The sequence below is a fragment of the Thamnophis sirtalis genome, unplaced genomic scaffold (genome assembly GCF_051295495.1).
Source record: "Thamnophis sirtalis isolate CommonGarterSnake01/CBP01778 unplaced genomic scaffold, rThaSir2_p1.2 scaffold_6, whole genome shotgun sequence".
Classification (NCBI taxonomy): Eukaryota; Metazoa; Chordata; class Lepidosauria; order Squamata; family Natricidae; genus Thamnophis; species Thamnophis sirtalis.
The window spans coordinates 36,337,072-36,398,457 of NW_028261386.1; the positions used below are offsets into that span (position 1 = coordinate 36,337,072).

Consider the following 61,386-nt stretch of genomic DNA (forward strand, 5'->3'; position numbering starts at 1 on the left):
AGCAAATTGGCAACCAATAAAGCTCCCGCAAGAGTGGGAACATATCTAGATTTGCACAAAACTTGTGGGTTGCCACATTTTGAACCAATTGAAGCTTCTGGATACTTTTCAAGGGCAGCCCAATGCAGAGCACATTGTAATAATCAAGACAGGATGTAACTAAGGCATGGATAACTCTGAGCAGGGATTGTTGGTCATGAAAGGATGTAAGTGATGCACAACCTGCAGTTGCACAAAGGCCCTCCTAGCTATGATTGCCATTTGCCCTTCGACCAGGTATTGAGAATCCAAGAAAAAACAACCCCAGATTACACAACTGGGTCTGTCAGGAGCAGTGCAACCCCTATAATATTATTAGAGTTATGAGGGTGTGTGTTATTGAGATATATGCAGCCATACAATGGATACATTAGATCAGATGTGTCAAACTTCCTACACTCCTTTTGGAATGAATTAGATGAGAATGTTAATTCTTAGGAGACAGAAAATCTGCACAAATTCTGTATCACATTTTAAAATCTAAAACAACAAGATAGATGAACAAAACTATTTTTTTTATTTTTAGCTGCTCATAATAGACCACAAGCCAATATGCAAACAGAATATAGCACTGCATTTATTTTTAAATTATTTGATGAGTATTTAATATATGAGGCGGTTCTTGTCACAAGCAATTTTCTACATGTTACAACAGGTTCTTAAAAAAAAAGAACTTTGCTCTCGTCTTTTCCAACCAACATTGAAGCATGTGATCACCTTTTCTGTTCAGGACTCAAGCCATGTGGTCCTGTCCACCATTAAACCATCTTTCCAAGCAGCCTCCATGTCTCCAGTATCTTTTCCCCCACTTGGAGCTGAACCCAGAAGGGCATTTCTTTCAACACAGGCTTGGCTGAGTTATTGTACTTAAGAAATAATTTAAAACATATTCTGTAATAGTTAATTGTAAATTAAAAGATGTGGAGTAAAAGGGCTTTTTGCCAATTAAAAAAATAGCAATGCTATTTAAAAAAATCAAGCTGGGAGATCTGCACACAAAAGACAAAGTTGAACCATGTTCTTTTTCTACAAAATTGTTTTTAGCTTATTTACCAGATTTTTTTTAATGTAAGGAAGTACTTAACAATCACAATTTGTAATAATACAGGCTTTTTGCTGAATAAAGAGATTGCCCCAAAACTTTAATTCTACTGCAGGTGTTTCATTTTTGAAGTCAGAAAAATGACCATATAAGGGGGGGGGGGAGAGATCAGCAGGAACAAGTACATCTATTATCTCCTTAGATCAAGAACTATCCAGTAAGACTCCTTTTGGAATGAATTAGATGAGAATGTTAATTCTTAGGAGACAGAAAATCTGCACAAATTCTGTATCACATTTTAAAATCTAAAATGACAAAGATGAACAAAACTTATTTTTTTATTTTTAGCTGCTCGTAATAGACCACAAGCCAATATGCAAACAGAATATAGCACTGAATTTATTTTTAAATTATTTGATGAGTGTTTAATATATGAGGCGGTTCTTGTCACAAGCAATTTTCTACATGTTACAAGTTCTTAAAAAAAGCAAACACAGTTCTTCAAGGTACTGTAGGAAGTTAGCACCCACCCCACTCCTAGGAAAATGAAATATTCTAGTAAATATTAAAAAGGCAGAATATTATATTTTCCCTAAGGGAGAAACATGTTTCTAAAGACAAATTCAGAGCCTCAGCTCCCTGTCCATTTGTCCCCCCAGTAGATATTTTGGTGCCAACCTATCTACAAGAGAAAGGCTGGGCCAGCTTATCTATAACACAAAAGACCTTCAGCTCCAGGGTGATAGGATTAGCCCTCACTCAAGATCCAAACCAGGACAAAGCCATTAAACCATAATAGGAATTGTCCAAAGCCCCTTCATTACATCATCATCCAGCAAGATTCAATCTGGGAGTCTGATAACCAACCAGAGTACATTTCTTACACAGAAACAGGAAGCTCCAAGAGAAGGTATCAATCTATCTCCCTCTCTCACCCATGTCCTCTTTTTTGCACAGGACCTCAAACCATGTGGCCCTGCCCACCATTAAACCATCTTTTCAAGAAATCTCCATGTTTCCAGTGTCTTTCTCCCCACTTGGAACTGAACCCAGATGGACATTTCTTCCAACAGTACATTAATTTATGCCAAGGGTCATTATCTCTGTTACTATGCAACAAGAAGAATTTGAAAAAGATCTTTAGAGGTTTTTTTTTTTTTTAGAGGTTTTATTTGCATTTGTAGGCCGCCCTTTTCCCTGAGGGGACTCAGGGCGGCTCACAGAAAACCAGGGAGGGGGGAATACAACATTGAGACAACAACATATAATAAAATAGTAAACAACATGCATACATCATTCGGGCGGGGTAGCGATCCTTATCCCCAGGCCTGACGGGCGAGCCAGTTCTTCAAGGCTATGCGGAAGGCTTGGACGGTGGAGAGGGTACGAATCTCCACGGGGAGCTCGTTCCAAAGGGTCGGGGCTACTGCTGAGAAGGCCCTCCTCCTTGTAGTTGCCAGCCGACATTGGCTGGCCGATGGAATACGGAGGAGGCCTAGTCTATGAGATCTTATAGGTCGTAGGGAGGTAATCGGCAGAAGGCGGTCTCTCAAGTATCCAGATCCACTGCCATGTAGGGCTTTATGGGTGATTAATAGCACCTTGAAGCGCATCCGGAGATCGACAGGTAGCCAGCGCAGCTCGCGGAGGATAGGTGTTATGCGGGTGAATCGGGGTGCACCCGCAATCACTCGCGTGGCTGCGTTCTGCACTAACTGAAGTCGCCGGATGCTCCTCAAGGGCAGCCCCATGTAGAGCACATTGCAGTATTCCAGCCTAGAGGTCACAAGGGCCCGAGTGACTGTTGTGAGGGCCTCCCGATTCAGGTAGGGTCGCAACTGGCGCACCAGGCGTACCTGGGCGAATGCCCCCCTGGTCACAGCCGTTAAATGGTGGTCGAATGACAGCTGTGGATCCAGGAGGACTCCCAAGTTGCGGACCCTCTCTGAGGGGTGTAAAATTTGACCCCCCAGCCTGAGTGTTGGAATATTGGCCAAATCTTTGGGAGGAAAACACAACAGCCACTCGGTCTTTTCTGGGTTGAGCACAAGCTTGTTAATCCTCATCCAGTCCATGACGGCCTCAAGACCCCGGCCCATCACGTCAACCGCTTCATTGATTTGGCACGGGGCGGACAGATACAATTGAGTATCGTCCGCATATTGATGGTATCTAATCCCGTGCCTGCGGATGATCTCTCCCAGCGGTTTCATGTAGATGTTATCTTTATCTTTTGCATTCCTATTTGTATAACAATGTCATATATGAATAGAAATAGGCACTTATTTTTAAGAGAGCTGAAGTAGTTTTGGTATTTCATATCCAGTGACACACAGATATCTCTCTTCTCCCCTCTCATTTCATTAGATATGCTATACTTGATTTCATAGTAAAAGTAAATATGTGACAAAATGAGCAAATATTCAAGAGATAAATATGCATTTCTGCTTGTGTCATTTAGAAACAGTATACAAACATTTCAGTTTGTACATAGGAAGAACTAAGCCTAATGGTTGTATCTCCATAGAAGGCCTGGCTTAATTCTCATAACTTTCCTTTCTATAATAAAGAGGTAGGAGACCTGGTTTGGTATAGTGCTTAAAGCATAAAGCTAGAAACTGGGAGAATGTGAGTTCTAGTTTAGGCATCAAGCCAGCTGGGTGATTTTAGCCAATCACGATCTCTCAGCTCTAAGAAGACACAATGACAAATTACTTACAAAATGTTGCCAAGAAAATTGTAGGATTTGTCCAAGCACCAGGAATCAATACTGACTCAAAGGCACCAAAAGAAAAAAAAGAAAAAAAATATTTAAAATCAGATTAATTGGTATACCTGGTATTGTAGTTCACAAGTTCTTAAAAAAAGCAAACACAGTTCTTCAAGGTACTGTAGGAAGTTAGCACCCACCCCCACTCCTAGGTATTGTAGTTCACAAGTAAGATTGCAGTCAAGTTTCAGCCAAAAGAGTACATCAACTCTATTTTTCAATTCAATATATTTCTTAAAGAATCCAGCAGAAAAACAACATACAGTATATTGTCACTTGCTCCAGTATTTGAAAATAGTTGCTAACTAAATATTTTAGAATTGTTTTAATCTGTCCCTGAAGCATTGTAGAAAACCAGTTTCCATCCTTGACTGCAGCCTGGCTTGGCAGCTCTAGCAATGCTATGTTGTGACTGTGAGTTTAATCTTTTCATTTCTGAAGCATGAGAGACTAAAAAGTAGTAATTGTTATCCCTATTCTGTTTTTGTTGTTTTAGTTTTGCTTGATTGTTTTATATTTTTAATGGATTTGTATTTTGCTCATACAGCTAGACATGGAGTCGTCTAGAAAAGCAATAAACAAAAATGACGTCAATGTAGTGAGTCAAATCCAAATTTCTATATACTGTATTTAAAATAGACAGTTGTGATCAAGACCCTTTGACTGCTGTTTGGGTCAGATGATCATTTTATCACAAAGCATATTCATTTTATTTATTTATAAATTAATAAATACAGAAAATTCACCTACTGTATATAGCTAAGAATTGATACAGACTTAATACCGTAACATATCCTCTTCGTCATCACCATGCTTATTTTTTCTTAGTTTTCTCCTCTTTGATCATATGACTGAATGAGTGCAAATATTGGTTGAAGATCCGGAATGTTCGGACACCAGACAGAAGAGCTGTTTGAATTTTTTGGAATTCAATAAATTAAAATAGCCCTTTCATTCCCGATAAATGCCGTCCCAAACATAAAGACCTTATAATTACAAAAAATTGTATAATTTCGCACTCAACAACTGCTACGTGATAGCCTTCTTTCTCGTTCTAAACGCGCATAACTATTTTGTTCTACTTTCAAAGTGCCACTTTTTTCATCTGAATAGGCCGGGCTTCAAGGCAGCAATCAACCCGAAGGAACTACGAGTTCCATCTTGCAATGCTTCAGTTTTTATCGTGACATTCTCTCGGTTTTTCCGCTCTCCACCTTGTAGTTGAATTCTCACCTCTGCAAATGCGTACGTAGAAGTTTTCGGATTCTATATTTTGCATCGCAGATGTGTTAGGAGAGGGGTGTGAACTGGTTTTGCTGGAAACAAAGGGACGGAGGAGACATGGTGTTCGGATTGTTCTCTTCCTGTTTACTCTGAGGTACATTTCATTCAAATGTACATAGGTACATTTCAGTTACATTTCATTCCCATTGCATTTAAATCATTGAAGGTTTTTCAAAAGTAACTGCCTAATTGAGTTTGTTTTCATTTATGGAAGGAACTGGCCTCTCACAGATGAGTAACAAGCACTGAAGTTCTTGTTTTGAAATGTTTGACCTCACAAATTTAAGGAACAAATTGCTGTGGTTTCTTTGTACTTGATTTCATAAGCATCTAGTAACATAATTGAGAAATAGAATACTTCCCCTTACACAGCTCTCTGTTCTCTATTAAGCTTCTCTATTAAGCCACATTCAGACAACCAGTTATGTATTAATAGTAGATTAAGAATAGTAGAAGTGCGCCCCTGCTGGTTGCCTCCCTGATATGCATCGCTCTTTAACAATTTTTGTTAAGTAAGGCAGCGTATGCCACATTAATTCAGAGTAGTTGCCATATGGCACAGACTCCAACAGATAGTTAAGACTGCAGAGAGAATAATTCCAAGCACAGAACACCTGTATATTGCACAGGTCAGAAGGAGGGCTGAAAAAAATACCTCCAGACTCATCATATCTTGGACATAAACTGATTCAACTCCTCTTGGGATGGTCGCTCAACTTCAATTTACTAGTCCCGGTACTTTGTGATTTTTTCTTGCTGTTTATCTTCAATTTGTGCATCACCAGGTATTGCAATGTCAATGAACCATACCTTTTTCTTTTCAACTATTGTTATGTCAGGTGTGTTGTGGGCCAAGTGCCTGTCAGTCTGAATTCTGAAGTCCCACAAGATCTTGACTTTCTCATTATCTAAAACCTTCTGAACCTGATGTTCCTAATGGTTTTGCTGTACTCAAATCCAAACATTTGGCACAATTTCCAGTGAATGATCTTAGCAACGCGGTCATGGCGTTGTAAGTAGTCAGTTTGTGAAATTTTGCTGCACACACTGATCAAATGGTCGACTGTCTCGTCTTTCTCATTACAGAGGCGACATTTGCTGTTGGTGGTAACATGTTGAATTTTTGCCGTCATGCAGTTTGTGACTAAGGCTTGTTCTTGAGCTGACAAAATAAAGCCTTCTGTTTCTTTTTTCAGTGCTCCTGATCTTAACCAGTTCCAAGTTAGTTTTTGGTCAGCTTTGCCGTCAATACTTTTCAAGTATTGGCTGTGCATAGCTTTGTTTTTCCAATTTTCAGCTTGCTTCTCAATTACTTCTTTCTTATATTCAGCTTTTGACTTAGTTGTCTTTAAAAGGCCTCCTTTATTTACTTCCTTAATCATTGGTTCTTCACTTTTCTGGATGTAATCATTCAAGCTGTGTTTTTCTTCTTCCAATGTCTGTTTTACTTGTAGGAGTCCTCGACCACCCACTGCTCTTGGTAGATATAATCGGTCAACATCACTTTTAGGGTGCAAAGCATGATTCATTGTCATAAGATTCCTTGTTTTTCTGTCCAAATTGTCCAACTCCATCTGGGTCCAGTCAATTATTCCTGCAGAGTATCGAATCACAGGTATAACCCAGGTATTTATGGCTTTTAAAGTCCACTCAATTTGGACTTTAATATCTTGCGAATTTGTCAAATGTACTTGGCTGAAGTTAATTCCTTGACTTTATTATGCATTAAGTCAGAGGCCTCTAAAATCCCCAAGTACTTGTAGCCTTTTTCTGGTTTTACTGCCTTTATCATTTCTTTATCATGAAGATACACACTAAATGTTATTGAGCTTCATCCATTGATATAAATGATCCTAAATTGTGGGTGCACGCATACCCACACGATACACATTTTTGCCTATGCAAAGTAAATTGCATGCAACCCAACTGACACCTCAAACCCCAAGCTATTTAAACTGAGAAGATATGTTTGGATTGTTACCTTGCAGTGAATAGATTAAAAATTACAATACTTCTTCCAAATAGCCCAAATACCATCTTCAGGGGACAGATGGATTGCATCACATAGCTTTTCAAAAAATATTGCTATTAAGGGAACATAAACAGGCAATAGGAATGACATTTCACAATAATTTTATAACGTGGATGTGTTTAGACAAGCTATACATGCATTATCCATTTTTATTATGAAGGTTTAAAAAAATCAAAGTTGCTTTTCCTTCTTTCAAACCATATGCATTTAAAAGATATCATTCACATAAATTGGCATCTGCAATAATAGAAATAATTATAACAGCAGACACATAACAAAATTAAGTATTGAATAGGAGATGATATCTGTATCAAAATACAAAATTGTTTTAAATGTTTTTATTATTATTTGACCCAATGGTGGGTCAAAGATAATTATCAAACGAACAACTATTCCAATGTTTTCTTTGGATGGGTAGATTTGACCAAACCCTTAATTATCCTATGGCACAATGGTGCTCTGCAAAACATTTGATAAAGTGATGCCACTTATTTAAAAAAATATATATAACTGCCCATCTCATTGCTGCCACTCTGGGTGGCTTACAGAGTTAAAAACCAAAAAAAGTGTATATAAAGGCAAGTTCAAAAAAACCCCAGGAAAAAAAACTATTTAAAACATTAAAAACTATTAAGTCATGTAAGAGAGCTATGCTCAGAGACTTAAATTAGAAACAAAAATCAGCTTTTGTTTCAACCAAAAGCTCCCCCCTTGTAACATTATTTCTTCATTGGTACAACTGGCAAAAAATAAATTATATCCTTTTTTTTCAGTGTTTTAAAAAAATAATCCAATTCACTTTTATCACATAATTTTACAAAGTTGTATACAGGCATCCTTCAGATTACTGTTCAGGTTAAGTGTTCATAGAGTGAACACTCACAATAAGATGATTCCCTGTAATTTATATTGTACAAAATATCTGCAGGCAATAAGTATGTATTTGAAACTGTTCCCTCTGATGGTTAGAAGATCTCTTTGGACAAGGACACCAGCTTTTTCTGCACCAATCTTCAAATCCCCTCCTTTGCGTCTGCTAGAATTAATTTTGGGAGATGGCCCTGTATGTAAGCATTTGCTTAAGTGACAGCACTATTACACAGTTGTCGTTAGATTCCTGAATCAACCTATTTTATGGATTTACAACAATATAGGACTGGTCTTCAGAAAGTCTGAATTACAAAAATACCAAGTTGCAACTATTATTAGAAATTTAGCTGAAGTAGTTGTTTACTACAGTATGAACATTTTTTTCTGCTAAGGAAAGATGGCCTCTGTATATAAAAGGTTAAAAGGAGGCGAGGGGGGTTTATTGTTTATATATTGGGTTTTTATTTTTGAAGCTATCCAAAGTGACTGAGAGTAAGCGCGCATATAGTATTTTTAAATAAACAAATGACCCTAAGCTAAACATGCAATGCTTGGTTTATATACAAGGAACTAGTTGATTTTGGCTGCACACAGCCTTCAGTTTGCTCTCATCGATATTATTTATTTCCCCTCCACAAAACTACCAGCTACTTACCAATCTCTGCCTTTAATACCCAACCTGTGCATGCTGCAATAAGAAAATTGATCTTATTATTTTTACTATCATTTTGTAAGCACAGCAATTTTCCAAGTAGAGATGGAGGCTATGCTCTGTTAATACCTGAAAGCAGAAAGATACAGCAGATGCAGATGTCGCAGGTAAGCACTACATTTGCCCTAATGCTTTGTATACCAGCTTACCTTTGTCTACTTTCCTGGACAGATGGGCACAGTTCTTAAGAATGAGAGTGTAACCAAGTTAATTCTTCTTTAACTCTGCTTTGTAGAATGTTAGTTTCCTACTTATTTTAATTAAACAGATGAGTCAGAACCACTTATAAAGGGGAACCACATATCACCACCTAAATGTTGTTAATTTAATTATGATTACAAATATAAGAAAACTCTATTGCTTTCCTTTCTTCTTTTTTTGTGATTGTGCTGCTCTGAGCACAATTGGCATTTCAAACTATCTTCAACAAATAAAAACATAGACAAATAATTTGCATGACTTGCATATGTTATAGACTTTTGTTCCTTTTCGACCAGGGGATAGCTAATTAGTTTTTATATGAAGAATGTTTGACATCCCTACAATAATTTACTTCCCTCTGGTGGCTGTTTGGAAGACGACCCTTTCCCCTAAAATCATCTCTAATCATTACTGGTTTCATTTTATAACAACATGGTTAAAGTGAAAAAACAAACAAACAGAAAACGTGTTATTCAGACTTTAGTTTTTATTTTTATTTGCAATAGTTTCCAGGCCAGGATTAGCAATAAGGACATCATGCTAATATAAACAAAAATAATCCTGAAAAGACATTTTTTAAAAATAAGTTTCCTTCCATTCTGCAAAAAGGGTATTATTTTTTTCTTGTGAAATTCCTTTTTAAAAATCATGTATTACATTACTAAAAATCAGTATGTGTAATTTGGAAAGAATTTATACAAGTATTTTGCCTTAGAACTGTTGTAACACACACAATTTATAATTAGTAATAGAAACCATGAATTTTACCACTAATATCCTAAAATAATCACCCTTTTTGCATTGACACCAAAATGAAAAATAACCTCAGTAAATGGAATGGTGATATGGAAAACTGGTTTAAAATCAAGATCTTTATCCAATTGATATGCACACGCTACTACCAAGGCAGTCAAACCCTGTAGTTAACAGTTATATGGGTTAATATGCACTATTATTATACACTGGTATATCTACTTTTTTGAGGAAAAAAAGGAAACATTTGGCATTTAAACACATTCAAGTATTACAAAACAAATAAACAAGTTAAACTGAAACAAGGAAACTGGGCAAATATTTCAGAATCAATGAACCACGTGTCATCTCACATTTGTGAATAAAAGGCAAATGGAGTCCTTAACATGCCGTCTTTTGTCTACAGATGGGAAGAAGTAGAGAAGCAAAGCTTCAAGGTATAAGGGTTAGAGCCATCTGTAAAATGCAAAAGTAAACTCAAGAGTTAGAAAAATACTATAACTTTTACTCTTCAAAATAGCCTGGTCGATCATGAAATTATAGTTTTAAACTAAAGTGATACAAACTGAGATGGAAAATAGCAAACTACTTTGAGCTAATTTTCTGTAAACACAGTTTTATAGAAATATGAGAGCAATTTACCTGCATTTTCTCACAACTACATTTCTGTCACAGAAATATCACATGAATACAACATTTAAAATGCAGTACCTTCTTGCCAGGAAAATGCAGTATTTTAGTTTGCAAATAAAACTACCAATGCTGTTAGGACAGTTGTATGGGGTAGATCAGTTTATTTCTAATACTAAGTTACTGAGTCTTTGAAATGGACGACGTCATAGGTTTAAACAGTAGGTCACAATTCCTTAGGAGTCCGTGAGAAAATCAGACGGAAATCACAACTGTGGGAGAGATTGTGCATCAAAGCTGAATCACTGTCTAGACAAACTGGCACGCCCAAGCACAAATGAGAGTAAGCACAGAGGGCAGTCTGATATCTTAAACAGGCAAAGAGATTCATTGGCAATACTTGCTCCTGCTCTGCCTGGACAATCAATAGTAAGCTTTTTCAAGAACATTGGATTGTTTATTTCTAATTAAAAGATTGCATTTTATAAATTGCAAGATTCTAACGCCGTTTTGTTTGATGTGTAGGTGAAAATGGAATTAGTAAAAATAAATCGTATACCTTTCTTTCTGCTGAACACTAAACCATTTTCACAAATTAATTTGCCATTTACACCACCAAGTTTACAAATTATTGGACTATACTGGGAGAACTGGGAGATTATTCTTTCTCAATCAAGCTAATCATTTACTACATAGGAGCAAAATTTGTTGTTTGCCACTGTTTTAGACTTGGATGTTAAGTGTAAGCATCTTTATCATAATTGATAATACTATCTTACAGTAAACAATTACAATTCTATTTGTATTTATCTGATAAACACTATGCAAGTATGTATGTGTAAATTTATTTCTAATGTACTTATGCAATTATTAAATTCTTAATATTGCTTTATCATAATTGCTAAAACAAATAGTATTATCATAATTGCTGAAGCAAATTTCTCTAGCTACTGGATATTTAACCTGCTTTCTTAACTAACTTTTAAGATATTCTGAGGATTTGTAGCACTGTTTTCCCAATGTAAACAACTAGACCAATACAGAACAAAATTACTACCCTCTCCCAAGAAGGTCCATCTAGCAGGACCAAAAATAGCTTTCTCTGTGATGGCTCTCTCCCTCTTGTAACATCATCCCTACAGAGATAAAGTTGATCACCACTTTGACACTCTTTTGAAAGGCCCTGAAGACCTGGTTCTACCAATGGGCCTGGGGGCAAAAGAGTAATATAGAGCCCATCAAGTGGCAGGTTGATTGTTTGTGCTGGGTTGGATGGGCAGGGGAGGGTTATTGCTTCTATATTGTTTTTATACTGGGTTTTATCTTTGTAAGCTGCCAGGAGTCACTTAGAATTAGTTGGCTAGCCATATACATGATCATAAATTAGTCAGTGAGTCAGTCAGTCAGTCAATTAATCAATCAAACAGATTAAAATGCAGTAGGCCCAAAGGCATTATGAATGCTTATTTCTGCAAATTATACTTCCCAGCCCAACATTAATACATCCTCAACAAACATGATGTGAAGATTATTTCATAGTGATACTTACTAGGCACTCTTATCTGGTAGTGATTTAGTACTGTAAGAGCTTCCACTGCATCTGTCTTGCATTCCCATTCCAAGAGACCAGAAAGTGTTTTAGCTGATGCTGGCAAACCAAAGAGTTAAAATGTTTTGTTTTGCTTTATTATTCTGTCAGAATCATTTGCCCAGGTTTTTAAAAATATTTTTTAAAGAATAAGTGAAATTGTTTTCTATCACATTAAAGGCATATTTAATTCAATAATAATAATAAACTGCCCATGAGAACCCCATAAGCACACCCAATCATGTCTAATATTGACTGACAATGTTCTCCTTCAAGTAATATTTACTTACGTTTTGGATCAAATACTTTATATTTGATAAAGGATAGAACTTCATGATCATCACACAACTGTAACAATAAGAAAACAAAAATATGGTTGCTAAACAGCAAGACTCAATGCTAGAGTGATTCACAGATACATTGCTATGAAGTACTTCCATAAATATCATGGCTCCCTTATTGAAACAACAAATGTTGAATTATTATAATGTGTCAGGGAAGAAATATAATAAATTAAAAATAAACAATTTCAGGTAATCCTTGATTAATGACCATTCAAAGTTACGGCAGCACTGGGTCTGAAGTAGATGCCTGGCAGCAGCAGCTGGCTGAGGCTATTGAAGTACAGCTTTCTATTTCAACTCCTATGCCACCAGCACCGAGAAATGCTGCTGTGCAGGGCAGCCAAAAGGGCAGAGATGAAGGTAGTTAGGTAAGGGAGTTCAAGGGATGCAGTCCCTGAACTTCCAGTAAGGATTTATGGCAAACAAGGAGATTTGAAGGACTGGGAATAGTATTGCAGTCAGATTGGTAGCTAGAGGATGGATTTTGGATGGCAATATCATTTTGAAAAAAGGAGAGATTGCAATCCAGACACCCGCTCTTTGTTGAGTAGACAGTAGAAACCATAATTTTTGCATTCAGTTTGTAAACTGAACGACTGAAAGTCAAGGCATTTCAATCAAGCTCATAACCATAATATAGCCACAATTATTTGGACACAAAGTTTGGTCAAGTCTCATTTTTTAAAATCATTTTTGCAATTACCTAATTGCTTTTCAGTTATTAGAAACCTTTAGAGAGGCAAGTTTTACAGCACTCAACAGGCGAGTTCCCTTTAGTTCTCAGCAAAAGAAAATTTGAATATAAGATTAAGGTCTTCAAAAAAAATATTAAATAAAATTATTAAATTTTAAATAAACAGCAAAATGGTGAATAGAATGTTCATTTTGGGAAGTGGTGAATGAATTAAGGGTGCAGATGGATAAGAAATAAGATTTTGACATTAATTATAATAATCCTTCCCATGGGAAAATGTCGTTTTGAATTCTAAAAATAAATCAGACTTTGAAGGGTGAAAGCTGGATAGAACAAAAAGGAACAAAAGATTATAATTACAAGAGAAAAACATTTAAATTTGATTACTAATACAGAATGGAGCACAATACTTTAATCATATATTTTAAATTATAAAGGCATACTGAACAATATTTGTGAACAATTGACTCAGAAATTAATTTAAGAATATCTGCCATTATAGACAGACTATCCTTAATATATGTTATGGAAGAAGAACTGAGACCGATAGCAAAGTAGATTTAAAATTGACAGGCTACAAAAAGATATGTAAAAAGATGTAAAAAGTATTTTGTAACCTGATTATTGTTTAGAACCATGGTCTATTCTTACCTTTACAAAGGTCTCTTCAGTCACACATAGGGGTACATTATAGTAATGCAATACACAAGAAGGTGGCTGGATGATGTTCTTGGATGCTTGGCCAGCACTTGTAAAACGATTGTTCTTGCTCATTGCAAAGTCTTTATAACTGCTTGTCCCATCTTCCAGCTCAAATATTTGACTAGGAACAACTGAATGCTGCTTGGATACACTGCAATTAAAAAATAGAGAAGAAAACTGCCTTCATATTTAAATCAGAAAATTTTACTTATTTAGTCTGTAAAATTTAATTATACTCTAATATAATTTAATAGATTGATTAACCTTCCAATTATTGCAGTAAAATATTCTTTTATCAAATGCATGTACACTGAGAGCTTCTGCACCGGAAACAAATCACACTTGGTCAAATACAGTATTCTATTCCTATTCCTGCCCAGTCCAGTCCATTATTCTACTCTACTCTATTTATTTTTCATATTCTTAATCACCCCTCGGATAGATGCTCTTTTCAATGTACAATACAATGAATTAAAACATTAAAATCTTTAATTTAATTTAAGATTTAAAAGTTTTAAAATTAAAAAAATAACATTATAAAATTTCAAAAGGTGAAATATTCCAAAATTGGGGGTGGGTGGGTTAAGTAGGAGTTCTCATGGAACTAGCTAGCCCCATAGTTGTGTCGCACTCTGTGTCCTGTATACAAGATCACATAGCCAATTCTGACCACTTTGTGCAAGATCAAAAGATTGGGAGCTTTCGGTGGGCGGGGCTTAATGTTGCTACGACACGACATGCAACCTTGGGGCTCCAGGATTGCTGCTGTTATCTCTGTTGCTGGACGATCCTTTTTGGATCTAAACCTTTAAGGAACGGTGATAGTGAAGGGCATGTCCTGCTGATCTCAGGGGCATCGCAAAGCCCCTGATTGATGCAGGAAAAATCTCTTTTTGCCGGCTACAAGAGAAGCAGCCAATATGGCTGTAGAAGGTTAGGACAAGTCCCTGAAACTGAAGCAGCACAGGAGAGACAGTGTGTCGAAATGGTAAGTAAAATCTTTATTAGAGAAGAGAAAACCCAAAAGACTCAGATTTAAAATAAAATTGAAGACAGAAGGAAATAAGCGGAGAATTTACCCTGGTTTAAAACTATCGTGTTATCTTTTTCACTTTAATTTTGTTTGTTTTTTATGGTTGGACTTTTTACAAATGGCTCTTACTTTTAAACTGGACTGATCTTTTTTCCCCTCCTTCTTCCTCTATACTTTTTCCATTTTTTGTGTTTGTGGATTAAAAGCCTCTTCCCTCGCAAGGCTTAGCCGGATTGTAATCTTTAAACAATTTCTTTTTCTCTTTCCGGAGAAAAACACTTTCCGGAGTTTGGAGTTTACAAAAGGGAGCCAAAAACAGAGGGAAAAGATCTAACATTGCCATTTAGTGGCTAGAGGCAACATCTGATATTACAAAACTATTGGCTTGGTTTACTGAAAGGGTCAGTGGAAAAAACTTAATTGAATTTGTTTGAAACCTAGCAAAAGCCTTGGATGTTTTAGTGGCAGTGTTTATAACTTGGAAAAATGGCACTATATGAAGAAGAAAAGGAACTAGCATTGCAAAAAATTATGTTAGAAATTCAAAAACTTAATAACTACAGAGAGAATAGAAAAGAGTCTTGAATTTATAGATCAATATATAAAATATCAAAATACAGAAAGTACTGAGGGAAGAGTTGAGAATACTTATAAAACAACAATGAAATTTGAGGATAGAGTTCAAAAAATTACAGAGACATATGAAAGTGATAAGAAAATTGTTGACATTGACAGCAAATCGAGTGTGAAGGGAAATGATAAGTGCGGAATACGGAAAGGAGAGATCAATGCACTGGAACTCTACCTCAGATGTCAAAACATAGATGAAGAAAGTGGAGAAAATTTGGCAGAAACAATTAGAGTAATTTCGGCAGAAGCACCAGTGATAATAAAAGTCAAGCAGATGAAAGGAACAGATGGAGGGTTTCGAATTCTTTTAAGATATCCAATGAACAACAAGTTGTCAAGAGAAGTCCACATAAGACTTATCAAGAAAACACTTAGAATACAGATTCTACAAATGGCAAGGGATATTGGACTGCACTATTTCTGGAAGGATACAGGATAATGAAATGAAATGTCACAATAAAATTTAGTTAAACGTAGTTAAACTTTGAGTATTATGTATAAGATAAAGTAACAATAGCTATAAAAAATAATGATAATAAAGCATTTATATATACTAGATTGATAATATGAAATTTTATATAAACTGTAAGGATGATGGAGATGATGTTGAAAAGCCTTTTTATAAAAGATAAATAATTCTATATAGAATAGAATATAAAGATGTAATATCATTGAATGATTTCAGTATGATGTAATGAAATGCCATAATATAAATTTACTTCAAATTTAATATGCCTCATGTAAAAAGGATGTAATAATAGCAATGCTTAATGGAAGTTTAACAATTATAATAATTTGTATAAATGTATATTAGATTGATGATACTAATAATGGAAAAAACATGGAATTGAAAATTATTAGAGAATGTTATTAATGCTAAAATAATAGAATGATTCAGAATAGGATACAAAAAAATTCTTTATTATTGGATATATTGAAGATGATATAATGAATCATTATAATATAAATGGATGCATATTTAGAATATGCATCCATTTATATTATATAAATATATTATTTAAAATGGTGAAACAATAGTGATAATTAAACAAATGAAGTACAATAATAATGTATACAAAGATATTTGATTGACAAGTGATTTTTGATATAAGCTCAAGTGATGACTATGGAAAGGACGAAGAAAGATTTTATAACGAATCGACACACTGTATGTAGCTGCAGAGGTTTTTTATGTTATATGTTTTGCGTGTTTATGTTTGAAAATAAAAATGTTATTTAAAAAAAAGATTGGGGGCTTTCATCACGTCTGAGGGCAGGATGTTCTACAATGCAGGGGCACCAATAGAGAAATTGGACACCAGCTGTTCCTAGACTCTGCAAGTCAAAATTCTTTGATAGACATGGTCTGCAGCATACTTCCCTGTCTGAACAAGTGGGATGGAGTGATGTGATGTGGCGAACCTGGTTCCACGGGTAACCTGGCCCTATGCCATATAAGCTTTATAGGGGGCCACCAATACCTTGAACTGGATCCAGAAGGAAACTGGAATCCAGTGCAGTTCAAAGAGCAAAGAACATTATATGTGCCCTTCTTGTAGCACTCAGTATGACTTGCACAGCCTCATTCTGCACCAGCTGAATCTTCTGGATACTTTTCAAGGAACAGAATGCATTGCAATAGTCCAATGAGGAGATGACCAGGGCATGAGGGACAGAACAGAAGGCCTCTGTCCCGGAAGAGGCATAACTACCACACAATGTGGAGTTGACAAAGGTCCTCCTGGCCATGGCTGCCACCTGCTCATTGAGCAGGAGCCATGAGCCTAAGAGAACCCCAAGGTATGCACCAGATGGCCCAACCTCATCCAGGACCTAATTTGATAAACTCCTGTATACAGAGAGGTCAACCCACAGACGCTGTTTTACCAGGTTTCAGTTGAAGTTTCTTGTCCCCTATCCAGACCCCTTCCGTGCACTGTGAAAGGGCGTCCACTGCAATAAAGACATATAGCTGTGCATCATCAGTATAGTGGTGATACTTCATCCGGTCCCAGTGGTTTAGATGTTAAAAAAAAGTGGAAGGAGCACTGACCCATGGCACCCCACAAAGGAGGGCCATGAGCTGGATCTTTCATTCCCTATTAACATCTATTGGGACCAGCTTTGGAGGAAAGAGGTGAACCAGCACAAAACTGTGCTGCCCATCCCCAATTTCATAAGTTGGCACAGAAAGTTACCATGGACAATGCTATTGATAGCCACAGAGAGGTCAAGAAGTGTTGGAATTCATTCCGGGTGTTTGTGTGCAGGGCAGTTTCTGCTGCATGAAACACACATACACAGGGAAGCAAAAACATCGCACCAGAAACATTTTTCCGGCCTAACGGTCAGGACTCACTATGCAGCCTCATGTAACAATGAAATATGTGAGCCAGTTACTCCCACATATGCCCTTTCTCCCCCCTATGCTGTGCTGTAACTTTCTATTCCCCCTCTCCCCCTCCCAATGCCATGCAGCTTGTAACTTTCTATTCCCACCCTTTGCCATGATGTGATTTTTTATTGGTTTATTTGTAGAATGCTGTGATTTTTCATTAATTTACTTGTACCATGTGTGATTATATATGCCTTTTGATACGCTCCTTTTTGATGATGCTGTAACTAACTTTTTCTAATAAAAGAGCCCTTTGATGATCATTCGAAGCTTTAGCTCATCCCGAGGAATTTTGTCTAGTGTTTTCCTTTTGATTAGGCAAGGACACATGAGCAGCCCTCCAGTGTGGTGACAACGCCGCAAAGATGGAGACACCACATCCATCATGCTCCCACCAGAGATCATCCATGAGTGCAACCAATGCCATACCTGAACCTGAAACCTGACTGAAAAGAATCCATTTCCAGATAATCCATTCCTCCAGGACCCTCTGAGGTCACAAATTAATGAAGAGTCAAATGGCATTTTGTAATTGTACAAAAAGGGGTTTTCCCCAAACTAAATTAAATTCTCTAAATCAGGTTAATTTAACACATTTTATCTTATATTGGTATTGATATTAAAATAAAAATTGTGATGCACACCTACCAAACATTTAGTCTCTTCCCAAATAATTTGACATTATTGAGATGTGTAACTGCTCTTTCAACAGCATATTCATCACCCATTTCCACTAATGCAGTGCCTGGAATAGTCTTCATAAATTTCACCTGTAATATTTTAAAGTATACATAAATTAAATTTAAAAGATGATAGGACATTTTTCAATTTCAGTTGGAAGATACATAACAATGACTTGTCTTCAAAGATATTTACTGTCCCTTTAAAAAGTCATACACAAGCTTTTTCAGGCAAATGGCTGCATTTAAACTTTTGGTGATCACTTGAATGCTAAAAAACTGGGTGAGATCAATTAAAAGAAAAGCTTCCACTTTAGTGTTAATGCAATTATTCCATTATACTATAATAAAATCACAATTCAATTTAACAGTATTCAGTATTCAAAATTGTTGACATTGACAGCAAATCGAGTGTGAAGGGAAATGATAAGTGCGGAATACGGAAAGGAGAGATCAATGCACTGGAACTCTACCTCAGATGTCAAAACATAGATGAAGAAAGTGGAGAAAATTTGGCAGAAACAATTAGAGTAATTTCGGCAGAAGCACCAGTGATAATAAAAGTCAAGCAGATGAAAGGAACAGATGGAGGGTTTCGAATTCTTTTAAGATATCCAATGAACAACAAGTTGTCAAGAGAAGTCCACATAAGACTTATCAAGAAAACACTTAGAATACAGATTCTACAAATGGCAAGGGATATTGGACTGCACTATTTCTGGAAGGATACAGGATAATGAAATGAAATGTCACAATAAAATTTAGTTAAACGTAGTTAAACTTTGAGTATTATGTATAAGATAAAGTAACAATAGCTATAAAAATAATGATAATAAAGCATTTATATACATGTCTGGTTTTGGTGGGGTAATTGTAATGCATTTCTGCTTTACAGTCACATTGCTAGGGATTTAGTTTACCTTTTCAATATTTCCATACAAACAGAACAAGTTGAAGACTCTTGAGCAATTCATCTTTTGCTGGTGCAAACCACTGACCATGACAACAGATCCTGAGGGGCTTCCTCCATGCATGTAAGATGAGGAGGCTTGGGGAAGTGGATAAGCAACAAGCTCTGGAGTATCCCGAGACGCCATTCTATACCGATTTGGTAAAGGTAACAGAGGACCATGTGTTCCTAAAGAAAAAAATACTCCCTAGTTAATAAGTCTCGAATATTTAAGTATACAATGCATCAACTAAATATAGCATTACAAAATAACCACAGCAACACGTCTTATTTAGTGATGTTTCACTAAATAGTAAAACTAAGTTTTTAATAATACAGGTAATCGTCAATTTATGATCACAATTGAGCCAAAAATCTGTATTACTAAGCAAAACAGTTGTTAAATGAGATGTGCCATATTTTATCTTTTTTGCCAGTTGTTAAACAAATCACTACGGTTGTTAAGTGAATCATGAGGTTGTTAAGCGAATAAAGCTTCCTCCACTCTGCTTGCTGGAAGTCAGCTGGAAAGGTTACAAATGATGATCACACGACACAGAGACAGTGCAACTGTCATAAATACAAGCCAGTTGCCAAGTGTCCAAATTTTCATCATGTGATCATGGGGAGGCTGCAATGGTTGTAAGTGTGAAAATCGGTCATATCACTTTTTTCAATGCTTTTGTAACTTCAAAAAGTCACTAAACAAATGGCTGTAATTCGAGAATTATCTCTATTAAGGTAGTCTGTGATTTACAATCATTCATTTGGTAATATTTGAAGTTACAATGGCACTGAAAAAAGTGACTTATGACCAGTCCCTAATGGAATTTGTGGAACAGAGATGGTATTAAGCAGGTTCTGACCAGTTCTGGAGAACCGGTTAACGGAAATTTTGAATAGTTCGGAGAACTGGTAAATACCACCTCTGACTGGCCCCGCCACCATCTATTCCCTGTCTGCCAAGTCCAAGCTGATTGGGAGGAAATGGGGATTTTGCAGTATCCTTCCCTTGCCACGCCCACCAAGCCACGTCTACAGAACCAGTAGTAAAAAATTTTGAATCCCACCACTGGTGTGGTTGACCTTGGGGAACAAAGGGAAAAGATGCTGTCTAGGAAACAATCAAACAAGAGAGGTAAGAGCCACTACTAACTTAATGGTCAGAGAATGAAACTTAGTAAGGATCTGCCCTAATGATCAAGCATTTAAAAATGGATGATAGGAAGTCTGCATCTTCAGATTTGCAAGATTCGGTTAATGTGGCCTTACAAAAAAATAGAATTAGTCTGTCTAGTCTCGTTTCCTATCTGGTTCACTTGAGAGGACTGTCATCACATTTACAACTATCCCAGTGTTCCTGAGGTCATGTGATCAAGGTCTGTGTGCTTGGCAACTGGCATGTATTTACAACAGTTGCAACACCAGTGAATCACTTTATCACCATTTGCAACTTTCTCAGCTGACTTCAGACAAGCAAAGTAACTAAAAGAATTACCATGTGGCAAGATGGGTGGCTAATAAATTTCACAAATAAACAAAGCCAATGCAGGAAGCCAAATTTGCCTAACAACTGTATGACAACTGCACTGCTTACTATTGGAACTACCAGTTCACTCTTGGAGGTTATAAGTCAAGGACTATTTGTAAAGCAAAACTTGCAGCTTTGATTTTGTTCCTTGAACCTATTTAATACTCAACAGGAATGTTCCACCATTTTTTTTAAAAAACCCTTACTTTTGAATAATATAAAATAAAACTTACAGCTTTGATTCCCAGAACCTTTTTAATATACAGCAATACTACTGAATAATCTTGTTAAGTTCAAGATATGTTTCTAACTGAATTTTAATTGGCAGTAAAACTTCTAATAGAATGTAGAACTTGTCTTCTTTGAAAAATAAATCAAAATTTGACATTGGTTACTAATATATTTTAGTTTTCAAGGCTCTATTACAAAGGACTCATCAATCTATCAAAACAGAAGCCCATTAGGAATTTTTTAATTATTTAATTAAAGTAATGCATTTTCTCCAAATGTTCATAAGGAACAATTCATCTTGAAAAAATTGTAAGATCACAAACCTCAAGATTCAATATGGTGGTAATTACTGTATTTTATCTATTTTAACTTTCATATAATTTTTGGATAAAAACATAAGCCAGGGAATTGTAATAAACTGAACCACTTCTTTAACCTAAAAATAAAGATTATCCCTTCTATGTAGCAATGCGAGCAATTTCTTTCATGCAGAAGACACAGATAATTGCAGAAATAGGTCTGTTTACCATATAAATCCCCAGAGATTTATGAATAATTTTTATGAAATTAAATTCATAAAAGAGGAACTTACCATAGCCATCATGTCTAAATGATGAGGGATGTTCTCCCAAAATAGCTTGCCTCTGTCGGCCTTTCCCTCTATCTAAAGAATAAGAGAGCATTGGTTTTTTTTAAGTAAAAAATCCTCTCAAAATATTAGAATTTTATTAACTAAAAAATATATATATTCTGATTAAAACTTAACAGCAGCTCTGCTAGATCGGATCACATGTCCACCAGTCAAATATTATATTTCCAACAGTATGGTAACCAGATATTTTTAAGGTTATACATTTGCATATTTTGGTCATTTAGTCATTTAGACTGACTTGTTCTAATACGAAAATACACCAGAATTATTGTTAGGACACTAGAAATATTGTTGTTATTAAAATCACATCCAGGAAGATTTGACATTTTAAACTTAAGAAAACTCTACAGGTGTCTTAACACTACAATTACTCTCGTAAAAATCAAGCTGTAAATGCAGTACTTTCGAAGGACAGTACCTGATTCACACTATTAGCTTCAACAGCAACATATTTTCAAAGAGGGCTTCTTTTCAAGAAGTTTCAGCATAATCCAACAACAACCTGTATTACATGGTTTCATAATCAGTTAACAGAGGATCATATTTTTTAACATACATCAACAGCTATTAATGGGAAAGTGCTGAGAAAATTATACATCGCTACACTATTATTATACAATCTATATTATAATGCCAATGAAAATTGAACTTTTAACAATGAGAAGTTTTCAGCAAATTTCATTTTATACAAGAATATAAAGTTAACCAAGGGGTCAACACTATTGGATGAAAGCAGCAACCAGTAAATATCTACTGCAATGGCATTTATCATTAATGTTTGCTGATCGTTTTATTACATAATTTGAAGTGTCAATTTTTTAATTGATTGCTAAACTGTGAGAAATAAGAAACAGCAGTAAAGATAGAAAGTATTTCAATGAGAAAATATCTATGTTTTTACATGGAGCCTATTAAAATCAGCATGGGTTGTAAACTCAGCTTTGATAATAAAAAGCTAAAAGTTTGTTTCCAAAGCCCACAATTTTGTTAGGGCAACTTGTTGAAAATGAAAACATTAGAAAAAATTTTGTAAGTCCTCAAAACAAAAGTGAGGAAGAATATTTTTGTATGTCAACTACATACATATATTTTACATGGCTATTACTTATTTTTGACCAACAACTCAAAAGGAAATATGAAAAAAATATGTTTAAAGAAAAATGAAGATGCTGCTACTTTTGATAGCCATGTGGTCATTGACTAAAAACATAGAGAGGAAAACGCAACCCACAGGTATGTTATATTTGTCTGGTACATATTTCTATGTAACTATAAAGTATGCATTGGTACAACTGCCCTATTTCCATACTCTACAAAATAGTGTTAACAGGATCTATATTCAATACAACTGACAAGATTTCATCTAGCACTTTTATACAGTATTAGGTTCTTGAGTGCAATGCTGTAACACAATACCCTTGTTGAAAAAAGGAGAACCAAACCGGTTCAAATATTCAAAATTATCTGCTTAATGAAAAACGTAAAAACGCCCAAGTTGTGCTTGATTTCTGGTGATTTCATGAACATGTAGTTTCTTGTTAACATGAAAGTGGTCTCCTCTTGCCACAATCAGGGTTTATTTTGTTCAGATTTGCAGCCCAGTCTAAACTGACAGATCCCTATGACAGTACAGTTCCCAACAAGCTGCTTAGCTTCAAAGCCTAGGCAAGATTAGCAACTTTGCCAGATAATTATAAGGCTAAAAAAAACTTACATAAGGTCAAGATACCAATATAACAAAACATACAGTGATTAATATAGCCAAAAGCATTGGCTGGGAAGAGGAGAGGCCCAGAAACACTGAGTCACTTTTATCACTCTTCTCCTAAGAGAATATTAAGAAACTCATTGTACTGATGAGTACTGTCCAAAATAAATGAGTGATTTTCTATATTAAGGAAGTTGCCCACTCACTGGCAATTGGTTTATTGCTCACATTATGTTCTCTGATGATTCATTAAAATTGATATAGACAGTAGCTTTTATTAACTGTTATTTATCAGAATAAAAACCTATAACTGTCCATCTACAGAAAATGTGGTGCAGGCTTTTCCATTACAATTTAAAGTAACGCTACATACAGTCTTCAATTTACAACCACAATTGGAAACTGAATTTCATCACTAAGCAATGCATTCATAAAGTGAAATATCACGTGACTACATCACTTGGCAACTGTAATACCAGCACTCAATTAACTGAGAAACACAGGTTAAGCAGAGGGAATCCCAGATAAGGAGTGGGGGTGGGGGAGGCCTGGCACAAGCAACACAAACGATGCAATGTGGTGCAAAACTGCAGTTGCTCTTAGAAGTCTCAGCCTGTCCCAGCAACATGATGCAAAGCTACTCCACTTGGCCCAGCAGCACTTAGGACAATAGGGGCATTGCAATTTCTCTCACTCACTTATCTCCTCCCACCATCTATACTCTTTGGGCTACTGTATGCAAGGCTGGTACTGGCAGTTTAAGGCCTTCATCCCAAGGCACACACCCCATTCACATGATCCTTTGGAAAGCTACCTCAGGTCTCGCAAGAATGGACACATTATTTGGAAAGAGGCAGGAATGTAATTCTTGCCCCAGTATCACCCTCTGATGAGAAGTACCACTGCACAGAACCACCAAAGAGCATAAATAATGGGGAGACAGGTGAGTGGGGGAGTTGCCGCACGGCTACAGTCATAAGTGTGGGTGGGCTACCAAACCCCCTAATTTTTAGTCACATGACCATGGGGATGCTGCAACAACCATAATTTGAGGCATGGGCATTCATTTTTTCAGTACCATCATAATTTTAAACGGTCGTTGAATAAATGGTTGTAAACTGAGAATTAGCTATGCTACTCTGCTAAGCAATCATGTGGGTGTAAACAAACAACAAAGTACAGATATTCAAAGATATCTCAGTGCCACATAACCAAATCCATTCTTGAGAACTGAAATGATGTTCAAAAACAGTTAAAAATAAGAAATAGGACTTGTTATTCAAACAAAAGTCAAATGTCACAATAAACATGAAATTTTTGATACAGCTGTGTTATTTTCCTTCAAGGAAAGATTTCTTATTTCCCACAGTTTAATTTCCAGGATAGGCCACAGTTCCTAAACAGAATCTGAATTGAATGTGTAAACTTAGTATCTTAGTTATGTTATCTGGCAATTCGAAACAAAGTTTAAGTTTTACCATAGCATTGTGGTTGAATAATCTGCTAACCAATAGCATAGCCCACTTATTAACTTTTTACAAATACTTAATTCTTCATTCCAAAGCCTACATATTAATAGTACATGTTACAATCAAAGCACTATCTATAAAATGCAACTTTTAGATAATAGTTTAAAGGCAAGCCAGGGCCTAATATTAATAGTACATTTCCACAGTCAAAATGATATCTAAAAAAATCCAACCATGAGGTAATTATTAAAAAGTCAAATCTTGTTTCACGTCCAAAATTTGCTAAATACTCTACCTTGATAAGTTTCCCAACCTCCTGCTATTAATGCCTAATTTTTCAAAAAATATACACAGCAAATTATACACATCATTAGAAATTACAGAGAAGTACAGAATAAGATTTTTTTACACTTTCATGCAGGTTCTTTTCCTGATGCAATGTCCCTGTTAAGCTTTGTAGTTTAAAAAAATGAAATATACTTTGGGTAATGCAATGAAACCTGAGGAACCTGCCTGGCAGGTTGCTGCAAAATTTCAATTTATTTTTAGGTAGTTATGATCCTTTAGACAACATTTACATTGGAAAACCTATCTTACATAAAACCAAAACAATTGCCACAATGTACAAGAGAAAACAAGATTTGGAGTCTTCCATATTATATTGTTTTGTTCTAGGGATGTAAGACAGGAACCATGTGCAAGCTGATTATAATGGGTACAGTCTACCATGGTATTCATGACATGAAATCAGAAGTACTGTAAGTATCCTTCTTGACATGCTTGTGGTGATGATGCATGCAGTATGCAGTCAAGGTGAATTGCAAGTCTGAGGTTTTTCAGAGGGCCATTTGATGATGCCGATGTGGTGCATGATGAAGTGTAGAGTCAGCCTGCTGGAGTCCTCTATCCTTCTTAATGCTTTGTCCACCATATGGGAAAATTCCTTTCCATGGAGAAGCAGTGTGCAAGTTTGTAGTTTGTAAGGAAAAGTCTGCATCAGTGTCCTCTCCTCCAAAGAGTGAGAGCTGCTTGGAGAAATGAAAATCCTTGTACTGCAAACATGCTTGCATGTATGGGTTCCTTCTTGGCCTAAACAATTCAGTATATCACCAGGGGACTCTAGTGTTGAAAGTTATTCTTTTCCAGGATTACAAAGCTTTAACAAAAGTTCCACCAGCAATATTTGGCTTGCATTAAAGAAACTGTCTGCATACGTATATATATATATATGTATATGGTAGATACAATTACCCAAACACTTACCTCGTCTGCCCAGGTATGGCTTAGTATAATCCCAACTATCATTGTCATTTCGAATTACATTAAGTCGAGTTGGCTGTTAAGATACAAGCAAAACAGTGAATTTTAATCAGTGTTTTTTCTTCTAGAAAAGAGAGAGGCTTAAGAAGATATAAACTTTACCCTTGCATATTCAATTTTTAATGTACAGCATCCTGCATATATATCCGCTCCATTGAGTGCAGCTTTTGCTTTCTGAGCACAAAGAACTGATTCAAACATAAGATATGTTAAGGATCTTTAGTTAGTCTTTAAAATACTGTGACAAAATATTTCAGAAAAGAACTCTGTAGCTGTGGTAGAAGTCACTCAGAATCCATTTACCATATTTTTCAGAGTATAAGACACACCTTTTTTCCTCAAAAAAGAGGCTAAAAATCTGGGTGCATCTTATACACTAAATACAGCATTTTTTGCCTCCTGAAGCCCCACCCTCCTTCACCAAAATGGCTGTGCATAGCTTTATGGTGGCTTTCAGAAAGTTCCTGGGGGCTGGGGAGGGTAGAAATGAGCAAAAAACTGGCCATTTTTTTGCCCTCCCCAGTCCCCAGCAGCACTCTATAAGCCTCCATAAGGCTATGCATGCAATTTTTTTGACAAAAAAACTAGCCTGTTTTGACTTGTTTTGGGGCCCCCAGGAGCACTCTACAAGCCCCCCCAAGGTTATTCATGCCTTTAAAAAAAATGGTAGGTTTTTTTTTGGTAGGTTTGCAGAGTGCAAAAACTTTTTTTTCCCCTTTTGAAAAGCTCTTTAACTGATTGATGAGAATTACATTGATCAAGCGCAGTGCCAGCAGAAACAAAGTTTTAGTTGCTGCAGATTGTCAGTCATTTCTTTCTCCAGCACATGGATAAATACACCTGGAAATATCTACCTACCTACCTACCTACTCCCTTTCTCTCCCTACCTACCTACTGTATTTCTTTCTCTCCCTTTTCCTCTAGCTACCAACAAACCTACTCTCTCTCCCGCTATCTACTGTATTTCTCTATTTCTCTCTATCCCTCTATCTACCTACCTACCTACTCTCTCCCTCCCTATCTACCTACCTACTGTATTTCTCTCTATATCCCTCTATCTGTCTACCTACTTTTTTTTTTTATTTGCCTCTTCAAAATTTTGGTGCATCTTATACTTGGTTGTTAATTTTAATTTAATTTTTAAAATTTTATTGTAAATATCAATTGAGGTTTTTTGGATACTTTATTTAATGTCCCTTTTAATTTTTGTAATATGTGTTTTCTTTTATGTTGTACGCCACCCTGAGTCCTTGGGAGCATATAAATCCAATAAACTTCAAACCTCATACTCTGAAAAATAGGGAAATTGAGGTACTGACAACAGTAAATCTAGATTTGCTGGTAGATTTCTTGTTGATTTCCAGGGTTAAATAGTCTAAGTTGTTATCAATACCAAGAATGAAATGACTTTCAATGTACATTATATTACTAAGAAATTTTGGGTTGGTTTTCTTTTGTTTCTTTGTGAACAAATTAAGCTATAGTCAGTGCGTCACATTTCAGAATTCATAACTCTGACAAATTTGAGGAGTCATAGTCTTTCTTCTAAATTTAATTTTATGCATTATTTTTTCATAAGCTGCAAGGCTATTTATTTAGGCCTACAAAGGATCAGATCCATCTCGATCTCACTGCCAAAATAAAACTGTTCTACAGAACATTCAAGGAATAATTTATGGCTGTTATTTCTGTCTACAGAGATTCTCATTCATCCAGGTCATGGTTGTCCCAAAGATGCTTTTCCAAAAGGCAACTATATTTTCTTGCGGTTATTTTCTTTGAAAACATTTCACTTTGCATCCAAGAAGCTTTAGTTCAGCTCAGAGAAAACACCAAGAAAGTTCAGTTGTCTTTTGAAAAAACATCTTTGGGCTGTTATTTATATTGCGGCTGGCACTTGTCTGTAAACTACTGCGAGTTGTTCTAATTCAGTGGTTGCATAAATGCAGAATAAACAAATACATAAATAAGTTTTCTGGTAAGTTTCTGTGCTACAGCATAACAATACAGTACTGAAATTGGGTAACAAAACGTCTGCAATAGAACAAACCAAGTTCAGAGAGCACCAAGGACTCCACAGTTCAACACTGAGCTACTTATTTCTCTTCTATTAGAAGAGTAAAAGGATATTCAACCATGGCTTGTATTCCATTTCTCTTGAATATGACAATACGTTGTACTTTCCCAACAGGATTGCATACTGTATACAAGACATCCTACAAAAGAAAGCAGATGTTTTACCTTACAAGATAATTCAAAATGTCAACAAATAAAAATATATACAACTATTAAAAAGCCATTCTGAGAAAATACTGTAATGCAATTCAGAAAAGAAAGTTTTAATTCAGTTTCCCTATACATACTTTAAATATTTTGCATGCTGCACTGGTAAATATACAAAGTTAGTATGCCAATATTTGTACCATTTATAAAGCAGAACAGAACAAAATGAAGGGAAAATGATTATTCCTTTCCAAATTATGCTGAAAAATGTTGAACTAATCTATTATAACTTTATCACCATTAATTAATTAATTAATTATGCAGCCAATTACACCTAGAGGTGACTATAGGCAGCTCACAACTAAACAAAAGCAACAAGATAAAAAATTTAAACGTTAAAATAATACATATTAACATTAAATTTTACTTTAAAAAATAACAAAAATGGCAAGGAAGGACACAAGATGCATATAGAGAGGAATGTGGGATCTTAGTCCATTAATCACCTCCAGTATGATACACCCCATCACAAAGAAATTACAGGACTGTTCTTGGAAAAGTTACAAGATCTAAGTGGCAATATGTTAAAAGTATGTACATTTATACTGTATATATTTATAATATCATGAGAACTGAATTCAACTTAAATTAAACATAACTCTGCTTCCAAAAGCAGACTGGCCTGGCCTCCTGGGAAATCTTTCCACAACTGTCCTCACTTCACATAACATAACTGAATCATTCACTTTACACAAGAAAACTATGATTCATAGTTATTCGTTCTAAATAATGTTAAAATTGGATTACATAATATAGATGGTTTTTCATTCGCATGCTCCTTATATAGAAATGCAGTTATTTATTGATTTATGGAACATACTTTTAGTCATAACAGACAATGAATCCAGTAATGAGAAGGAAGTGGGGAGTCTTCAGTGCACCTTAACCTTGGTTGTTTATCTACAGACATTTCATTACCTGACTAGATAACATCATCAACACATTGATGGTTATCTAGTTGGGTAATGAAATGTCTGCCAGTAAACAACCAAGTTCAGAAAACATCAAAGTCTCCACAATTCAATTCTGAGTCACATATGTTCTCTTCCATTAGAGGGAAGATAAGACAAAATGAAAAACAGCTTTCTATACTAAACCTGTATTAAATATTTACTTTTAAATCATTTAGCTTTGACTTTGGTAGGGAAAAAAATATTTTACTTACAGAAAATTAAAACCATTTGAGATTCATTAAGACCACTAAAATTAGAGGGCAAACTCTCAAGAGTAACTAACAAAAACAGGAAATGAAATCTGAATATAGGAATACTGAGAACTGTATTAAATAATATATTACAAAATGCTGTTAAACAGGAAACTATTTCATCACTATCTCTTTTCCCATAAGCTATGAGCTGTTTAAATGACTTGTAAACAGTAACACAGGCAAAAAAAGGATTAATTGCTAATTTTATAGTTCAGCCAAATAATTTTCTATATTTTCAAAATAATACTGCTGCTACATAAATGAGATCATACTTTCCCAGTATTACAGAACAAAATATACTGAAAAGAACACATGCATTTATATATGAAGATGCTTTCAATATAAACCAGAAAGAACAATCTTAGATCCTGCCAATGTAAAAAATAGGCAAAGAGGCACAAACTTGCCACAAGCAAGCACAGTATAGGACAATGTAAAGCATCAAATATTTGAGATTTATGCTGTAAAACAGACATACCACAGTAATTGGATATAAAGGATTCTGAATTGATAACAGCAGAACTTTGTTCCCACCAGATGGGTCATCAGTGTTTCCTGGACGAGTTATTCTTTTGCTTGTAGAGTAATTGAAAAATGCTTGCTGTCCTGCTATGTATACTGGCTCATCTGCTGCAAAAGTAACACACTTTTTGGCACTTTCAATATCCTCAAATTCTACCAAAGCTTGGCGTTTAAATGGCATCATCATCACATAACTACAGGAAAAAAACACCAAAACGAATTAGTTCATAATATAATACAGCAATTAAACTAAAGCAAAACTTATATAACTTAATATAAAAATTCTACTGCCAAATGCACAAAAAGGCAATTTCATTTCTTAAAAGTCAACGACAACTTTGAGTATAACATAAACTATTAAATTTAAATTATATCTTTTAAATACCTCTGACTATAAATAGCCTATGAAAATTTTGATGATGAACAATTTCATACATTACTGTTTTGAATTAGTTGCTATGAAACATAATTATAAAAAACAACAATAGATATGTAAAACAGGTATAAATTATTTCACAGAGCTTGTCGTGGAATATTTTTCACTAATCTGATGAAATGTGCATGTCTGGGGGCAAGGATCAGTGGACATGTATCAGACTAATTCAACACTCAGAATATGAAGAATCCTCCTAAACATTTTGTTCTTTATTCAGTTTAGAAAAATAATTCAGTAGGTGACATGTTCCTCAGTTTCACATTATATCCAAACATGCCTTGATTTTGTAGATTGTTTGGAAATCATTAATCATAGCTTCATCATTCAACTCTATTGACCTGGTCTGTGGATAATGTTATACCATAAATATGATGAACTTTATTTAACAGCTTGACTAGATCATGTCAACAAGATATAAAAAATGTCTTATCCTTTTATATATACAGCCACATCAAAATGCAGTTTTCTATCATAACTTTAAAGAAAAATCATTAAACTTACCATATGGTACCAAATTTTTCAAGAGCTTCCACAAGGTCTGCCTCCACAACTGACTCACAAAGACCACGGACATGGACCACAGGAGAAACGGAAACTTTGTGATGACTGCCTCCTGCATCCTAATAAAAGCATTTTAAGTTTCTTTTTAAATCTTACTGTAACAAATATATTATGAACTACGAAGTTAAAACTTACTTTCACGTTTAACTGTATTTATTTATAACCTAAATATGAAATACGGAACTATGTCTAAATTTAGTTGTTATAACAGTAATTTTTTCTCTAGCTCTAGCTTGAATGTTGGCTACTTTAAGATTTGCCTTTTTCTCAAGTAATGGCAATTCTAAATGTCCGTGGGAACATTAAACAGAAAATAGAGAAGGGAAGGGACTATGGTATGAAAGCCAATTTTAAATCTCAACTTTACATTCCAACGAACTTTAGGTTATTATTACTTTTCCAGTTTAATGGTTATAGTTAATTATACATTACCTTAACATTACTTGGGGAGAACAACAAAATTATGAAAGACACAGGAAATTAATACATTGTAATTACCAGAATGCAGCAGATAACCTGAGCCATTCAAAGATCAACAATTCTCTGCATTTCTTATTCAAAGTGATAATCTGTAAATATTATGTTTACAATAGTATTCTCTTGAGTAACTTAAATTATTACTGCCGGGAGGTCTATCACCAAAAACAAAATAGGTGATTTGATTGTAATAAAACATTTTCCACTTTTATGAAACAATGTATAAATTTAAATTATCTGAATTTCAATCAAAATATTCATATATATTAAATGAAAAATTAGCAGATAGCTGTGTTTAGAATAGAACCATTCATGGACCCAACTTTTAAGAAAATAGTTTTCAATACCTTTTTATTCTTCAAAATCTAAATGTGAGAGAAATTATATTTGTTTAAAATATGAACATTTCAAGCCAAGAAATAATATTGAATTAGTTTGAATTTGTTCTCTGAAACTAGAAATGTTAGCTCAGATAATAGCAATAGCACTTAAGACTTGTATACCTCTTCACAGTGTTTTACAGCCCTCTCTAAGTGGTTTACAGAGTCAGCATATTGCCCCCAACAATCTGGGTCCTCATTTTACCCACCTCAGAAGGATGGAAGGCTGAGTCAACCTTGAGCCTGGTGAGATTTGATCTGCCAAGCTGCTAGCAGCCGGTAATCAGCATAAGTAGCCTGCAATACTGCACTCTAACCACTGTGCCACCACAACTCAATAATATACTAAATAAGCCATGGATAGAGCTATTTTATTTGCTCAACAAAAGAAGAGAATCAAAATAATGCTTATTTGTAGATAAGATATGTTAATTTTAATTAATTTTCAAATAATTAGTTTTGGAATTAAAGCATTTGATGACATATTTCATTACTATCAATTAAATTACATATTGAAACAATTTTGCATATGTAAGAAATAAATTTACATCAACACGTTTATGCTTTCAGACACTGTTGCTATTATTATAAATGCTTCTCTAATTTACAATTATAGGTTGTCCTTGAATTACAATTGAGGCCAAAATTTATGTTGCTATGTGAAATGTTTGTTAAGTGAGTTTACCCTATTTGACGACTTTTCTTGCCACAGTTGCTAAGTGAATTATTGCATTTATTAAGTTAGTAACACGGTTAAGTGAACCTGGATTCCTCATTGCCTTTGCTTGTCAAAAGATTGCAAAAGGTATCACATGATCCTGGGATTCTGCAACCATCATAAATACGAACCACTTGCCAAACATCTGAATTTTCATCATGTAATCATAGGGATGCTGCAAAGGTCGTAAGTGTCAAAAACAATTATAAGGCACTTTTTTCAGTGAATGGTTACTAAGTGAACAGTTGTAAGTTGAGGACTACCTGTATACTGTACTTTATCTGCAGGATGGGCAAAACAGCATGACTGTTGCTTATATATGGAATTATGCAGTTAACATATACTTGTTGTACCCCTGCAGTTTCTTCACTATAACAATATTCTACATGTTTGAAACTTACCTGGTGATTTGTTTATTCGGTTATTGCTTCAGAATATACAAATACTGTACCGTGGAATTCTATGATTCAGGCTAGTGTATATATCTCAATAAGAGGGCTGTTTCTGACAGTGAGGCATTAAATTAATTCCCTATCCTATCCTCCATTTCGGAGAATGGCTCATTCTTCTTGCTAATGTTTCACATAAGCAAATGACAACAAGTAAAGCAATTCCTGAATTCTTTCCAGAACCTGTACTAGCAGTGGCCATGCTGTATTTCCTTCTGAATTGTAATGTAACATGTTACATATACATGTCTCCTCTTTCATGTTGCACCTGTATATGTGAGTACTGGGAGTATTAGATAAGCTGAATGTACAGGTTTGTATCATAGGACAAGGGGAAGTGGTAACATTTTAAGAAACCTTTCAGCTTCTTTTCCCATAGCAATGCTTGGGAAGGATTATTTCAGGGTCTTCTTCAGCAGCTCTAGGATGGATCTGGACTATTATCAAAGTAGATCTTTACCTTGCTGACTCTCTTCCAAATACCAGTTAAGGACCTATTTTATTTTGTTTTTGAGTAGTTAACACTAGTCGATAAGACAAAATTTCAAACCCCTTTCTGCTGAGTTAAAAACTGTAAAAATGAAAAGTGATAAATTCTGTAGTGTAATCAAGATAATGATGGTCAGGTTGTGAGAATTCAAGCTAATTGTAATTCAATCAATAACATATTTTTTTTAAAAAAACCATATGTCAGAATGATGAACAGAACATATTGTAGACCATGGCTTAGATAAAATTAACTGAAAAGTATTTTGCAGTTGAAATGCCATATTTTGAAATCTGAAACAGTCAATATGACTCAGAGAATTCTAACATGATTCCAATTACTTCAGGTATTTTACCATGGTCAAACATGCTGAGCTCTCAGTTTCTGGGCTCAGAGTATTTCCAATACTGTACTTTAAAGGCAAAACAGTATGGCTATAATATAATGCACTTTGAAGCTGATTTGTTCTGCATAGACAAAGTTGTAGCTCATCTGAGCCACTGATGTGAATGGCTCTACTGTAAGCAGTATTATCACTGATTTATTTATAAGTATGACGTATATACAGACAAAACAAATATATACCCTGTACAATACTGCAGGAAGAGATGAAAAATCCCAGACGACTGTAACATATTCTTGTCTAATCCATTATTCTCCCATCCCACAAAAGCACAGACCTTAGTACATACAAAGCTTAGTTAGAAAATATAGCTGAAAATAGAACTCCAATAACAAAGGGGATTGCAACAGTTATCTCCTTCGAATCCCTTCTTAAGATGAATGAGGGAAGAAAAATAAACACGGCAGAATTTGAGATACTGAGGTCCAGGATTAGACAAAGAAAAATCTCAACTTTCATCTCCTCAAAATTTGAAAGCGATGCCTAATGCAAGTTCCCAATTTGTGGGACGCCGAGAGACGGGAAAGGATTTAAATATGGTCGGCTGGTGAGTATGCTTAGCCCAAGGATAATTTGGAAAGAAAGCCTCTCTGGGATCTCAAAAATCAAGATGGAATATAAGACTTAAGACTTCCACCGACAACACACGGCTTATTTTGGGGAGGGGGGGAGCTAGGTTGTCTTTAAAAGAAAAGCCTAGCCCTTTCCAGATGCGTTAAATTCTTGGCCAGGATATCCACGGGCTTTTCAACGAACAGCAACATCACCCTGCTCTCCCCCTACTTGGGGCGAAAAGACCCCCGGGGCGGCACTGGAGTGAATCCCTCAGGGACATCTGCCTCCATTCTCCCTGCCCAGCCGGTGAGCAACGGGAACAAAAAACACAAGAGTGCGCGCCGCGCCCGCTTTCCTTACCCCTCCGGAGAAGCCCCCTGCGCGAGGGGCGGCCTTTTCCCGGCGGCTCTCGCCCTCCTCTGCCCCATACTCGATCTCCCCCTCTTCGGCGGCTGCGCTGGGTTTCAGCCTCTTGGCCTGGCTCTCGTACGCGCCGTCCTCCTCCTCCTCATACTGTTCCCCAGAGGACGGGGAAGACATGGCGGCGGCGTCTTTGGCGAAGGGATGAGTGTGCTGAACGCACAATTGGCGCGCGAAAGGGGGGGGAGTGGACCCGAGAAGATCGGTTAAGTAAGGCCTGCCAGAGAGCGAGAGCGCGAGAGAGAGAGAGGTGCCCCGGCACGATAAAAGCAAGACTACACCGCAGCGACGCACGTTTACCCACACAAATCGCAGCAACGCGGAGGAGGACCGGTAAAGGCCCCTCCTCGAGATAGCACCGATTCTTAGATTGCACATCGTGATTGGTTGGAAGGGAAGCTTCTCAGAAGCGCCTCAAAATGCGAGTGGACAGCTGGAACGCTTATCACGCCCAGAATGTAAAGACCTCCCCCACCGCCTTTTTTTTCTTTTTTTTTTCCTATCTAGGTTCTGTTCTGCCTCTGCGACCCGGCTATCGCGATCCCTTCAAGAGAAGCGCGGCCAAGCGTGCTGTTGTTTATCGCCACCCTCCCCTTGTGTGTACCTCTGTGTGTGTATGTGTGTGTGTACACACACACATGTAAGGCTGGAGCAATAAGATTTGTTTTTCAAAAAGGTCACTAAGAAGTCAAAGGTTTTTCTATTATTATTATTATTATTTTTTTACAATGCAGCGTTGTATGCAATGCAATGGAACCAGGCAGCGTTGATGTTCTGCACTTTTTTAAAAAAGTAAGAGGGTCAGAAAATGTTCCTGGCCAAAATTAGGGAATATCAGTCATATTGAATGTGGTTATATCCAGATAAACCCGAGTACTGTATGTAGGCTTACAATTTCAAATAAGACTGAAAGGGTAACAAAACTAGGTGCAAAAAAGGCTTCTGATTCATCATTGATTTCAGGGACAAGCACTTTTAAAAATGGGCAAGCCACAGTTTTCCCTGTAGCATAGTGCTAACAGGATTTTGAGCACTGATCATAAGGCTGCAAGTCTCAGAAATAAGTACTTCAATTCTGAGGAAACAATTAAAGGAGTTATCTTGTTCTTTTCCTGCCTGTATTATTTCCCCTACTGATCCATATGTCCTATTTGATCTCAGTTCCAGTTATAGTCATTAACTGCATATTATCCTCAGCTTGTCTCCAGCCAAAGGCAACTGACTGTCTTATCTTATTGTAAGAGCAGTGCTTTCCTATTTCTGCTGGCCCAAGGAGTACTCTGTAGCCTGCTGTTCTTCATTTCTTTAAGGTAAAGGTTTCTTATTTCAATTGAATATTATGCAGTGTGGCAGAACTACCTACATTTCTCTTCCAGTCATTGATTTCTGCCCACCATGATCATTTCATCTTGGGCTACTGGGCTGCTTCTTCCTTTTTAAACAGGGCTGATCTTCTCCACAGACCAATGAAATACTGGACCTTTTTCCTTTTCTGTTTATCCATAGAATGCTAAAAAGTTAGCCATTTTTTTAACCAAGTGCAATTCACAAATGTTCTTCCAATATCTCCTTTTATACCAAGTAATGGAAACAAAGTAAATCCACCTTCCCCTTTCTGGTATATCAGAAGATGCTTCAAATGGAAAGATGTCAAATAAGTCAATAGATGGCGACTCCTACAATAGCTCCATCAATAAAATTAAATGCCTTCAAAGACACAGACAAAAACACCGCTGGTATTTACTTTCCTATATGAGTGGAAAGTAAGAAACAGAGGATTCCATCAATCAGAGATCATGGTAACTGTTTTCAGAAAATTGCCCAGCATCATTGCCAGAACTAAAGAATTACTGAAATCTGGATAGTGCTTTTCTTAATTAAGCTTCATTTTCAGTGGAAAATGAATTCTTTTGTGTGTCAAAATAATCAAGATGGTGAATACAACTGAATGCAATGAAAGCCATATCCCTTTTTAAGATGTATTGCACACATCACACAAACATAAAAGGAAAGGAGCTTCAATTGTGTGACAGTAGTTTCCATCTTAACTTTTTTGACCTTTCCATGGATGCTCCTGATTTCCATTTAACCCTAAGGAAAAAAGATTATACAGAACAGCCCCATTAATTTTGCACAGATTGGTTACTGATGATTGTCTTGTTGGCAGATGCTGATCAATCTTTATTCACAATTTATAACCTAAAAATCTTCCTTTATTCAGTATTAAGATTATTTGTATGCAGTAAGATATTCCATTTTCTCACCACCGTCTTCTTTTTTTCCCTGTTTTATTAATATTTTAGTTTAATTAAACTTTAAAGTTGAACATCCTTTCACTTTGATCTTTTAATTGCACTTTAAAAAGATATTGCTGTAGTGTAAAATTTTCTGTTGGATCATCATAGTTATCTTCATTCTTATAGTAAGTAATGAAGATGTGATATCATTAAGCAAAATTAGGTGGCATCTTCAGATTGTAGATTTTTGTTGCCATTTAAATAGACTTATTAAAAATCATATATTATTGGTGCAATTGCTGTTTGCGTTTTTAAACTGTTCTGGAGATAGGGAAATCATGCTTTAGTGCAGGGGTTTCCAAACCTTTTGCAAGTAGGGCCAGATTTGGTGAGGTGAAAATGTGTGGGGCCGACCATTCAGCCTGACATTCTTTGAACATGCCTGGTAGTGGTTTGGTAACCTGGGTCACTGGAATCGGCAGTGACCCAGGCTTACCATGTTCCTGAACTCAGCAGCGCCAAGCATATGTGCATGGCACACCCACAAGCAAACTGGCAGTAATGGCTACTGGAACCCACCCCTGATCTAGTCCCAAAGAGTTTTACTGTGTCAGATTCTTAACTTCCACTGTTCTTCGGGAGGAAAAGTATAAAAGTTTATGCCATATACTTAAACGTAAACTTAGGCATCTTTCACAGTAAAGATTAATTCTGAATTATTACGTAATATAAATATTTTATCTTGTATTTAAGAGGTGTTGTTTCCATTATAAAGGTATTTTCCTGAATTGCATTATTCAAGTGGTTTGGGGTTTCACATATGGTTTCACTTCATTACAGTCCAGTTTAAAGGAAATGTCTGCACTCAAGCATAACCACACACTTGCTCAAGTAATGTTTCCTCCAATAACTAGCACAACAACAAAATCTAAGAATCTGACAAGCTTGAATTTTTGCAGTCTCCAAACTATATGCTGCCCAGAGTTCTCTGGCTTGAGGTAGGTGAGAAATGCTGATAATAAACAGTCAAGGTGATGGTAAAGAAGCCCTCTATTTTTGGCAATTACATAAATACAATTTTGCAATTTTCTTGGCGCCAAGATAAAAATGATTTGCCAATGCCTTTAGCATGTTCTTTATTTCCAGAAGTGGCGTATTGCTTAGTTTTTTTCAGTACTTCCATCATACATGTGATTAACTTGTATCCGCTTAAATCTTAAATTCCTTAAGGGGGCAGACAATTCTGTATGCTGTATATTAATCTGCATGATACTATTGCACACATTTTTTTTAATTAAAAACATCTATATAGCTACCCAACTCACTCATGGTGACTCTGGGAGACTTACAAAGATAAAATCCCAATGCAGAAACCAACCCCCACCCAACAACAATCAGACAGCCACTTAATGGCCTCCACATTACTCAGAAGACCCCGGGCCCATTGTTACAACATATCTTCAGGGCCTTTCAAAAGAGTATTAAAGTGAAGTGAAGGCCAAAATTATTTCTGCACAGATTATGTTTCTCAAGGAGGGAGCCACCATAGAGAAGTCCTTTCTTCTTGGCTTCACTAGATCGACCTGAAGAGAGGGGACCCTTAACATTCATGCATCCCTACTCTGGTGCATCAGATAGATATATCTGGGAAAATAGCCAGGTCCCAGGCCAGGTAGGGCCTTGAAGGGGACAGCTACCACTTTGAATTGAAACCAGAAGCAAATTGGCAACCAATAAAGCTCCCGCAAGAGTGGGAACATATCTAGATTTGCACAAAACTTGTGGGTTGCCACATTTTGAACCAATTGAAACTTCTGGATACTTTTCAAGGGCAGCGCAATGCAGAGCACATTGTAATAATCAAGACAGGAGGTAACTAAGGCATGGATAACTCTGAGCAAGGATTGTTGGTCATGAAAGGATGTAAGTGATGCACAACCTGCAGTTGCACAAAGGCCGTCCTAGCTATGATTGCCATTTGCCCCTCGACCAGGTATTGAGAATCCAAGAAAAAACAACCCCAGATTACACAAATGGGTCTGTCAGGAGCAGTGCAACCCCTATAATATTATTAGAGTTGTGAGGGTGTGTGTTATTGAGATATATGCAGCCATACAATGGATACATTAGATCAGATGTGTCAAACTCGACTGGACATGGACATGGCCAACTCATCACTTGTGTCAGGAGCGCATGTGGTGGCCCAAGCACTCTGCCAGTCTCCTGAATTCCGTTTTGACCTGCAACGGCCTCCTGCAACCCTCTGCCTGTGAAAACGGAACTTGGGAGGGACTTCCACGGCCCTTGTGAGCTCAGTTTTCACTGGCAGAGGAACTGCAGGCTGGGCCTTCGCTTTTTCCAGAGCAGCCCTGCCAGCCAGATCTAAGCATGCCGCAGGCTGGATCTGACCCTCAGACCCAGCTTTAGATAGATTACAAAGAAAATTAAATACAGGTGTAGGAAGTTAAAACCCATCCCTCTCCTAGAAAAATGAAATATCCTAGGAAATATTGAAAAGGTAGAATATTATATTTCCCTGGATGCAAAAAGGGAGAAACATGTTTTAAAGACAAAGTAGCTCCCTGAAGCTTCCTGCCCACGCCCTTTGTCAATGGGCCATTAAGATGCCCAAACCAGTCCCTTTACATAATAAAGAGTTCTCCCCTTCAGCTCCAGGGTGATGGGATTAAGGCATGATTAGCCTTTCTCCACTCACCAAATGGCATCTGAGAACTCAACCAAACCTGGATTCAAAACACAGTCTAGAGAGTTGCCCCTGCATGGGCCCATGGGAGTCTGACAACCAATCAGAATACATTTCTTACACAAGAACAGGAAACGGAGAGGTGGGGCCAAACAGATTATTAAAAACTCTGCAAGCCCTTCTTTGCTCTCGTCTTTTCCAACCAACATTGAAGCATGTGATCACCTTTTCTGTTCAGGACTCAAGCCACGTGGTCCTGTCCACCATTAAACCATCTTTCCAAGCAGCCTCCATGTCTCCAGTGTCTTTTTCCCCACTTGGAGCCGAACCCAGAAGGGCATTTCTTTCAACACAGGCTTGGCTGAGTTATTGTACTTAAGAAATAATTTAAAACATATTCTGTAATAGTTAATTGTAAATTAAAAGATGTAGAGTAAAAGGGCTTTTTGCCAATTAAAAAAATAGCAATGCTATTTAAAAAAATCAAGCTGGGAGATCTGCACACAAAAGACAAAGTTGAACCATGTTCTTTTTCTACAAAATTGTTTTGAGCTTATTTACCACATTTTTTTTAATGTAAGGAAGTACTTAACAATCACAATTTGTAATAATACAGGCTTTTTGCTGAATATGCAGATTGCCCGGAAACTTCAATTCTACTGCAGGTGTTTCATTTTTGAACTCTGAAAAATGACCATATAAGAGGGGGGGGGGGAGAGATCAGCATGAAAAAGGACATCTGTTATCTCCTTAGATCAAGAATTATCTGGTGAGACTCCTTTTGGAATGAATTAGATGAGAATGTTAATTCTTAGGAGACAGAAAATCTGCACAAATTCTGTATCACATTTTAAAATCTAAAATGACAAGATAGAGATGAACAAAACTATTTTTTTATTTTTAGCTGCTCGTAATAGACCACAAGCCAATATGCAAACAGAATATAGCACTGAATTTTTTTAAAAATTATTTGATGTGTGTTTAATATATGAGGCAGTTCTTGTCACAAGCAATTTTATTTATTTATTTATTTATTTATTTATTAGACTTATATACCACTTCATAGGGCTTTCAGCCCTCTCTAAGCGGTTTACAGATTTTTTAGCAAATTGAGTCAGCAACTTGCCCCCACAGTCTGGGTCCTCATTTCACCCACCTCGGAAGGATGGAAGGCTGAGTCGACCTTGAGCCGGTGAGATTTGAACCACTGAACTGCAGATCACAGTCAGCTGAAGTGGCCTGCAGTACTGCACCCTAACCACTGCGCCACCTCAGCTCATTTTTCTACATGTTACAACAAGTTCTTAAAAAAAGCAAACACAGTACTTCAAGGTTAGCACCCACCTCACTCCTAGGAAAATGAAATATTCTAGTAAATATTAAAAAGGCAGAATATTATATTTTCCCTAAGGGAGAATTTGTTTTTAAAGACAAATTCAGAGCCTCAGCTCCCTGTCCATTTGTCCCCCCAGCAGATATTTTGGTGCCAACCTATCTACAGACAAAGGCTGGGCCAGCTTATCTACAACACAAAAGACCTTCAGCTCCAGGGTGATAGGATTAGCCCTCACTCAAGATCCAAACCAGGACAAAGCCATTAAGCCATAATAGGAATTGCCCAAAGCCCCTTCATTACATCATCATCCAGCAAGATTCAACCTGGGAGAGTCTGACAACCAATCAGAGTACATTTCTTACACAGGAATAGGAAGCTGCAAGGTTGGTCCAAGAAAAGGTATAAATCTTCCTCTCACCCATGTGCTCTTTTTTGCTCAGGACCTCAAACCATGTGGTCCTGCCCACCATTAAACCATCTTTTCAAGCAATCTCCATGTTTCCAGTGTCTTTTTCCCCACTTGGAACTGAACCCAGATGGACATTTCTTCCAACAGTACCTTAATTTATGCCAAGGGTCATTATCTCTCTTACTATGCAGCAAGAAGAATTTGAAAAAGATCTTTATCTTTTGTATTCCTATTTGTATAACAAATGTCATATATGAATAGAAATAGGCACTTATTTTTAAGAGAGCTGAAGTAGTTTTGGGAGAGATTTCATATCTATTGACACAGAGATATCTCTCTTCTCTCTCATTTCATTAGACATGCTATATTTGATTTTATAGTAAAGTTAAACAAGTGACAAAATGAGGAAATCTTCAAGAGATAAATATGCATTTCTGCTTGTGTGTTTTATAAACAGTGTTTGTACATAAGGAAGAACATTTGTACATAAGGAAGAACTAAGCCTAATGGCTGCATCTCCATAGAAGGCCTGGCTTAATTCCCAGAACTTTCCTTTCTGTAATAAGCAGGTAGGAGACCTGGTTTGTAAGGCTAGAAACTGGGAGAATGTGAGTTCTAGTTTAGGGTGTTGGAAGAAATGTCCTGGGTTCAGCTCCAAGTAGGGAAAAAGACACTGGAAACATGGAGGCTACTTGGAAAAATGGTTTGATGGTGGACAGGACCACATGGTTTGAGGTCCTGAACAGAAAAAGTAATCACATGCTTCAAGATGTTGGGTGAAGAAGGAAAGAGAGAGAAAAAGGGGACCTACTGGGTTTTTTATACTCTGTTCTGCCGCACCTCTCTGTTTCCTGTTCTTGTGTAAGAAATGTATTCTGATTGGTTGTCAGACTCCCATGGGACCATGCAGGGACAACTATCTAGGTTGTGTTTTGAGTCCAAGTTTGGTTGAGTTCCCAGATGCCATGTGGTGAGTTGGGTAAAGGACTAATACTATCATGCCTTAATCCCATCACTCTGAAGCTGAAGGGGGAACTCTTTGTTATGTAGAATATAGTGGCTCAGGCATTTTTATGGGCCATTAAGAAAAGTGGGGGCTATTAAGAGTGAGTCTGTTTCCTGCCTAAAAATATGTTTCTCCATTTCTGATCCAGGAAATATAATAGTTTGCCTTTTCAATATTTCCCAGGATATTTCATTTTTCTAGGAGAGGGCTGGGTGCTAACTTCCTACAAGGCATCAAGCCAATTGGGTTTCCCCCCTTGACTGCAGCCTGGCATGGCAGCTATGGCAATGCTATGTTTTGACTGTGAATTTAATCTTTTCATTTCTGAAGCATAAGAGACTAAAAAGTAGTAATTGTTATCTTTATTCTGTTTTTGTTGTTTTAGTTTTGCTTGATTGTTTTATATTTTTAATGGATTTGTACTTTGCTCATACAGCTAGACATGGAATCGTCTAGAAAAGCAATAAACAAAAATGACGTCAATTTAGTGAGTCAAATCCAAATTTCTATATACTGTATTTAAAATAGACAGTTGTGATCAAGACCCTTTGACTGTGGTTTGGATCAGATGATCATTATCACAAAGCATATTAATTTTATTTATTTATAAATAAATAAATACAGAAAATTCACCTACTGTATATAGCTAAGAATTGATACAGACTTAATACCGTAACATATCATCTTCGTCATCACCATGCTTATTTTTTCTTAGTTTTCTCCTCTTTGATCATATGACTGAATGAGTGCAAATATTGGTTGAAGATCCGGAATGTCCGGACACCAGACAGAAGAGCTGTTTGAATTTTTTGGAATTCAATAAATTAAAATAGCCCTTTCATTCCCGATAAATGCCGCCCCAAACATAAAGACCCTATAATTTAAAAAAAATGTATAATTTCGCACTCAACAACTGCTACTTGACCGATAGCCGCTTTTCTCGTTCTAAACGCGCATAACTATTTTGTTTTACTTTCAAAATGCCACTATTTTCATCTGAATAGGCCGGGATTCAAGGTAGCAATCAACCCGAAGGAACTACGAGTTCCATCTTGCAATGCTTCAGTTTTTATCGCGACATTCTCTCGGTTTTTCCGCTCTCCACCTTGTAGTTGAATTCTCACCTCTGCGAATGCGTACGTAGAAGTTTTCGGATTCTATGTTTTGCATCGCAGACGTGTTAGGAGAGGGGTGTGAACTGGCTTTGCTGGAAACAAAGGGACGGAGAAGACGTCGTGTTCGGATTGTTCTCTTCCTGTTTACTGTGGGGGAAGTCTCGGGGAATTAAGTGAATTTGCACTAAGCAACCCAGCGTAGGTTGTGGAATTCTGGGACATAGTTTCGCAGCCTTCAGAAAACTTGCTTCTGCATGCCTCACAGTCGGCTGCAAGACTAAGAAAGCGAGTTTTCGTGCCTCTCCATATCAGCTGATGGACAATTGATTGCGGAGGAAATCCGTTTGCCCCACGTCCGTCTCATTTCCCCTTGCCGGTACTGTCCGCTGACCGACGTCTAGCGCAAAGAGGAAGAAATAATGCTTGAGGTGAAGAAAGAAGCCTTTGGTGAATTGCCTCTTGGCGGAGGAACCGTGGAAAAATTCCTGCTCGCATCCGACACGGTCAGAGTGGAAATCCTATCCTTAGGCTGCATAATCACCTCCTTGAAGACTAAAGACAGAAACGGAAAGTTTTCAGATATTGTTCTAGGCTTTGATCATTTGGAAGGTGGGTTTGGTTGAACTTTGTAAGATTATTACAAAGGGGAATTCTAATTTGCTTTCAATTAGATCGTTAATGTGCTTTTTTGAGGTTCCCCCTAAACCAGAGGTCTTCGAACTTGGCAACTTTAAGACTTGTGGACTTCAAAGTTGAAGTCCACAAGTTTTAAAGTTGCCAAGTTTGGGGACCCCTGCCCTAAACCAAGAGAAGGCCTAGCACACAAATTTTAGCAGTTTCGGTAGAACCAGTGACCTGACACCTGATCTCCAAGAGAAAGCCCCATCTAGCAGTAGAGGCATAGGGAGAATCTGCAGCCTTGGGTTACTAGATATAATTGCAGTAGATGCGATCGAAGGTATTTTTATGCAGGGGAAGGGAATTCATAAAATAGAGTCAAGTGGAATACTAGATATGAGTCAAAGTTGAAAGAGGAATTAAACAAGACAGGGAATTCTGGTCTTTTCAGGTACATTTCAGTTACATTTCATTCCCATTGCATTTAAATCATTGAAGTTTTTTCACAAGTAGCTGCCTAATTGAGTTTGTTTTCATTTATGGAAGGAACCAGCCCCCAAACTCTTCTTACCTCACAGATGAGTAACAAGCACTGAAGTTCTTGTTTTGAAATGCTTGACTTCACAAATTTAAGGAACAAATTGCTGTGGTTTCTTTGTGCTTGGTTTCATAAGAATCTAGTAACATAATTGAGAAATAGAATACTTCCCCTTACACAGCTCTCTGTTCTCTATTAAGCTTCTCTATTAAGCCACATTCAGACAACCAGTTAAGTATTAATAGTAGATTAAGAATAGTAGAAGTGCGCCCCTGCTGGTTGTCTCCCTGTTATGCATCACTCTTTAACAATTTTGTAGGCTTAAGTGAGGCAGTGTATGCCACATTAATTCAGAGTAGTTGCCATATGTATGGCACAAACTCCAACAGATAGTTAAGACTGCAGAGAGAATAATTCCAAGCATAGAACACCTGTATATTGCACACAGGTCAGAAGGAGGGCTGAAAAAAATACCTCCAGACTCCTCATATCTTGGACATAAACTGATTCAACTCCTCTTGAGATGGTGCTGGACAGGGCACTGCAGGACAAAACAAGTAGATGTCCCAAAGGTGCTTTTTCAAAAGGCAACTAAACTTTCTTTGTTTTTATTTCAAGACATATTGCTTCTCATCCAAGAAGCTTCTTCAGTTCCTTTTGAAAAAGCACCTTTGGGACCACCATGAGCTGGACTACTGAGGTTTTTCCCTCAGACTATCTGCTGAATACTTTTTTTCATTTTCCCTTTATTTGTATGCCGCCCTTTTCCCTGGGGGGACTCAGGGCGGCTCACAGTTCAAAAAAGGGGGGGGGAAGAACAAACAATTTCCAACATAAGGACAATACAACATATTAAAAGAAACACAACAGTCACACAATTCGAGTGGGGTCGGAATCTTAACCCCAGGCCAGCCGGGACAGCCAGATCTTTAGGGCGGCGCGGAAGGACTGGAGGGTGGTGAGGGTCTGAATCTCCACGGGGAGTTCGTTCCAGAGGGTCGGAGCAGCCACCGAGAAGGCTCTCCTCCAGGTAGTTGCCAGTCTACACTGGCTGGATGATGGAATTCGGAGGAGGCCTAATCTATGCGATCGTATCGGTCTGGTGGAGGTAATTGGCAGTAGGCGGTCTCTCAAGTACCCAGGTCCAGTACCATGAAGGGCTTTATAGGTGATAAGTAGCACCTTGAATCGCACCCGGAGATCAACAGGCAGCCAGTGCAGCTCGCGGAGGATAGGTGTTACGTGGGTGAAACGAGGTGCACCCACAATCGCTCGCGCGGCTGCATTCTGGACTAGCTGAAGTCGCCGAATGCTCTTCAAGGGCAGCCCCATGTAGAGCACATTGCAGTATTCCAGTCTAGAGGTCACAAGGGCACGATACCTAATTCATACCTAATTCTGACAGTAGTATTTTATGGGTATTTACCCAAGTAGCATGGCTGTAGCATTATTATTTATCCATTTTATTATCCTTCTTATTTATTTATTTATTTATTTATTTATTTATTTATTTATTTATTATCGTTGTTGTTGTCATTCTATTGCTTTGCATGTACACTGAGAGCTTCTGCACCTGAGACAAATTCCTAGTGTATCTAATCACACTTGGCCAAATAAAGTATTCAATTCAATATGTGGTTTGAGGAAATTGATATGTGAAATCCAAGCCAGCCACTAGTTTTAAATTTCGGTTCCTGCAAGCTTACAGTGTCAACTACCCCTATTTCAAATAATTGTGACAGGTAAACCTTGAAGTTTGGTTGAAGTCCCATCTACAACAGGTGGTAAGACCACAATATATATTATCACATTTATTTACTACATAGACTTGAAGTGTATGGGGAGAACAATCTGCATAAGACCTACGTTAGTCAACAACTTCCCTATGGATGAGTTCAGTTCACAAATTGGTATGGTCCAGCTCTTTTAATTAACTATAGTAAATTTTAGAAGAGTGTTTCCTTTTCACAGGAAGATAAAAAGGCTGATATCTTTAGCAGATAGATTGCTGTTTCCCTTTGCTTAACTATCCATCTAAGCTTGAAAATTAGAGAAGGAAATCAAAGGTTGCAGAAATGTCACAGTCATTTCCGAACCAATTATTTCCAATTATATTGACTACAACCCCATTGACCCCATCCACCACAGCCAATTGCATTCACATTGTTTGGGTATCATGAAAATTATAGCCCAATACACTTGGACAGCTGTGGGCATTCTGCCCATCCTGAAGTATGTGGTTATCAATCAGCAGTTCCCATATTGCATGTTGGAGATGGGAATATTTCAGAGCCTAGTAAAACAGAGCCTGAAACATATTTTGGCTAACTACTGTTGGGGGCTTTAGTGACTAAGTCCATAAGAAGCTAAATAGCAAGGTAAATATTTTTTGTGGACCGTGAGGAATGAAACATTTATGATAATAAGCTTCATTAATGATATCTGAGGGAAGTAGTCCATAAAAACATATCCCAGAATTATTAGGTTGTTTTTCTTGAACCAGATTATCATAACTGCACTACTAGAAACAGAATTGTATTTTGATAATCTTTCTTTTGCAATGACTGGTAGCAACTGTGGTTTTCTATTGCAAGAGAGACAGCTTCATTCTTTCACAATGATTAACAAATATATTTTTGTCCCCTATCATGTTTATTACACACCGAAGTGAGTTTAATGCAGAAAAGGGGCTCATTACTGTTCTTAAAATTATCCTAGCATTATTTATAATTAATACATAAATGGACATTTTCAAAGAGAAGATTTCAAATGCTTAATGTTAACCTTATAAATCGTGTTTATTTTTTATCATTTTTAGTTCTGTTTTGATACGGTTTCACAAACAGCTTGTCACAAAAAGATGGTGTTGTTGTTAATCTCCAATTTGATTCACAGCCTGAGACTGGTAAAAAAAATGTTGTTGTTATCATCATCACCATCATGATCTCCCTTGATTCCTAACCATTTTTGGTTGAGTCCAGGCAACAATATTACAGAGAAGATGATATATGGCATTTTTTAATCAATAGAACCCAAAGTTTGCCAACCCTGCTAGATGAAAATGGCTGTGCTGACACTATGGGAGATGGGACAATCCCTTAAGTAACCAGGCATCATGTACCTGGAATAAAACTGGCAAGCAGTGCAGTTAATGAAGCGGAGGTGTTACATGGGCATACCAAGGCATGCCCTTCACTCCCACACTGCTACATTTCAAACGTACACAGTCCCCAAGCATTAGGACAAAACCTGAAGAGTTTACTTGGCCAGTTGGGGTTGTAATATATAATTGAGCATCAGATAATGAACTCCAAACCAGCAAATGTCCTTATCTAGCAGTTTCAAGTATCTGAACCTGAAAAGGTGAGAAGACAGAATACAACCCTGTAGTATCGCACAAAGAAGGGGCCTACTGAGCGATCACTCCCGCTCCAACACCACCACTAGAATCAGTTCTGGAGAAAGGAAGAGAATCACCTAAAAAAAAACCTTCAAAGCAAACTTATGTAAATGAAAATGTGCTTTTTCTGGAGCGAGGAACAGGAGGCTCCAGAGAATGTATTTTTTTCTTGTCATTTCTTTGACTTACATTCATATACAGTATAGGACTGTCGTTAGTCAAAAACACACTTCTGTTTACTGTGTGTGTGTGTGTGTGTGTGTGTGTGTATTAATAGAGGGGTGCTAAATTAAGCTGGAAAAGAATTGTCCAAGTATGTGGATCTGAGCTCAATAAGACTACAGTACACCACGTTACCAGGCAGCAGGTGTCTCAATCTTGACAGCCTTAAGCTGTATGGAGTTCAATTCCCAGAATTCCCTAGACAGAATACTGTCTAAAGAATTCTGGGAGTTGAAGTCCACATGGCTTAAAACTGCCAAGGTTGACTAACATTGCCAGTATACAATCCAATAGTGTAGCAGTTCTGTGCACAGAGCTCTCTGCAGACATGGCATTGGTACCTCCATTGAAATAAACAGAGAAATCTTAATAAATGAGTCCCTTCTTTCATAAAATATTGCTCAATTAGGATTTATTGGATTACACACAAAAGAAAATACTCTCAGCAGGCTTTTAAATCTGACTAGCTTTACACTGAATTCTAAAATGTATATTATCCTGTTCAGTAGTGAAATTCAATTTCTTTTACTACTGGTTCTGTGGGCGTGGCTTGGTGGGAGTGGCAGGGGAAGGATACTGCAAAATCTCCATCCCCTCCCACTCTGGGGTCAGCCAGAGGTGGTATTTACCGGTTTTCTGAACTACTCAAAATTTCCGCTACCGGTTCTCCAGAACCTGTCAGAACTTGCTGAATTTTATCCCTGATCCTGTTGCTCTCTTTTATTCTCTTTCTTAGGCTACCTCAGCAAGCATCCTTATTTTGGAGCTATCATTGGACGGGTTGCTAACAGAATTGCCAAAGGGAAATTTACAGTGGAAGGGCATGAATACCAACTGGCCATCAATGATGGCTCCAACAGTTTGCATGGAGGAGTCAAAGGGTTTGACAAGGTAGATCTGCTAGTGAATAGTTAATGATAAATTAGACAGATGTTTTTTTCTGGTTTTTTTCTCTTCATTGTATGGAATAATCACGGTGGATCTTATTTTGTTAGGTAATGGTGCCAGATACAGTGTATACAGGCAACTATAGCAATGCAAGTTCCTACAAATCCTTTCGATCAAAATTCACACAAAATTGATACGTGTCTAAATCCTTCCATGTCTAGTAAGGGAGTCTATGATGGCCAGTGGGTTGAAGATCTGAGAGAAAGCAACTTCTCTCCCCTTATGTTTGAATAGCAAGGGAGGCTTTTGTTCTTAGACTCTTGCCAAGAGCAGTAGCTATTTGTGGGGTGAGATTTGTGGGGGTGGAGTTCCAGTATCCCCATTTACTCCTATTTTACACTTCTATTCTTTGGCCAGTTGCTTATCCCTTTCCTTTTGTTCCATAGTTCTTATGTTCATTGAGATGTCTTTGATAATGGACTTTATGAAAGGCCTATTTATTTATTTCATTGATTTATACATTACCCATATCACCATAAGTGACTGGGTAGTTGAAAATCTAAGATTTTCTTTTTTGAAAACCCTTAGGAGATGATGTCAATTGGCTTGTTCTTGCATATGCATATGTGTTTATTAACATTCTCAAAAAAAAAACCTCTAATAGATTAATTAGACAGGAACTTACCTTAGTGAAACCATGTTGTGTATCCTTGAGCAAGGCCTGTGTCTTCAAATGTTTGGTAATTTTATCTAGCAGTGTCCACTATTTCCCCCCAGAATAGATCTTAAGCTGACATGCCTGTAATTCCCTAGATCACTCTTCTAAAAATATAGAACAGGTTGCCTATATTACATAGCAGATCCACAGTCTCAGCTTTAAGCAACTTAATAACCCTTGGATGGATGACAGCATGGTCTGGTGAGTTGTTGATATTCAGTTTGTTAGTAAGACATTCTCTTGTCACCATTATATCTTTCAGTTCATCTAATACCCTCCCTGAGAACAGCTGAACTTCATTTGTATTTCTTTTGCCAGAGTTTATACTCATTTGTTTTTTCATTAGGACAGTTCTAATGAAGAAAAGTAAAGAAAGCTATGAGGCCCAAAAAACAAATGATTCTTAAATCAATCTTTTTTCTTGGGCCTCATAGCTTTCTTTATTGTGCTACTCTATCATGCACTCTCATTTTGGGGGCATTTTCCTAAATTTATGAATACATTAGGCTTTCTCTTTGGGTTTCCTTTTTATCAGCCTTCTAAATTTTGAAGTCAAATATGATTATGTTTTTTAGGTTATTGCTTCTCTACAGGTGAATTTTATTTCATTATGGTCACTTTCCAATATGTTTTGAGTACATATATTTCTCTCATAACCCTATTACTCAATGTTTTATATTCTAAATTTTGAGCACTATTTAAAAATAGGTCTATTATTGCCCCCTTCTCATTAGTTGTATGACCAACTGCTCCAGCTCATGTATTTTTTTTCTATATATTCTAAACACAGTATGCTTTATATCTGGTAATATAACTGATACTGTTTTATTTTGTTACTAAAAACAAACATTGCTAACATTTTGAAATTCATTTACCTTTAGTTATCCTGTTTTCCTAGTTGAATCAAATATTTGTAATATTTTAAAAATTGAACCCACGACTGTATTATATTAAAACACATATTAATTAAAATACATTAAATTATCTTTATCTTTTATAATTTAATACGTTTAAAGGCTATGCATTTCTCAATATGTTTGTAGACTTCTTTATGTTCTACCTTGCTTTAAAAGTTTTTGTTTAGAAAATTGCCTTCTTCACCAACTGGATTTGTCCATTGGCTCAGAATCTTCCCTCTGATGGGAGAAGACTTCATCTATTAGAGACTATTTCATTGTCTGGGAGTAGAAAACAATTGAGTAAAAATCTCAGGACCTATATTTAGAATAAGTAATCTCTTTCAGGTGTCTGTACAGATACCAGAGCTTTTCCCAGTATGTTGCCTTCAGTTACATATAATTTGTTGCTGATTTGAAATTCGAGAGGTCTGAACACATTTGGGCAGTATTTGAAAACTGGTCCAGTCAATGTAGATTTATTTATTTTTTAAGCTCATCAAATTGTATTTTAGGCTATCTGGTTGCCTGAAATCCTGCCAGATGGTGTCCGCTTCTTCAGAATAAGTCCTGATGGTAAAGAGGGATATCCTGGTGAGCTGAAAGTGTGGATATCATATACACTCAAGGATGGAGAGTTAACAATTAATTACAGAGCTCAAACTAGTAAGACTACACCAGTCAATCTAACAAACCATGCTTACTTCAATCTTGGAGGTCAGGTAAGTGAGTTTCATAACAATCACTGATGTTGGCAAGAACAAAAGAAACAGATCCCACATTTTTAACTGCTGAAGCCCTTGTCTATATAGAGTTATTTTTCATGTCTCTGCTGAAATCTACTACAGCAGGGTGCAATCGGATGTCAGTCAAACCCAATTGCATTGTGGGCCGTACCATGACATATCGGAATTGTTTTTGGCCCTTGCAGAGCTAGGGTGGGCATGGCCTGCATGGGCTGTATCTGGCCTCGGGGCTGTGTGTTTGATACCCCTGTACTACAGTAAGCAAGGGAGTTGTAGCATCTATTGATCTTAAATCATGAGAATAGATCCTTTGGGGAATCTATTTTTTGGGGGGAAAACATCCCAAGTTGGATAAAATCCAACGTTTTCAGTTTTACATTTTGGAACATTTTGAATTTGGCTGTGAGGCAAATTTGAAAACTATACATGTAAATTGTGTTAAATATTGCAATGCGTACAAAACTATATTTAAAACTCTCCCGACAAATTCCCATTCAGATTAAAAATAATGAAATTATCAATGGTAATTTGCTATAATGATATAAATAGCAATTATATTATTTTTATAATAAAATGGTCCCCAATTGTGGCCATTCACCAACCATTTTAAGTTATGGTGCTGAAGGAAGGGACATGTGATTGGTCCTCCAAGTTTGATAACACTTTCTTATAAGTGGTTTTGGGTAATGAAAGAAAAAGCTTGGGAAGCACTGTTATAGGGGTTGAAGAGTTACTAAATCTGTCTATACTTCTGTGATGAAGGTTGAAAGTAACATATTTATTTTTCTTTATTTTATTCTCTTCCTCCTTTTTTCTTTTTTCTTTTTTAAGTTTAGATTGTATCAGATTTTAACGGTAACAAACTTCATAATAAAAAATATATTAAAAATGAGATCCATGTCAGAACAAAACCAATATATTATCTTTTTATCTAGTATTATATATATTTTTTCATAACTCAGGGTTCATCTAATATCTATGACCATGAATTTACCATAGAGGCAGATTGTTACTTGCCACTGGATGAAAAACTGATTCCAACAGGTTGGTTAATCTGAGTGTCTTTGAAGGTGAAGCTTTGTTCCAGGGAGAAAAATGCTGTGCTTGTTATAAATTTAAGATCCTGTTTCCACATTACCATTTAACAGGTTATATATTACACCAAACTGGAATTATAGGAGAATTCAGTAGTTTTCCTTTTCAAAACGAATACCATAAACTGTTGTCACCTCTTAGTTTTTCAAATGCCATTTCTATACCTTTAATAGTCAGAATGACTGCTGGTTGTGTCTTTTTCTCCACATAATGTTCTAGGGACCAAGGTTTAGGTGCATTTGCAGTACCTACACTTTTCAGATTTCAAAAGAGGTAGCTGTTTTGTGCTGCGTATGGATCAGGACTTCCCATTCCTCTGACATGAACCAAGATTTTTGTAAAATGAACAAAGCTCATTTGTACAATGTGGACATGTATGTATAGTTTATTTCCATATGGGCTTTGCACTTGCTTCATCTTGCTTCCAGTCTCTTAAGTGAAGCAAGCCCTAACTCAATATCTGTTCCACCTGAAGTATGTTTAAGGAAAGCAGGCAATTTTATTGCCTACCTTGATCCTATAATTGGCTCAAGATAACTCCTGCCTGTTCTCAGTGATATTTATTTATATGCTGCCTTTATTACTTTTATAAATAGCTCAATATACATACTACTATTCTCTTATCCTATTTTTTCCACAACTACCTTGTGAGGTAGGATGAGCTGAGAAAGAGTGACTGGCCTAAAGTCACCCAACTGACTTTAATGTTAATAGAATCCTGATTTCTAGCCTGCTGCCTTAACCACTAGACTAGACCAAACTGGCTCTCTGAGGCTGGCAGAAATAAAAAGAACTGAAGATTGATATCAAGCTATTTTGGGAGTGGTTTAAGGATTAAAGCTGGAATGAATGAAAACTGTGATGTGGAAGTACTTGATGAAAATAATTTTTAGGAAGCTAATGTTTTTTAAAATCACAGTACATATTAGTGTATTTAGTGTAGGGATTATTGTCTTAACAATAGCAACTGAAAAAGTCAATAGTCACTATATTTTTATGTTTCATGTCCTTTCATGTTTTTGTAATCATAATTATACTCCTGAATATTTCACGCTACATCAGTTCCTTCATATCTTCACTCCTCTTTTGACTTGTTCCCCTCTCAACAAACAGGAAATATCTCGCCAGTGCATGATACTCCATTTGACCTGCGAAAGCCTAAAGAACTTGGGACACATTTGCAGAAGTTTCAGCTGAATGGATTTGATCACAACTTTTGCTTGGTCCAGAGAAAAGAACCACATTTCTGTGCCAGGTAAACATTTGATTTAATTCATTTATTTTCTATATGTGAGTTGTGAAATTTTCACTCTAACTTTGCTTTGTGCTTTTGGATTGATTCACATTATTAATATACTGTTTTTCATATATATATATATATATATATATATATATATATATATATATATATATATATATATATATATATATATATATATATATATATATATATGATGTTTATTTATCAGCACAAATACACACATATATATATACACACACACACACACCATTAAATGCCAATTTATATTCATTAAAATTAGAGTCCCCATCTCCAAAGGAAAAAAAGGGAAGACAACAATACAGCAAAATAGTCAAGAGGATTAATTTTACTGTCAGAAAGCTAACAAAGTTGGTTATCAGAGAAGTTAGAATAACTTTTTTATCTGATACAAGTCAATTTTGGAATATAATCTGTAATAAAAGGTATTTTCATATGTTTAATGTCATGGAGGTTCATCAAAGATGTTCTTTGAGCTTCATTGAGATCTACGACTTTCTTTGGAATTTATTGTTAAGGCCTGTGTAATGAGAGGAATACTTAAAACTACCATTAGAAATCATAACCTTAGGTTTTCTTTTCCACATTTTTATACATATTTTACTTTTTAACTGCTTTTCATCCTTCATAAGAATATAGCAGCACAGAAAATAACAGTTAACAAGTAACATCAAAAACTTCAGCTGAGCAAAATCATAAATCCTATATTTGCTATAATCACTACCACAATGACTATGTGATGAGTAATCTGAACCAGATGTTAAATGTATCAAGAGCTGAGTCTGATATTATTCTGGTCCACATTGAAATTATCATCACAGCAATAACGCTATCATAGTACAATATAATTTACTTCTGTTGGTTGGGCAGAGAATGCTGCAAATGTACTGTAACATAGCAATAGAAAGCTGCACGGCTTATTTCAAGGGGGAAAGGTATCTTGGAGGTTGCATGTGGATCCAGCCTGAATTCCTTAAACCAAATGCACTTTTCCTACTATTGAACTACATGAACCTTGGGAAAAGAAGCCACTGTTTTAAGAAGTGTGCCAAGAAGTGTTATGCAAGGCTTTTATACTTTGAGGCACTTCCCCACTCCCACCCTTTACATACAAAACACAGTTCTACTGAGAAATCTTTTTTTTTTTTAATATAGTTTTTATTGTGAAAGAAAAAAAACCCCAAATGCTGATGGTCTATTTACTACTTGCCTAGCTAACTGGTGTTTTTGTTAAGTGCAAGTCTGTCAAATATATGAATATTTTATTCTACATGTTTAACATTTCTGTGGCTGCTGAATAATGCACATTCGTTCGGGCAATACAATTTTTTCCATAGTAGGTTGTGGCTTCTCATATGCTTCTTGTGCTGTGGCAGCTGGAAATGTATGCCTCGATTTCTGAAAGGTGTCTCTCAGTAAGATATTTATGCTCTGTACTTTTATGACTGGAGCAGAGCTGGCCTTCTCTTTTCCAGGGAATTTAGAACTTCTTTCATCTGGTGCATTTTCTAGCTTCTTAGAAACTCTCATGCCTCCAGCTTTAACTGCGGGAAGCCCCCCCCCCTTCACCCGGGGAAGATGGCAGGGACAACTCTGGGTTTGCTATTCTTGAAGAGTTTGGTCCAAGAGCGTGTGATCTCCCTGCTAGGTAGCGTTACTACTCGTCCTCCTACTGAGGAATCTTCTTCATTTCCCTTTAGAATGTGGATTTTTTTTTCAAGGATTTGAAAAAAAACCAGGTACACAGGACCTGTGGGAAACAGGTACTATGTGTTCATTCTTATTTCTTTTCTTTTGATTGCAATGATTCGGAATGTGTTAAAGCATTTTTAAAGTGATTCAGGATTTTGCTCGTATTTCCACAATAAAACTGTAAAGATAATGTAAATAAGGCTCTCAGCTGATCTTGGGAGATTAACACTCATTTGATTCTGTTTGTGTATGATGAGATTCATATCTGCTTTATAAAGGGCAACTTTGGCCTGTCTGTATTATTTAAATAGAACCTAAAAATCATAGGCTGGAAAGGGTCCTGAGGTCTTCTAGCCCAACTCCCTGCTGAAGGGAAGGAGCCTTTTTTCAGTCAAATATTTGTCCAGTCTGTTTTTGAAAACTTCCAGTGTTGGAGCACTCACAGCTCCAAGAGGCAAGCTATTCCACTGAATATTTGCTTGGACTGTCAGAAAATTTCTTACTTCTGCTATCTCTCTTTAACAAGCCTCTTGTCTGCCCTCTGGTGTTTTGGAGAGTAAGCCAATCCCCTTTTCTCTGTGACAGCTTCTGAAGTACCGGACATAACTGATAGTTATGTCCCTGCTAATCCTTCTCTTTGATAGATTAGATACCTAGCTCCCTCAACCATTCATTGTACTATTTAGCCTCAAGGCTCTTTATTGTCTTTGTTGCTCTTCTTTACGCTTTCCAGGATTCTCAGCATCTTTTTTGTATTGGGGCGACCAAAACTTGACAAAATATTCCAAGTGCAGTATAAAGTGGTACCATCAAATCATTTATTTAAGATGAATAGAGACACAGCTGTATTTTTGAAGAATATAATTTAATTCTTAAATACTTTATGATTCCTTAAAATTTTGTAAAATGGTAATGTTTGTGGCAACAAATCTAAGATTGCAATCGTATATCTACTTATCTGACAATAAGGTTCATAGATTATATTTTAAAGGTTGACTTCTTTTATTTAAATTATCTTTTTCTAAAGCTCAAATGGCATGTGTGGGGGAGTAACCTCAATTTTATCCCCCCAAAAACCCTGTGAGGTAAGTTAGATTAAGGCAGTTAACATTTTATCAAAAGACAAAAATGAGTTTCTACAGGTATATGGAAAAGATCACTCAGTAACCATCTACTGTCTTTTTTCAGAGCTTATCATCCTCCTAGTGGCCGAACGATAGAAGTTTATACAACTCAACCTGGTGTTCAATTTTATACAGGAAATTTCCTGGATGGGACTCTAAAGGGTAAAGAGGGCCAGGTGTACTTCAAACATTCTGGTTTCTGCCTTGAAACACAAAATTGGCCAAATGCCATGAATCAGGTACATTTTCTTAGATGTTAAAAGACATTACATCTTGGACAGGGGATCCTACCAGTGTAACAACTGGCTCGCTTCATGTACGTTCGTAGTTACCCGTCGCTCCGATGAACAGCTGATTCAGGGGTGGTGGCAATCGCACATGTGCATGTTTCACGCAGATGCAGTTTGCTGTTTCCCAATAAAAACAGATATGGAGCAGGGGTGGGCCCGAACAAGTTCGCTCTCCGCTGCTTACCGGAACTACTGGTTTGCCTGAACCAGTAGAATTCTGCCCCCCTGATCTTGGATCCCAATATATTGAAGCCTTTGCCGTTGGGGTATAATGGATTGAGCTATAGATTAAATGAAGTATTGTTCCGTTTGGAGTTGAAGAGAAATCTTATATTGTCATAGACATAGACAATAGAATTATCTTTATATGCTGCTCCTCCCCCCAATTTTAAATTGCGTTCAAAAAGTGAGCCCTCCAGTTGAAATCAGATACAATCTTCAAAGGAGAATCATGTGATTTCTCTATATCTTGACTAGCTCTTAATGCCAACAAATTCGGCTACCAGATAGTAAACTAGATAGCCATCAAGCACTTATCTATTAAACGTGTCCATTTAAGCCAATCTTTCCATGCAATTCATGTATGTTGTATAAAATGTTAAAAATCAGGTTTTGAAAAAGATCAGAAATATTCTGATCATTTAGGGAATGTTTTCCATTCCAGACAAGAATATAAAGATCGAAAAAACTTCTGAATTCTGATCAAAGTATTCTGAAGCTGTTTTTAAATTCAGACAATTGAGTACTAGTATGGTTCTTCTTCCTAAAGTGTTTTTTTTTCTTTATAGCCTAATTTTCCAGATGTCCTGCTGTACCCAGGAGATGAATACAATACCACAACATGTTTCAAGTTCTCTGTATCTTAAATGAAATCATCATGTTCTTGTGCCATATTCCTCATCGGACATTGGTGATCATGTTGGCAATTCTATTTTTGTCAACAGCTGCATGAAAAAGTGCTGCTGAGTTTTGTCCAAACCAGTCCCTTAGGTTTTGAAACCAAATGAAATCTTGCTACAAGTTAATTTTGCAAAAATATTTTAAGTGATTCAAGCAGATTCTGAATATCCTAATTATAGCTCAAATTTCATCAGCCATTAAAAAGGTAGTATTTGGATAAGGCCCCACTTCATAGTAAAAAAGTAGCAAAATTTAAGTTCAGTCAACAAATTGAATATTATCATCTCTACCTGCAGTTTATCACCTTTTGATAGATTTTATATTACACCATGTAAATAGGAAGTGAAGTCCTAATTTAAAATCACGAAGACTTTCATTAAGGTGGTTTGTGGCAATGTTCCTTACAGTGCAGGTATTACTGAGACGTCATAATCTGATCAGATATTTGGCAATACTGTTTCCACTATTCCAGAATTTAAGATTCCAAACATTGTGTGGTCATCTCTTTCATTCAACCATTTTCTGGGACCACAAGGGTTCTATACAGACTCAGGAAGAGGCAGAACCAAAGATGTAAGGTGAACATACTGATACAGTTCTTAATGGTTGCGTATATCTTTCATGCACTGCTAAATTTCATGGTTAGGTGCAAGTCAGCTAAAAATGTCAATTGGTCTTACCTGAACTGCAAGTCTATAAGTCCCCGTAGGAGGAGTTATCGATGGATATTCTCAGACCCCATTTGCCTTGAGACTGAGGTTAAAGTGAGGCCACTTCCCTCTGCCTCACTTCCTGGCTCCAGTTTAATCGAAGGTCGGCAGTGTAGAAGGAATCTGATAAGGAATGGTAAGGAACAACAACCGGAACACAAGAACAAATACAACCAGTCTAGAACAGAACCGACCAAACTCAAACAATGGCGCTCAGGCCTTCTCCGTGACAGCACCCAATTAGGGTGGGAAGTGATTCCATCCACTTAGGGGACTTGGGAGACATGCAGTTCAGGTAAGACCAACTAGTCTCCTAAGTGACCCTGTGGGAGGAGTCATCGATGGGACATACCAACACTCAATGTCCCAGGGAGGGAATCGGAAGCCTGAGCCTCCCGAGGTTCCAACACTCTGCAGAACCCGCCTACCGAATTGAGCCTCCGCTGAAGCATAAGCGTCCACCCGATAATGCCTGATGAAAGCCATAGCGGAAGCCCAGGCCGCTGCCCTGCAAATATCCTCTATGGGTGCCTGAATTGACCAGGCCGCTGATGTGGCCACGCTCACTGTGGAATGGGCTGTAATGCCAGATGGCACTGTAAGGCTGCGAGCTTCGTAGGCTCTCGTGATAACCAGCCTAATCCATCTACCTATGGTAGCTGAGGATACCCTGGCCCCAAGGGTGGAAGGAGACGAACAACTCCTCCGACCTCCAGAAGGGAGAAATGCGCTTAAGATAGATGCGCAACACCCTCCTCACATCTAGGCGATGCCAGGAACGTTTCCTCTCCCCAGAAGTCCGGCAGGACCTCTTGCGCCTTATGGAACGGGGAATTGACCTTGGGCAAAAATGAAGGGTCCAGCCTGAGGACAACCCTGTTTTCATGGAATGTGCACAGATCCTCCATGGAGGACAGTGCATTGATCTCAGAGATACACCTGGCAGATGTAATGGTCACCAGGAACACCACCTTCAGGGTGAAGAGCTGCAGGATCACTGTCCTCAATGGCTCGAAAGGAGTCCCCATCAGTGCCTGCAGGACAGTTGATAAATCCCATGTGGGGAAATGATGGATCATAGGAATCCTAAGGTTAGCAGCCTCCCAGAGAAACCTCTTAATGATCGGGTCCTGTGCTAAGGAACGGGAGCCCAACCCCCCAAGAACTGTTGCCACTGCCGCAACCTGCCTCCTAAGGGTACTGTGGGAAAGCCCTTTGTCCAGCCCCGTCCTGTAGGAACTCCAGCACCTGAGGTGTCGAGGCTTGCACTTCTCCAGCAGATGCGAGAGCAGCATTATGGGAACAGAGCGCGCCTGTGAATCTGCTGAACCTGTTGACATACTATCCCTACAATCTTGGGATAGGAACACCCTACTCTCCACCATGTCAATAACCGCTCCCAGGTGTTGCAACTTGGTAGAGGGCTCTAAATGGCTTTTTTCAAAATTTACCAAGAACCCAAAGGACTGCAAGGTCCAGATGGTGATCTGAAGGTCCTTCGCAGCCCTAGGGTTGCGCTCATGTACGAAGACATCATCCAGATAACATTGAATTCGGATCGGGATGGATCTGAGGTGACCTGCGACCACTGCCAGCACCAGTCCAAAGGGAAGGACCCTGTACTGATAATGAACCTAACTTAATCTGCGCATAATCTCAGGCTTCACCGGGTTCCGAGAGGAGGAAAAAAGCCTAAAACAAGAAGGGGGGGGGGGTGAGAACAGAACTCTGAATGTAACCCAAAACAAGCAGTGCGAAGGACCCATTCATCAGAGGTGATGAGGTCTCAGCGGTTCGCAAAATGGGCAAGGCAACCGCCTATGGAAGATCCGAGCCTGGATCATTTGTTCCTGCAGTAGGAATGGCCACCTCCCCCCTCAAAAGGGCTGCTTCTTGGGCTGTTGGTATCAATTTCTGTCCCTATAATATTGTTTATCCCACTGTCGAGGCTACCTAGGAGGGGGTACCTCTGTTGCTGCTGGTAGTCCTGCTCTGGAGGCCGATATGCAGGCCTCTAATAGGGTATTGACCTTTGCTCTGCCCGCTTGGAAGTAGAAGGAAGGATCTTACGCTTGTTTTTGTCCTCCACCAGAAGCGGATCCAGGGAGGCTCCAAACAGCTTGTCGCCAGAATACTCTGCTGCAGTTAGCTTCCACTTGGATCGGGCATCCGCCTGCCAACCACAGAGCCAAAGAAGTCTCCTGGACGCCACCAATGTGGCGAACGCTCTGGAAGTGTACTTGATTGCCAGTGGACTCAGAGCCCCAATCGCTGCTGGAAAGCTTCGCTATTGCCCAGCCATCTCA

The 61,386-nt window shown here is 37.2% G+C and overlaps 2 protein-coding genes and 1 pseudogene across 2 annotated transcripts; 1 reads left to right on the forward strand and 2 right to left on the reverse strand.

Moving 5' to 3' along the window:
• Window positions 1-9,417: 9,417 nt before the first annotated feature.
• Window positions 9,418-35,475, reverse strand: LOC106556186 (heterogeneous nuclear ribonucleoprotein L-like). Its single transcript, XM_087717596.1, has 13 exons — window positions 35,098-35,475; window positions 31,209-31,327; window positions 30,228-30,465; window positions 28,390-28,475; window positions 26,362-26,458; window positions 26,203-26,275; window positions 21,703-21,774; window positions 19,320-19,537; window positions 18,368-18,489; window positions 13,611-13,812; window positions 12,212-12,269; window positions 11,883-11,981; window positions 9,418-10,159 (listed from the first exon to the last, which is right to left on the reverse strand). Exons 1-13 carry the CDS (start codon window positions 35,275-35,277, stop codon window positions 10,104-10,106), a joined length of 1,620 nt encoding a protein of 539 aa, XP_087573722.1. The 5' UTR covers window positions 35,278-35,475; the 3' UTR covers window positions 9,418-10,103.
• Window positions 35,476-43,997: 8,522 nt separating this feature from the next.
• Window positions 43,998-58,863, forward strand: GALM (galactose mutarotase). The gene is made up of 7 exons (XM_087717598.1): window positions 43,998-44,573; window positions 49,479-49,633; window positions 51,760-51,966; window positions 52,953-53,034; window positions 54,199-54,340; window positions 57,245-57,419; window positions 58,259-58,863. Exons 1-7 carry the CDS (start codon window positions 44,384-44,386, stop codon window positions 58,334-58,336), a joined length of 1,029 nt encoding a protein of 342 aa, XP_087573724.1. The 5' UTR covers window positions 43,998-44,383; the 3' UTR covers window positions 58,337-58,863.
• LOC148044943 (death-associated protein-like 1.S pseudogene) lies at window positions 54,703-56,660 on the reverse strand (annotated as a pseudogene).
• Window positions 58,864-61,386: the final 2,523 nt, after the last annotated feature.

What these genes read in the sequence shown, in the direction of transcription:
- GALM (XM_087717598.1), top strand. Translation starts at nt 44,384, where the DNA reads ATGCTTGAGGTGAAGAAAGAAGCCTTTGGTGAATTGCCTCTTGGCGGA. An exon ending in TGAAAAACTGATTCCAACAG is followed by an intron (nt 53,035 to 54,198) that starts GTTGGTTAATCT and finishes CTCAACAAACAG; the next exon opens with GAAATATCTCGCCAGTGCAT. An exon ending in GAACCACATTTCTGTGCCAG is followed by an intron (nt 54,341 to 57,244) that starts GTAAACATTTGA and finishes GTCTTTTTTCAG; the next exon opens with AGCTTATCATCCTCCTAGTG.
- LOC106556186 (XM_087717596.1), bottom strand. Translation starts at nt 35,277, where the DNA reads ATGTCTTCCCCGTCCTCTGGGGAACAGTATGAGGAGGAGGAGGACGGC. An exon ending in TAAAAATTGAATATGCAAGG is followed by an intron (nt 26,276 to 26,361) that starts GTAAAGTTTATA and finishes GTATCTTAACAG; the next exon opens with CCAACTCGACTTAATGTAAT. An exon ending in TAAAGTATTTGATCCAAAAC is followed by an intron (nt 11,982 to 12,211) that starts GTAAGTAAATAT and finishes TTGGTTTGCCAG; the next exon opens with CATCAGCTAAAACACTTTCT.